This window comes from Diadema antillarum, unplaced genomic scaffold, assembly GCF_040938485.1.
Source record: "Diadema antillarum isolate AM-2024a unplaced genomic scaffold, OU_Dant_1.0 seq00001045_RagTag, whole genome shotgun sequence".
In the NCBI taxonomy this organism is placed as follows: Eukaryota; Metazoa; Echinodermata; class Echinoidea; order Diadematoida; family Diadematidae; genus Diadema; species Diadema antillarum.
The window spans coordinates 190,021-250,968 of NW_027271876.1; the positions used below are offsets into that span (position 1 = coordinate 190,021).

General features: G+C 37.4%; 3 protein-coding genes across 3 annotated transcripts; 1 reads left to right on the top strand and 2 right to left on the bottom strand.

Moving 5' to 3' along the window:
- Positions 1–10,543: 10,543 nt before the first annotated feature.
- On the bottom strand, positions 10,544–25,262 carry LOC139743069 (PRKCA-binding protein-like). The gene is made up of 9 exons (XM_071653577.1): positions 24,630–25,262; positions 18,520–18,760; positions 17,794–17,950; positions 16,823–16,939; positions 16,049–16,182; positions 15,098–15,190; positions 12,385–12,485; positions 11,479–11,573; positions 10,544–10,854 (listed from the first exon to the last, which is right to left on the bottom strand). The coding sequence occupies exons 1-9, from the start codon at positions 24,683–24,685 to the stop codon at positions 10,601–10,603; spliced, it is 1,248 nt and encodes a 415-aa protein (XP_071509678.1). The 5' UTR covers positions 24,686–25,262; the 3' UTR covers positions 10,544–10,600.
- Positions 25,263–38,350: 13,088 nt separating this feature from the next.
- LOC139743071 (large ribosomal subunit protein uL16-like) lies at positions 38,351–44,099 on the top strand. Its single transcript, XM_071653578.1, has 6 exons — positions 38,351–38,376; positions 38,533–38,564; positions 41,857–41,915; positions 42,555–42,801; positions 43,108–43,270; positions 43,701–44,099. Exons 2-6 carry the CDS (start codon positions 38,542–38,544, stop codon positions 43,857–43,859), a joined length of 651 nt encoding a protein of 216 aa, XP_071509679.1. The 5' UTR covers positions 38,351–38,376; positions 38,533–38,541; the 3' UTR covers positions 43,860–44,099.
- A 5,090-nt stretch (positions 44,100–49,189) lies between these two features.
- Positions 49,190–59,869, bottom strand: LOC139743077 (tRNA (guanine(26)-N(2))-dimethyltransferase-like). Its single transcript, XM_071653585.1, has 13 exons — positions 59,704–59,869; positions 59,384–59,439; positions 56,858–57,012; positions 56,163–56,350; positions 55,188–55,413; positions 54,812–54,960; positions 54,129–54,209; positions 53,641–53,719; positions 52,903–53,037; positions 51,962–52,156; positions 51,098–51,288; positions 50,308–50,404; positions 49,190–49,252 (listed from the first exon to the last, which is right to left on the bottom strand). Exons 1-13 carry the CDS (start codon positions 59,823–59,825, stop codon positions 49,190–49,192), a joined length of 1,737 nt encoding a protein of 578 aa, XP_071509686.1. The 5' UTR covers positions 59,826–59,869.
- Positions 59,870–60,948: the final 1,079 nt, after the last annotated feature.

Genomic DNA, 60,948 nt, shown 5'->3' on the forward strand with positions numbered 1-60,948 from the left:
CATCACATTTCAAAGATATGGAGCGGCTTGCCTAGGGCGCTAGGTCAGGTTACCTGGCTCGCTAGCTCGTTTTCACACTCGTTTTATTTTTTTCTCTCTCTTTCATATCTTCCCTACTTTCCCTTTCCATCTCCTCTCTCCCTTTCTCTTATCACTTTCATCTCTCTTATCCTCTTTCCTCTATCTCTCTCTTACAATCTTTCTATACTGTGTTTCTCCTTTTTTTGCCCCCCTTTAATGTTATATTCTCTTGTCTTGTTCCCTATAAAATGCAGATATTATTTCAAAGCGTTGACAAGGAGCGTGGTCATTAAAAAATCACGTGCGAATTAATATTTTAAGTGGAGCGGTATTTGTTGCTTTTGTTTTATAACAAAAATCAATGTATGGTCTGATTGCAAAACTTATTCAGTTTCAGTTTAATTTCAGTGTACTTTGTCATATTTGTCAAAAAAAACCAATACTTTGTTGTAACACAAAATACATAATATTCACCAATCGCATCTACAAAATAAATGAACATAAAACGTGGGCATCACCGTTATTTGCTGATTGTAACTAATTGCTTATCTTCTTATGCTCTGAGCATATGCCCTCATTCATGTTTTAAATGTCCAGATTAATTGCTAAAGGTTTCTTCTAAAAACAGCAGCAAAATCCTCAAGATTGTCAAATTCAATCTTGTCAAACTATTCCTCACTGGACGTCATTAGGATGAGATTAAATGTAGAATGTACTTCTTGAATACAAGAGACGCTTATAATTCCTATACCTCTTACAAAGAATTCAGATATGTCACTGCACGATGGAAAAAAACACCCAACAATTTGTCGTCTTGTTAGAAGAAGATTTCGCGGTTTTATCTCACTGAATTCGAGATTGGTTGATGTGTGATGTTCCGTTCCTTTTTCGTTTGTATGTCATGGTGACGATGGCGTAAAGCAACAGATCAATAATAATGAAGATGTTGATGATAATAATAATAACGAAAATAATAACGATAATAATAACAACAATAATAACAATTATGATAATAACAATACTAATAGCAATACTACTACTACAACTAGTGATAATGAAATACAATGCGCAACAAAAAGATAATGATATCTCATTTTCGTCGAAAACATTTTGGTTAAAAAAAAGTAGGCAATCCACAAACAACGACTGTTGTAGGTATTGTCAGACATCAATTTGTGTTTGTTCGCTCACGTCATGTCTTGTGAAATCTTCATTTCGATTGATTTTAGTCTCGGTTTTCCCATGGTCATGCGAAAGGTAAAGGGTGCACGTGGAAAAGCAATCTGCATTTACACCATTCCTCCAGATGTCGAGAGATATTAACAAAGAGGTAGATTCAGTACAGGAAACTCGTTTTCTCCCCTTTCTTGATACGTGTTTATGGGATCGTTCACACATTATAATATCTGCAAATGAGCTCTATATGCGTTTGACAGTTGTTACAATCACAGATATAATGCCTTTGTACCTCTGCATACTCGCCAGCCGATGCCTTCTATGATAAAACACTTTTTTTTTGGGGGGGGGGGGTGACAGACCTGAAGGAAAATTGTCAATTGATCTCAGTTCTGTGACGAAACCCTGAGTCTATACATGGGAGTGCAATCTTATCATTGCACTGAATAAAATATATATATCAATTGTTTTTTATTTAATTAATTCCCCACACGAAAGATTTACTTTCTTTTCATGCTGTTCTCATTTTCAATCAAAATTCGAAGATTCTTTCTCTACAGGGGAGGGGTATTTCTCACAGTGTCCTCTTTGTATCTGGAGTTAATAGGACTCTGCATACGGGACAGCGGGTAAATGGCGACCCAGCGTTCACCCTTCCAAATGGAAGGAATGATTGATAAGTGGCTGAGAAGACGTGACAGAATGTAATTGCTTTGGAGGTGGGGAGGGATTTCAGCTAAAAACGATGACGATTGAAAAGCATCGGAATCCAGCGAGGAAGATGTCCCGATTACCAATTGCCATCTACTCAAATTGGACAGTACAGTAGAGTCAAAGACACATGTTGAGTGGTCCCTCCCACACGGCTATTCATCAATTCATTCGAACTTGCCTGGACGAAAATGTTAACCTTTTGTGCTCAGCGTCGACGGGTTTTTCCAGTCGCTCAACCTTTTCTCAACTTGTAAACACGGGCGTAATTTATTAAGAAGCTATTCTCGTTTTATTTCAGGGTAATCGCTGTTCTAAGCGATACAAAGTTTGATGTCTTATCCTTAATCAATCATACAAGACTTTGGTAGTATGACACCGAATAAAGAAACAAAAAATGACCATATTATACGCAGATCGTCACATCCACCCATCTTCAATCAGAATACTTTTCGATCATAGACCAATGTAGAAAGAGTCCAAAACTGAACTGATAAAACAAAATCATATTATGATTACCAAATCTCGCATATCAGAGCGACCAGCTGACGGTGGAAAGGGCTTTCCAATTCATTCTTTAGATCCTTTGATCTGAACAAAGGCATATCCTACATGTGTAGAATAATATATGTGACAACTAAGAATTGTCGCAACTCGTGACAATTTGCGCGATAAGTTGATTGGTGAAGCTGGTAGAGATAATAGAATAATACCACCAGATGTCCCTCTGTCCCATCATACAGTTTTATTTCATTATTACCATCATCTGGATTTTTTTTTTTTTTTTTTGCTTGTCATGATCCAAGCTCCCCCTCCCCCCCCCCCCTTAGCAAAAAAAAAAAAAAAAAAAAAAAAAAATGAATCCGCCCCTGGTCATTATTCACCTTTTCATCATGTCCACCCAATTTCCACCTTCATTTTTATTTCTGTATGTTCTTGCGAACAACATGGAAAAGTTGTTTTCTCTAATGTCTGATGCATGTCATATTATATTGGCTGCTAACTGCCGTATTTGTCTAACAGTTACCTTTATTGTGACGAAGCTCTTATCAGGTAAACGGTTTGCGCTATATGTTGCGATATTATTGTATAGCTTTTTTTGGCTTGTGACTGGAATATGACGTGAATAAGATCCAAGTATCTCTATTCATTCACACACAAAAAGTGTGAATAAATGTTTCAGCTCAGGAACGTTTACAGCCTGATGTATATAGTATGTCGAATTGTGTGAGGAAGATGTTTGGATTTAGAAATTACAAGAGAACCAGAAAAGTATTTTTCATATCGCAGAAGAATTGTGTGAGGAAGATGTTTGGATCTAGAAATTACAAGAGAACCAGAAAAGCATTTTTCATATCGCAGAAGGGCAAAATACCATATGACCAAGTAAACAAAACCACGAAGGAAGTTCGCACGTTAACAAACATCACCTACACATCGTGCTGAAACAAGTTTATGCATTTGCATATAATCAATTATTTTGCGCTATTCATCATTATTGTCAGATACAAGAAACTAGGTATTACGAGAAAATGGAAAGGATCTAACACATTCATTGTTTCAGGAGAAAGCTGAGAGACTTTTAGATAGATTGGAAGACGACAGAGCCTTCTCTCGTAATCACCAACTCGAGATGGCGGCCAATAAATCAGAAGATTTGATAATCCCTTCATTGTCGCTTACGATACGACCTAGTCCTACTTCATGTCAAATCATCACTCAGTTCTATGATGTGTTACATTATGAGTGTTTTGGGAATATAAGAATCTCCCGAGAATCATTTCAACTCAATTTTACTGCATGAAAGAGAATGCGAGTGATGAAATCAAACCGATTTTGTTTGAGGCTCACTCGTTGAGTTTCTGTTTCTTCATAACAGCATTCACTCTCGATCTCTTATTCACACTCACCGCTGAAAGAGAAACACCTCGCGGGCTGCATGAATAATTCGTGGCTTCCCCCGAAAAGTTTGTCTGCGCCTGAAATTAACCGCCTTTCCCCTAAACCATTTATTTATTCAGCTCATGGTTCACAATTTATTCGACTTGGAAGTCTCCATACTACGGACTCGAGACTGGAGGTCAAATCACAGGGTAAAATCGGTCCCTTTCACACCTAACAGCTAAACAAAACATAGCATTGAGACTCTCAAAACATACCGTCGCTTTGCCTGCTATCAAGCGAGACGAATCGCAATGTTTGGAAGCGTACCCTTGTAAGGGTAAGCGTGGACAAGTTTTAGAGGAACATGAACAAGAAAAAAGAAAAATCATGACAAAGGCAAGATCCTTTAACGGGTCTCGGCTCATATAATGAATATTACATCGTGTCTCATGGCGTGTTTTAAATGGGTCATGTTGTTTCTGTATGGTTGTTTGCTTTCCCATACACAGCAGTGTGTGTAGTGTACAGTGCACTCATAGGTTTGATGCATTTGTATGGGCAATTTTCTTGAAATGAATAATTTGTACTGTATATACCCACATTCTAATACTTCCTTATTTCTAAGAGACAATCATGAAAAACAATGCCTCTATACCCCTTCCGTGTGTAATGACAGGCAGAAATTAATCATACTGATATTAATGATTTTATGCCAATACATAGCATATCTCCACGAGCCGATGGATCTTTGAAGAACACCTATCCCTATTGACAACAGCTACTATTAGAATCACAGGCGTGAGGACTTCAGGATCTGTCAATGTCTAAAATGTGATTTACAGTAGTCTTGTTTGATTTGATTTGATTTGATTTGATTTGATTTGATTTGATGTTCTTATTTTTGTGTTTTGCTTTACGTACAGAACCTCACATCTGTTTACAAGTCTGCATACACTTCACTGGTTAGGATCTTTCCTCTTGAGAATATCATGTTCTTATTTCCATCTGTCTGTCTGTCTGTCTGTCTATCTACTGGGTATGCAAATTTGAATTTGAATTTGAATTTGCATATATTATCCAATGCAATATCATAATCATTGTACAAGCTTACAAATATGCAGTCACTTGGAAAAAAGAAAGAAAGGATAACAGGGAACCAGAAAATAACATGAATGCTAGTCAAGTCTGGCTCCTTACAAATTGAAGTTCAGGCAGTTACAAAATATCTTTCTTATTTTTTTTTTTAAACTGTGCAGTAATGTGTAACCATGGTTACTATCAGACAGTTATCAAGATATTCTAGTGCTAATAAAAGAGAAATGATTAGATGAACAATTTATTACATGATGAATATAGTGATAATTGTCATATAAATGTCATACACGATGTCTACTTCATACAAAAACATTTATAGGTGGAACATAATGTAAACAGTAACTCATGAGCATATCACATGTAAATTTGTTTAAAATTCTACGACAGCTTTACGAAAACTTGACCTTGATGTTTTCTTCCTAATTTTGACAAGTAGGTCATTCCAAAATGTTGTACCTTGGTAAGACAAAAACATTTTCCCCCAAAACTCGTCTTAACCCTAAAAAGACTGGGGGGGGGGGGGGGGGGGGGCTAAAAGGCCCCCCCCCTTGACATTTTGTGCGATTACTCGGCAACGCGCATTGCTTTCACCGTGACGCTCACTGACTTTTTTCTTTTGAGTTTCCCGCACATTTTGACACCAAATTTGTGATGCCCGGGGGTATGGTTCTGATGTTATGTAACTTTTTGTACGTGCACATCAGACTGAAGATGGCTCCAAAATGTGATTTTGTGTACAAAGTGAATGCAAATTGATATTTTTCACATGGTTCATATAAATATGCTTATTTTTACTCTCAATGGCTGAAATCAATTTGTTTTAGCAGTATTGTATTCTTCAAAAACGTCTGACATAAAATTTTGCTGAAAAAAAAGGACGAAAACAAAAGGTAAAAAACAAGGAAATACATAAGAAATTCATAAAACAATGATACCAAATTTTTTTTCAAGTACATTTGCTAAGAATGCCACAAAGAGTATTTGGACCAAAAATTTGCACTTTTGGAACTTTATTTACTGATTTATAGCAAAAAGTCTGATTTTTGCATAAATTAGCATAATTAATTGATATAAAATAAAAGAAGACTACAATGTATTTTGAAAAATCTAATTAAGTGATCTTGTAGATTACATCGCACACTACCATTGTGCAAATTTTCGCGGTGATCGCGCGATCCACGGATGAGATCTAAAGGGGGCCCTTTAGCCCCCCCCCCCCCCCCCAGTCTTTCCAGCTACCAAAATACCACAGTCTTTTTAGGGTTAAATTTTGGTATACATGTGTATAAAAATTCTCATCTTCTTCCATTACTTAGGTACGCATTGACATTATACTATCACCACTGTGTCTGTCAGTTGCTGTACGTTTGGACAGTCATTGCCAAGTGAAAAGTGAAATGCTCACAAGTTCACACTGAATTTTATCATTACTTCAACAATGATATAATTATCATGCAGTGTAGCCCTAAATCCTGAACTTGATTATGAGGATTCCTTTCAAAAAGGACAATTTTATAAAACACCTTCAGACAGTCATACAGAAAAGACGTTCCCACACGTTTCACCTGTAATAAATTATTTTATTTCCAATAAATTGTACTAAGTCTGTACATTCAGTCCATTGACAAACCTAAAGGTCACAAATTCAAATAATGAGGACTGCTACATCAAAAACAAAACAACAAAACCCAGATAAACAAGTTCATAAATTGTTACTTTGGAATAAGGTCTTCTTGAACAACATGACAATTATAGCATTCTTTAGATGGTTCATCCATGCTACCACTTCAAAAAAATTACATTTACTTTGCTGTCATTTTGCCTTCAAAATCTTGTTAAAATCAAAGATATTTCAATAGTATTCAAAGGATAAAAATACATACCTTTGCTGACATGAAAACATCACAATTTTAATCACACTCAAAACAGTGATGTGAGCAATGACTTTCGCAGTCTAGACAGAAATAAATGAGTAACTGAAATTCAGTCATTCCCATTGTAAAGCTGAACACGAACCTAATGAGAAAGCTCGTACATGTAACATGCAAATTATTGGCATGCTTCTTGCAAAGCATTTAATGTTCTATAAGATTGTCATTCCATCTGTTTGAGGAAAAAAAAAAGTCCAAAAATGCAGGACAGAATATGTTGGTCATTGAATAGTGTCAAAGTTTACCTTGGAAGCAAATTTCAGTAGTGTATCCTGCCCCATACAAAGTACATCACTAAGTCAGTCATAATGTTTCCACTCCTGGAAAACGATCACAAATGTAAACGTTACTAAAAGAGCGAAAAGTACATCAAGTTTAAACTTCCTATAGGAGCACACAAGACATGTGGGCCTGTACTGTAGCCTAGAACCACTATCATAATGTAAAACACTAAACTGAATGAAAGAAGAAAACTACCTGCTAGAACACATAATGACCAGATTTCACATACAGGTAAGTTTGACTTACTGGTATTCATCACTCTTGAATAAGTCTTAGGGGGAAAAAAATGTTTCTTTGTTGTTGATAGGTGCAGAAGTGCACTCTTAGATTAACCAGTTAGACAACATCTAAAGAGGGAAATTAAAACAAGGAATGCAATCATGGAGAACATGTTCACAAAATAGGTACGTTGTATATGTACCTACAGCCACACTGTCCATGTGTATTAAACAAAGACTGATATCCATACTACTGTATCAAATAATAGACCAACCACCATCATCATGTTCATTATATCAGATTTACAGCTAAAGTATTGTCCCTTGACTAACAGAAGGGTGTTCACTCCTGCCACCTAGTACTGCTTTTTCTTCATGCTTGGTGACGCTAATGTCTTCTTGCCTCAACTCATGGTATCAATAAGAAGCCAGGGATCCTGTAGAATGACCTAGAAGGATGTCTACAGGTGTCGAGACAGCCGCTTATTGATAAGGTGGTCAGTCTGAACTATGTATCTTGCAAAAACAACATACAGCTTTGAATAGCTCAGCAGCAAAAGTAACTAAAAATGATGTGTTCAATTGCAATTTTTTGAACACAATTTCCAGAGAACATTTGACACTAATATTCAGCTGGTCTCATCTCGCAATGTGAAAACCAGCTCCTACATGTTGGCAAAGGCTTAACAACAACAACAAAGTTAGATAGAAATCCGCCTGTCTGTCTTTCCCAAAAAGAACCATAAACAGGGTCAAAAAGTGTTGTTGAAAAGACACATGCTTCTTTGAGTCAAAGCAAAGAATTGTTTCTCACACATTACAACAATGTACATATCTTCCCACAGTCTTTCAAAAAAAATAAATAAATAAAGACAACACATAATACTTTAGACTAGTTTGACTAGAAATAATATGTGACCCGCTACAACAAAATGATCCTAAAGTCGGGCGAGGTCGATTATTTGAAAATTGCATGACACAATTCCCTAATCTATCTGCTTTAAATTGATATATAACACATCTTATAAAAATAATCGGCTGCGGAGATATCGATGTTTAAAAGAGAGCATGTCAAGACGTCTGGGAAATCACAGTTTCGAGAAAAGCGCCCTAAAAGTTCTCCTTGCGACGCAATCACGATCACGGGACACGCAGTCAGTATTCACCTCCGGACAATAGAAGGTAAGCCCTAGCAACCCCCGAAATGCTCATTCAAACCCAGCGTCGGCGTTCTCCTCACCGACCAATCAGTGACCAGGATGCCAGGAGAAGCGGCTGGGCCGGCTGGGCATAGCGCACCCCGCCAGCACGCACCAGTCGACTGGGCAGTGTGCGAGCTTCACGCTTCGGTTAGCGGCAAGCGGCAAACTGACCAATGAGATCACGCTGGTCGTTGTTAGGGGCGGAGCCTTTGTGTGGCGCTCAATCCAAATGTTCGAATCAGTTTCTGCTTCGTTGAAACGAAAAAAAACATGGCACAGAAAAACGCTATTTTTTGGTCTTTCCTTTCATCATTTTGCTTCAAAATTTCGACAGATGATAGAAGACATGTTAGACTCTAATGATATGTCAAATTCAGAAAATCGTAAGTTTTGACCAATTTTGATGCTCTGACTTCAAACTTGATTTTCACGGCTTCGACCGTGCGCGACTTTAGGACCATTTTGTTGTAGCGGGTCACATATAAATACTGTTGATATACACCGTCGTCCAGAAAACTAGTACTAGATATGTTGTAATATACAATGGAATGCTGATCTGACACAAAATATTCCTACACTTCCCAGACTCAATGATATTTAGTTCTGCTGCTTCATCAGCTTATTTTACAATGGCACTAAACCTGTCCATACTCTATTTTAGTGTACCCTCCACTTCCCACAAAAATATCACCTGCTTTACATCATTCAAGAGAAAATACTGTGGTCTGTAAGTCACATGATTTTGTAGGTGACTGTCTCTTGTGGTCACAGACAGTGGGATTTGTGCTTCTGACTGACCACTAGTTTGATTTTCAACAACTGGAGATGTGAAAGGTGTGTCAGCTTCACACACCAGGCTTATAATTTGAAAAGAATGGTTTGTCTTCTCAGGATATTACAGCAGAGGTAAGGCTGGTTGTGAAAGAGATTTTCATAATCCCATTCTCCCATGAGAAATGTGAAATAATGCACTTTACTCGCTAGAAATTTGGTGTTATTTGATGCTTTCACACAAGAAGATAAATCAATCCTAACCGGAGCCAAAGACTTCTGTGCTTTGTACCAATGATACACAAATGATGTGTGCACACATTAAAGTGACAGACTCTGTATCACATACAAGGTAATAAACACTGAAATCTTATTGTACTCTGTCTGGGCAAGTTATCAATTACGACAAGAATAGATAACAGGAAAGCTTACACTATCTACCCATCAAATTCATTATCACTTACTACACAAAGTATATGCCTTGTATATTTTGAGAAAACAAAACAGCTAGCAGGAACACAACTGCTCTACACATTGACTGAGCATTCACCAAACAAGTTGTGTTCAAATCACCTCTAAGGTCATAATTCACTTTTCTGAAACATATCACAAGTGCTCCTTTGCCAAACGTGGCATTGACAACACTGATGTAGAGTCAAAATATTGCACACTTTTAATACTAACTTAGATAGATACATGAATTACATAAGTCTTGAATCTCTTTCAAAAAAAAAAGAAAGACTTTCTCTGACTAATCTCTGTGTACCAGGAATGCTTCATCTCAGCAAAGAGACACTTAAGTGAACCAAACTTGTGGATTTTGATGTAACATACAGCAGCCTGCATTTGTCATTCTATGAGCATTGCTGTTGAAATATGTAACTGCGGATTTGAGATACTTTACATGCTCCATCTTGAAAATGGTAATTGTAATTTACTGGTATGTCGTTAAACACTGCCATGGACTCTTCTGGGATTTCTTGTGGCTGTCATGGCAATAGACTACACATGAGATTTTTCTTTTTTTTTTTTTTTAGACTTTGTCTACAGCAATTCTTATGTCACTTGTCTCTGACACATGCTTCTGACTCAGATGCATGATATTTACATCTTGACAGAGCAAACTAGAAAAAAACTTGTGTAATTGATGACTGGGTCCACTGGTGAAATATGCACAAAAGTAAGAATTCCAGCTTTGCTGTCCTCTGTAATCCACATTGGTCATAGAGAACAGAAGACCTAATTTCTCATAATTCCACAATGCGATACCTGGCCTATATCAACTCCTGTGTTTCCATCATCTTCTGCCTTACGAGGTGTCAATCAACGTGCCTTCTACCCCTCCTCCTCCTCCACTAGATTCGCCCTCCTCTTCCTCTTCTTCCTCCTCCTCATCATCATAGCCATCGTTGAACTGATCTGAACGGTCATAGTTGATGGTGGTTCGGAGGAGGTCGACCTCGATGGGAAAGAGGTCGGTGTTCTTCATCTGTTGGTGACAGTCTTGGAGGTATTGTGTCATGGCAGACACCAGGCGGTGAAGCTGGAACACTATGTCTTGCACTGAAATTCAAAAAAGAAAAAAGAAAGAGGTAGTTAACGCACTTAAGCTACTTAAAAACTATCACCTTCAGAAAGATTCTTGAAGGGGCACTGGGTTATTGCTGCACTATTTAACATTGTATTCAGCAGGTCTAGGGCAATTACCCCCTGGGCAATTACCCCAGACCCTTCCCCTGACCCTAACCCTAATCCTAATCCTGAACCTAATCCTAACCTTAACACAAACTCTAACCCCAAACCTAACCCTAACCCATAATTACCCTGATGCAGTATTCAACTGATGTTGCCATTATTTTTTTTTTTAGAGAAGTTAGCATGCCATTTAAATACAAGGGTTAACTTATACAGCAACATTTCTGCATGGTGCTAGAGTGGGCAAGAACCTTGTTGGATGTTTCCTTGGAAATTCAAGAGAAGAAAAGTTTGAAGTTTCTTTTGTCTCCTTTTCATCATCATCATCATCCAGGTTTGATACGGGTTTGTCCCGAATAATAGTGTTGGCTGGATGTTCTTCGCTCTAACAGCAACCGTGAGAACTTTTTCCTTTTACACTTAACAGTGATTTCTCTCTACCTGCCAATCTTTTCCTCTTTTCAAATAAGATAAGGAGATGTTATTTCTTACCATGTTTCTGGTCCAGGAGTTCTAGTTTCACCATGACATCTGACCTCAGCTTAGCAAACCTTGCCCTTGCCTCCTGTCTACATCTGAGAATCAACCTGAAACCAAAACATACCATCACATGATTAGTGTCAAATACAGGTGAGTTGAGGAGCCAGAATGCTTTTCTTGGAGTAAGGGGATAACTGTCATAACTGTAATGAAGCATTATCCACTATAACTTTGAAGAATCTTGTAACCTCTACTAGAGCCAGAAGGCTACTAGTTTACTTATTACACAATGTTTCGCAGTGAGACTGAAAAAAGAATTGATTATGACAAAATTTTCTTGAATGTTAGGAGCATACTGCTGTGACCTGAGGACATTTCATTCACTGTTATAAGCTACTGAAATCCTTGCATCCCCCCGGAATATATCTTAGTGCCCTGAATTTGTGCAGAGCTGAAACTGATTGAAAGTCTATCAAATGGAACATTGGTCAGTGAATTCAACTAAGCAATTATCTTGATATCATCTAAAACTCTATTACAGTACAGGCTCTAGAACATAGTATGTTGCTGTTTGGCAGCTTTCCACTCATTTATTTTGACTATTTGACATGAACTGGAAGCTAAATGTGAATTTTCACATTTCTCATAATGATATTATTTCGTTATCCTTTTTTTTTCAACATACAGAGAAACAGGATTTAGATATAAAATACTTGTTTACTCAATCCCTCATTTATTGGTCACTGATATTAAGCCATGACTAGTGGAGGAGTTAAATGAATTCAATGAGTCTATTCTCCAGGTTGTTTCACCCCATAGAGCTAAACATGATGAGGCCACACCCAAGAAAGAGGAACTCACCTGTACTCATAGTTCAGCTAAACATGATGAGACCACACCCAAGAAAGAGGAACTCACCTGTACTCATAGTTCCCAGTCTCCACTCGGTAGAGAGGTTCTCCCAGAGTGGCGTAAGCATACTCCTCATCATCCATCTCCTTGACTTTCAGACAGTAGGACTGGACAAAGAGTGGACATTTAGAGTGGATAGTCAGCAGTCTGACAAAATACTAAACACAGTACTAGGTGAATAACTGTTCATGAATCGGTACAAAAACATCAGCAGATGTCCTAACAAACGTGGTTACACATTTATCCACCCACTTTATTACATTTCAAACTCATTTTAGGGCAATGAGTTATCTCAGTCAGGAGAGCGTCTGCCTCACGATCCAAAGGACCCCGGTATGATTCTTGGGTCCAACTGAACAATGTTGTGTGTAATCATAATATCCAGTTTAGCAAGAGGAAAAACACTCTGTCCCTCGCATAGGTCATAAAATGAAGGTCCCGTGTGTGAGAGAGTAACAACTCATGCACGTAAAAGATCCTGCTTCATTCATTCATGGCAAAGAGCAGGGTGTTTAACCTGGTGAAGTGGTCCCACCCCACATCCAACTGGACCCCATGGAAGACCAGCTAAAGCAGCTGAATATGGGCTATCCAGCCATCTTCTCTGATGGAAATGAAACAAACCCATTTCGTTTGAACTCTCAAGATAAGTGCTGATGTTTGTATATACAGACAATAATCTGCCCAACTATACCGTATGTCCCCCCAAAAAATTACAACGGGGCCCTCCGCAATGATATCTTTAAAAATAGTGAATCAATCTAAATACAAATTCAGGGTATGAAACTATAACTCATTGCCCACATCTTACAGGAAACCCCATTCGATTTGCTTCAGTGGTCAAAGAGAAATGAGGAATTTTGTAGAGGATGTCGGGAATCTCTTCCGTCCAAATTCTGTCTATTATTCACACACAGGAACATTGAATTGCTAAAATTGGAAGAATCAGACTCATGACATGCTTTACAACAATCTACATTTCTTTGTGACTGCTTAACCAAATTGAATAGGGTTTTCTGCAAAAAAAAAAGCTAAGATGAACTAGACCCTGAAGTAGCACTTAGACAGGTCAATCATATTGGGTGTTATCAATTCGAAAATCTAATTGTAATTTTTGGGGCGACTTACTGCAGTATGTCCCCAAAAAATTACAATCAGATTTTCGCATTGATAACACCCAATATGATTAATTCTTTTAAATGCTACTTCAGGGTCCTAAAATGTAACATTTTAGCTCTATTTTGCAGAAAACCCCATTCAATTTGGTTAAGCGGTCACTGAGAAATGTGGATTGTTGTAAAGCATGTCATGAGTCTGATTCTTCCAAGTTTAGCAATTCAATGCTCCTGTGTGTGAATAACAGACAGAATCTTGACAGAAGAGATTCCCGACATCCTCTACAAAATTCCTCAATCCTCTTTGACCACTGAAGCAAATTGAATGGGGTTTTCTGTAAGATGTGTGCAATGAGTTATAGTTTCATACCCTGAATTTGTATTTAGATTGATTCACTATTTTTAAAGATATCATTGCGGAGGGCCCCGTTGTAATTTTTTTGGGGGACATACTGTATATATCCATCTCAGTCCTATGAAACTTTGGCTGCAGAGTACCATGTTCAATTTCTTTGAACTATTCCCGATTTTGCATTTCTAAGGCAACAGGAGTTCTGTTAAATAGATCTTTTTCACAGTTTTGCTTTCCTCTCCAACATTTGTAATTCTTATGAATGCCCTGTAAATGAATATATATGCCCTGAATATGTTTAAATCAATTAAATATTTGGGTACTACTTTACGTACTATAATCATATCTTATGTTGTTCATACAGTAAAGCCGCAGCAGCACCATAAAACAGTATTTGTACTAACTTACAGAACATTGCATGGAACAGGAAAATTAGGTCAACCATAATCACAGGTTGACTTATATTATAGAACGTAACATTGTCTTTGCCCTGAAATGGGGAAAAAAAACTACAGTTCACGATAATATGGCACTGACCTGTAGTGTGTTTACATGTTGAGTACTGTAAAACATGATATATTCGCGGCACGAAATTTTCGCGAATTGGAGCCGACAGTCTTTTTCGTGGCAAGAAATGTTCGCGAATTGCCTCTTGCGTTCAATGCATATAGTGTAGATACGAAATTTCGCGTGCATTCTAATTTCGCGAATCTTGACGCTCGTGAAATTCGCAAAATTAAAATGCACGTGAACATTTCTCGTTTTACAGTACTTATTACAAGGGATCTTCTTAAGGGGATGATATAGTTTTGGTTGAGATGGGGCTTAAGGTTTCCATTTTGTGTGTGTGTGAGATAATAAGAAACCTCTTTTGAAATATGAAAGACCTTATACACAATAGGAATTCAAAGTTTATTTGGTGAAAATTGGTTACGAAATGACACAAGATATCCAAGAACAAAGAGTTCCTAATAAAAGGTGGGACCCACGTTTTATAAGAACCCCTTTGTTTTACTTTGTTTTTGGATATCTAAGCCATTTCCAAAACAATTTTCATCAAATAAAATTTGAATTCCTCTAAGAAGTGTATGCTCTTTTATATGTCATAAGTGGTTTCTAATTATCTAACAAACAGTTCAAATCTGAATCCCCCATCTCAGGCAAAACTATACCATCCCTTTCACGTTTTCTGTTCTGACTGTCAATCGCTGAATAGATCACTACCAGCTAACCAATGTCACACTCTCCTTACCAGGTATTCAAACTTGGCATCTGCATACTTCTTGATTGTTAGTTTGGTATCCGGAATGGCTTTAGTGAGGAAAGTGCCAAGGTCTGCCAGCATCTAGAGAGAAAGAAAACTAGACATGGTGAATCTAACAGACAAGAAAACTCAACATTTTCATCAAAGAATCTCATAAAGAGTATTGGTGTACCTGCAGTACAATACACCATCAATACCTCTCACCCAACTCTTTCTTTCTATCTATCTATCTATCTATCTATCTATCTATACATCCATCTATCTACTTACATAGCTTTCTTTTATCTGCCTATGTATATATTTCTACAACTTTCTCTCTCTCTCTCTCTCTCTCTCTCTCTATATATATATATATATATATATATATATATATATATATATAAATCTATCACTACCTTTATCTTTTATCTATATATCTTTCTATCAATACTTATTTGTCTAACTTTCTACCTCATGGTTTCTATATCTACAATTGGTTGTAGATATTTATCTTTCTACATACCCTATCTCATATCCACTGAGTTAGAGAGAGTCTTCATTTCTTGATGACCTCAATACCAATCACTGTCATCCAGAGTACATTAGTTTGACATTCTTGTTTATTTGACAAGTGTGGTATTCAGAGGGTTAATCACATCTCACTCAGATCCTACTCAAAACTGATTGGGTTAATGTAAAGCTAGATATATTCCAGGCATGAGATTTTTACGAATTGCCACTGGCATTCAATGCATAAGTGTTGACAAAAACTTTTGCATGCATTTTAATTTCACAAATCTTGGCTCTTGCAACATTCGCAAAATAAAAATGCGCGCAAATCATTGCTTTAGTTTCAGTTCGCTTCTTGTGATTGGGAAAATATGGTATCACGCTCATGGCTCTGGACACTAATGGTGACAACGAGAGACCTTTTCACCAAGACTGACAGCTTTCACTCACTGGCTTGACGGTCCTCAGGAGTCTGATGCCAAACTTCTCCATGTTACGATGAGCATCTCCAAACTTTGTGAAAGCCTCGCTTGCCTTGGGTTGTGTCTCTCGTGCACCGATCACACAGAATATATCTCCAAAGGCTACAGGAAGAGATGCAACATTCAGGTCATGACAATCATGTGGGACTTACAATGAAATATATCATGCTGATGTCCTGATGCAATCATGTAGACCATAATCTTGGTAAAGACAAATGTATGGCTGTCTTTCAGTCAACATTGATATTAAGTGTATGCTTCTACAGATATCCCTGCATCTGACTCTGGTCAACCAGTATATTATTATCAGCAATTCCTCAGTCAATAAATGACTCACAATACATTTTGAGCCAGCTTTGTAAGGTTGTAAGGGTCATCAATTGTGTTAAACAGGATACATCCTATAACATATAGTATACATTCCTACATGCTTTAAAAAAAAATGAATATTTTCTCTTGTTTATAAACATACATAGATAACAAAATTCAAAACAACTTTGGTTACATTTCAAGAGCCAGACAGTTTTGTACAGTGTCTGTATTAACATTGATCTTCACCAAGGTCTGCGCAGTAATGAGGATAACAAAGACTCTAATAAATGAATTTTTGTTTCACAATTTCACACAAAATGAACAGTGTAAGCTTTATGCTTCTTTCTCTGGCTGTTGATATTAGACTGTAAGTCTTCAAGATTGGAATGTGCCATTGGAGCACGTTATCATTAAATTCCATGTTACTTACATCGATGAGTGACACACATCTCATAGAAAACCTTGAGGAGTTTCTTGGTATGGTCCATGAGACCTCGGTATAATCTGGCTGTCTTGTTCAGGTCATCCAGTCTCTTAATCAAGACATCTATATAAAACAACAACAACAACTTCAGTAGCTACATCAAACAAAACAGCAAGTTCAGTAGCTACAATGTACATCAAACAAAACAGCAAGTTTAGTAGCTACAATGTACATCAAACAAAACAACAATGGGTTCAGTAGCTACATCCACATCCAGATTGATACGTAATTTACTGATATTTCAGAAGCAGTCTTACGTCTAAAACTACCAAATTAAAGTGAAACTGTGTTCAAGAGCACATTGGGTCAAAATTAGACTTTAAATTTAATTTTGCTATGAGTATTGAATAATGACTTGTGACTTCATTTCTTTTTTGACAGGATGTCTTCTACAAATCTTTGACAGTACTTCCAGGAATTGCTATTGCTATCTGCACATAAACATGGCTACAATCTCATGAGTATACTGTAGTGTATATGCCATACATTTAGCAAGTTTAATTTTTTACAAATCGGGACTTCCTGACAAATTCACAAGCGGTTAAACTCGCAATCTTGGAGAACAGTAAATGAAGGATGAAGGAGGAAGACGTATCTGCACATGTGCATATTTCATTCTTGTCAAGGTCAGACTTAATAATTTTGCATGTTTTCAAATTTGTAACATCTGGCTTGCGAAATTCGCAAAAATAAAAACCTTGCAAAATACATGTGTATACACTGTGACAAGAGCATTACCTGCTCAGTTAACAAAGTACAAAGGATTATTGTTGATGACACACACGCATAAACTTACACACAGACACAGATACAGACAAAAAGACAAACGAACAGACACACAACTGTACTTGCCTCGGTATATCTTTCTCTCTCAACAAACATTCATTCACAACACACACCAGCAACTAGGAGCTCACCATTGCACAAGATGGCCCTACTCAGCCCTAGGGCGTCAGCCGTAGAGGAACTCATGTTCTCCACCATACGATGCTTGACCTTCTTGAGGACAATGTCCAGTGACTTGCCCTCCTTGGTGTCTGCCCGTAGGTTGTTGTAGCTAACGATGACCTCTCCCTGTAAGGTAACATCCACAAAGGTCAATAACCTTGCTCAATCAAGAAGTCTACATGTTGTATGTTGATGATTCTTGAGTACCAAAATAAGTTTGTTTGATTTGGATACTAGGAATTGTCAGTCATTGAAATAGGTTGATGTCATGTGATCACAATGGCAAAAATTGTATGAATCAAAGAAATAATAAGTTTATTTATGACCCCATCTGAAGTTAGGCTCTGTATGTATACTTTACAGAGATCTTAGCATTCATTGCTATGTTAAAAATGATGCTGTTGCATTAGAATTTTTGTATGAAATGACTGGATGAGAATTCATGCATGCAAATGACTATTTCCACACAACACATACAGTATCTTTCATGGCACATTTTTACCACAGCAAGAAGAATGAAGAGAAAAATATATCAAACATGATTTATCTTGACCAGAATAGGTTAAAACTCTGGAAAATATTCAAATAGCTTCAGTGTATCATCAAAGTTATGTATATTTTAACACTAACATGTATTAAAGGAGGAATTAGGTAAAAAAAAACAAGAAAAAAAAATGTGTTGGTGAGAAATTTACCTTGAGTGCCTGGATCATCCTTGCTACCTCTACCTTGGTCCTTCCTTTCACAGATTTCTTGTTAACCCCTACAATCTCATCCCCAGCTGCTAACATCTTGCTCTTGGCAGCAGGGGTGTTATCAAACACCTGTACTATGTAGAGACAGGGACAGAGGGGTGCCCCGCCCCCAATGCTGATACCCACTAGGTTCTGACTGTCCTTCTTCAGGGTGACTGTCCCTGGGATAGCCTCCATTCCCCTGTGGTGTGATGGGTGGAAAGATAAAGGGAGACACAAATCACTGACAGTTTGAACATAAATCTCACAATGAATCAAGACATCTCAGTTTCAACTGAACAGCAAAATGGTAAATTACATGTAGGCCTACTGTACGAGCTGTAATTTTCGCGTACAGATATTTTCGCGAATTGCTACTTGGAGGACATTTTCGCGTGCTGTTAATTTCGCGGTTGCGAGGGTCTAACTGAACGTAATTATTTGCGTGTTGTTATGCTCACGTGTTGTTATTTTCGCGGTTCAAGGGCGATTCGCGAAATTCATGAAAATAAAACCAACGCGAAAATTTTGGCTTGTACAGTAATGTGAACTTGTTTCAACACTTGGTGTCTTGGCAAAATACCCTGATGTAAACACACAGAACAAGTGCATATTGACATAATATATTGCTTAACTCCTAAGGAATCCATGTGCTCAGCCTTAGTTAGTAAAAACTATGTTATCAGCAGTTGGTAAATTTATCCCCCCCCCCCCCCCGAAAAACCCCAAGAACAAGAAAAACAAAAACAAAAACAGAAACAGAAACAGAAACAGAAACAGAAACAGAAACAGAAACAGAAACAGAAACAAAAACAAAAACAAAAACAAAAACAAAAACAAAAACAAAACAAAACAAGACAAAACAAAACAAAACAAAACAAAACTGTGAAAAAAAAAATAATGGCAGACAGCTTTGAGTAGCAGTGATATAGTTCAGACCACTAAGTTTGGTACAACCCAGCCACATCAGCATGACATCACAGGCATTAGGGTTACATTGTACATTAGCCCTGATTATTGACTTAGTTGTAGGACATTTTGAGCTGATCAAGAAATGAAGTATGCAAGTGCATGTTAAATATTAGCAAAGCATGGTAAGGATTAAAGAGAGCTACTTAAAATGGAAACACCCTGTCTGCAGTAGATGAAAACAGCTTCTAACACCAATACTAGTGTCTCATGACAGGCCATCGGGTAAACATCCCTTGGTAACATGTCTTAAGACCATTTGGAAGACAATGGACATCAATCACTTCAAATCTAAACCTTCTAACTACACATATGAAACTTGTATAATAGATTTATTCATTTACTGCAAACTTACCCTCATAAATTTTATTAAACATATATATAGTCACACTACTATAGCCCTTTGACAGTTGCCACTGCTGGGTTCCCACCGTGATGCTACAATGTACACTCTGCTGTGCACACCATGATTGGCGATTAGTAGAGCTGATTGTGGAATTTTTGTTTATAGGGATGGTACAGTATTGGTAGAGATGAGAATTGGGCTTCTAGCTTTTTGCAAGATACCAAGAAAACACTTGTATGAAATAGTACAGAGCATACCATTTTATGAGGAATTCAAAGTTTATTTGATGAAAATAGGGTTTGGAATGACTGAAACAACCAAAAACAAAGTAAAACAAAGCGATCGTAATAAAGTGTGGGTCCCACACTTATTAGCATTGCTCTGTTTAGGATATCTCGGCCATTTCAAAACCAATTTTCATCAAATAAACGTTGAATTCCTCATGGAATTACACGCTCTTTCATATTTCATAAGAGGTTTCTCATTACATTGTATCTCATCAAAAAATGTTAGAGTTTAGAAACCTGAAATTAGGTCTCAACCAAAACAATACAATCCTTTTAAATATCTCCACACTTTGCACCATGATTGAAACTGTTGTCTGATTGTGGAGTAATCGTTGTGATCTTATCAGATCTTGAGGTCTAACATGGTAATCAAGGATGTTGATTGTACAAAATTTTTGAACTGTCCAAAACTTTTCTATCATCAACACGATTGCCACGACTGACCTCATCAAGATCTGATAAGATCTGATAAGATCACCATGATTACCCCACAATCAAGACAACTTCAATCATGGTGCAAGTGTGATATAATACATTTACAAACAAAAATTCCAAGATCAGCTACCAATGTTCATACATCATTTTGTTGTTTCATTTTACAGTTTGATAAATTCTACAACAAATTGTTAAAGGGGCTAATTATACAACAATATAAAAATGGTAGTTTATAATGGATGGATACACGAACAACCCATCATCTGCCATTGTGGTTTACAAAGTAAATTCAAGTGCAATGAAAACACTGCACATTCTGCTCTTCAACAAAGAGTGAGAGAGCTGAATATTACTATTAACTACTGACGTACAGTGTATAATGCTTGCTTAACCTTTATTGCACAGATTCCTCTGTTCAGTCTCACATCCACTCTTACAATGTGCAAAGTTCAATTCATTTTAATGGTACCATGAGTGATGCTTTTCTGATACAACTATACAGTCAATATGTCAACTGTGAGATACAAAGTGTAATTCAACTCGTATACCACATAGTAAATACCATCTGGCACCATTACACAGAGTTTCTTGTTTGACTTGTTGGTTGACTTTTATATCAAGATGCTCACATCATCCACAGTAAACTTGACCTTTTCTAAGCGAATATGATTATTAAGATTTCTGGCTACATACTGTACCTGTACTTGGTAGGAAACAATGCTTCAAACATCAAAGGTAGCCTGAATGACATACCTTTTCTTCCTTTTCATGTGTAGCCAGACTCTGAAGGTTAGACTAAACGTAAAATAGGAGGACACCCCCTCCCCCCCCCAAAAAAAATAAATAAAATAAAATAAAATAAAGAATAAACAAAATAAACTATTAACAACTAAAAAGAAAAAAAGAAAAAAACAAACACCCTCACAATACTTCAGCAAAATAATGCAGAAGAAGAGTACCATACAAATGTAAGCCGGGATATCCAGTTAAACCTGCAGGGGGTACAATTTAAGGAACATACAAATGTACAACCATTGTAAGTGGGCATATACGTGCGTATACACACACACACACACACACACACACACACACACACACGTACACACCCGGCCACATCCATGACTGTACAATATTAGTCAGTAGAATACAAGTAAGCCTATCGTCGGTCTTATGCCACTTCCACTGTTATGCCAAAAGGCCCTTTAATAACGTATAGACTTTGTACACTATTAGTGCCCTTTTGGCATAACAGGGGAAGTTCTTTAAGGCCCTTTTGGCATACGGCCGATGTAGTATACTGTAAAATGAGGAATTTTCGCGTGCATTTTAATTTCGCGAATTTCGCGAGCGCCAAGATTCGCGAAATTAAAATGCACGCAAAATTTCTTATCTACTCAGCACTATATGCATTGAACGCAAGAGACAATTCGCGAAAATTTCTTGCCGCGAAAAAGGCCGTCGGCTCCAATTCGAGAAAATTTCGTGCTGCGAATATATCATGTTTTACAGTACACACACACACACACACACACGTACACACCCGGCCACATCCATGACTGTACAATATTAATCAGTAGAATATAAGTAAGCCTACTAGTATAGTCCTTTGATAGCAGAGAAGCACTCCATGACTTCTACTTCCAAATAATATAAACACTCTAGCAGAGCCAATGAAACCCACATGTACTTGGACTGGCAGTCTACACTACATTTATAGTGGAATTCAAAGAAGACATAAAATAAAGACTTCACACTAAACCCCACAAATCCCTCCCCACCCTCCATTCCCATTCCAAAGAAAAGAAAAAGAAGTGAGGAATATTTCTACAGCATTGTGTGATGTGATAGGAATACTGTACAACCTTTCTTGTTTACCTGAGCATGTCTGCAGACAATATCAAATCTTCACTTCCAGCAAAGCGGCAACTCAGTAAGGTTGTTCAAACTCACTTAACCGTGAAAGAGTGCACTGATGTGTTGATTTTATTTGATCCAACTCTTTGTAGCAGCAAACTTGATTCAAAGTGAGTGAAAAGTGAATAAATCCCAGCATCACACGATCAATGACCTGTGCACTATACTGTATACAACAGTGTGAATCAAATGGTGACTGACTACCCATATATCTCACTGTAAAGGCCTACCTCTTCCTTTTAGACACTTGTGTATCAGCTTATAACATGCTGGGTATTGACAAAGCCAAGTCGTTAAATCTGGCTCTGCTAAACTCACAAAGCATTTCCAAACCACATCCATCCGTTCCTTGTCCGAGTTGTATTTTACATCAGTCACACAGCGGCTAATGCTATTCTACAAAGGAATTCTGTGATTTTTCTGTTTGCCGAGCCATAGCCCAGGTAATGGCATTACGATAATCTGCCACCAAAGTACATCTGTTCTGGACTACATCCAAGAAATCTCTCACCAGGGTTGACACTAATATGTACCTTGCTCCATACAGTTACAGAGAAAGGAGTAGAAAGAAGAAAAAAAAAAAGTGTTAGAAGTAGCGTCATAGATAAGCAGTACAAGCAAGTTACTATCCAAAAGAAGTATTAGCAGAGTATTTACTGTTAATAGTTGGGTGCCATGTAAACCCTCAACCCACTTAACACATGATGACAATGGTACGAAAGCAAAAAAGTGAGTGGAAAAAACAGTAAAAGGGCACAGGGGAAAACCGATAGTGGAAAAGAGAAATTGTGAAAAGAGACAGACAGACAGACTGGCCAGGGAGGTGCACAGACCAACCAGGGTAAAAAATGAAAAAGGAAGAGCTGGAACCAAGATTTGTGAAATCAAAATGCACATGAAAGTTCTTGTCTACACTTAATGCGTTGAATGACAGTTAGCAATTTGCAAAAAAAAAAAAAAAAATTGATGCTGCAAGAAAAGCTGTTGGCTTCAATTTGCAAGAATTTCATGCTGTGAAAATATCTTGCTTTACAGTATAATACAATGAGAAGGGAAGAGCTAACGTAAACCAATGCCTCCCACTCCCAAAAATCAAGTGGACTTGGCTATCCCCTTTCTAGAACTCATTTCTGAAGTTTTATCAAAACTAGGTGGCATCTAGCCTTGAACAATTCTGATAAGCTAGGGAACATTGAGGTATGACCAAAGAAAAAGACTCTTATATCTACAGGCCTTTATATCAAATTCATTTATTCATTTATGCATTACAGTGACTTGTAAGTCAGTTCTGTTGGTGGAGCAAGTTTGTAGGCACATTGAAAAAAAAAAACACCTTATGAAGAGTTCATCAAATTTTTTAACGTAATTTTTATTCTTGAAAGTAGTTTTAAAATTACAATAGTGGCTCAGCAAATGACTTGCAAACAGAGTCAATATGCCCTGTTTATAGAGGAAAAGGGTCTAAAAAATCTAAAATTAAAAGAGACCATAGAGATTTTGCAATATTTGACTCAACAATGTCAGACAGAATGACATCAGAGATCATTCTTCAAACGTTTGTATTTATATGTTTGATACATACATGATTTCATTAAATTTGCCATCAAAAGTCATTTGTTGTGTGACCATCCATCAACATTCTCAATTTCATCAAATCATAAAAATATAGTGTACTCTCAAGTCTGAAGTACTGCATGAATAGAAATGTATATAATGACAATTTGAACTTTCTTGTCTTACAGTTTGCCCAAATCTCATTAGTTACTCGTTCAGTCATCCTATAACAATGCCAAGATGAAATGTACATATGTATCATACACAATGCATCACTTTAGCAACACACAAGTAGAATAGATACAAAGCTGGACTGACATATCATCCACACTATGCTATATGAACCCTTGCTGGCCATCAGGTATAGAAAGAAACTCTAAAGTTTGCTTGGAGGTGATTAAAAGAAGTCCTTCAGAGCAAACTTGATGTCAGTTAGTATCATGATTTTGAAGACAGATAAGGATGGTAAAGTAAACCCACTATGACATTTGGCTGCATGATAGAATCCCAGCACAGCAAACCAAGGCCAGCCTCCATAATGCTTTAGAAGTTTAATCCAAACTTACAGACGATCTTCACACGCTGCAAATCCTGAAGCTGACTGTACCACCTCCACTGGCATGGCTTTCAGTCTGGCTCTACCTGACAAACGTCCTGGATGCAAAGTGGACTATGTTCCTGATCTATCCCAGGCTATTTAGACACGCTTACACAGCGATTCACAGGTCCATTTCAGCCAGAGGACCAACAGTGCACACAATTCCTGGATGGCTAAGAAGGAAATATGTTACAACTCATATGTATTTAAATGTTTAGAGTCAAAGTTTCTTGTGATCTCAAAATGGTGTCTTCTGAGTGAAGATTAACAGATACTCTTCCTGTATACGACCAACAGCCAACCAAACTCTGCCCACTTCAATCCATGGCTGAGAAGACAGCTACAAATAAACCAACCCACTCTATACCAGTGAATCCATGTGACACTTCTTTACAAAGTTGGACACCGTTCTCTTCTATCTGCGTAGAGAGAGACAGCCAGCCAGTCTATCCCAGTATGGAGCCTGTGCCATGCAAAGCCAGTCCAATTCATCATGCAATTGTGCTGGTATTCATTCAGCCCCCATACATGTTACCGAAGACTATTGAAGCATGCCCTGTTTTGTCAAACAGCGTTTGAGACCTTGTTGTAAATCCCACTTGGTCGATAAAGCTGAAAAAATCAAAAGAATTCAGCTATAGTAAACAAAGCTCAACCTCTGGAACACTGCCGCATGAGTCAACACTGCAGTGTAAGAAGTCAAACTTCACCCATAACCTCCTACTTGTACAACATTGCACAAACTGTCAAAGTCCTGGTGACAAAACAAACCATTTATCCAGTTCACATTTCTGATGCAAGCGGTGGGAGAATATTGTACACTATTGTCATGCTAATGATAATCCTATTGTCAGAGGAAAAGAAATATTGATTTACAGGGAAGTGTAAGCTGTATAGAACTCCCTGTATCAACAGGTGTTGACAATCTAGATACAGAGAGCCCTCTGCAAATGAGTACTGTACAAGGATAATGACTAATAGTAATATATCACATACTGCAGAATTCCACTAGATCATCTCATCTAGACTACAATATGATAAAACTCTTCCTGTTGATGATAAATTACATGGAAAAGCTATTGGCAACATTTTGTAGCTTTCAAAAAAAAATAGTCAAAATCCTGAAAGATTGGCATTATATACAGTTTTGTAAATATTACAGTTCCCTACTTCAAAATGCAATGTATTGCATATCACAGCATCTAAAATGTTTCATACAACAAAATTTCTACACTAGTCTTGCTTGATTACATCAATGTGGTAACACGATGACTTACATGTAACTGCCTCAAAATGTAAACTACATGTAATTAAAATGTGAGTGTGTGTTTCATCATGGAAATATAAATCTGAAGATTCATCATTCTACCATGAGCTAATATTAAAAGCATCATGAGCTTCACTTCAAAACAAAATGAACAATAAAAAAACACATACATGTAATTATGCCAGTATAAATTAGGAATGGTACAAGTGAGTCTGTAAGGGGTGATACAATGTACAATACCCATGAGGGCTACAGCAAGTGCATGTATTGTGAACTTTAGAATAAATCCCTGCAAGTTTTAACAGAATTGATTCATATGCTATTTTTGCTATCTTTTATTTCTTCATTGCCTCATCTCAGCAAAGCATCTAGATTGGAATAAAGTAAAAGTAATAAAGCTAAAACAGACCATCTTTTTTTTATAAAGAAAACAAAATTACACTAAGTATCCAATGTGCTATATCATGCATATTAGTTTTGTGTAGACATGTAAAATCACTGTGTTACAGAAATGAGTGAAAAAGCTGGGATGGTATAGTATTGGTGGAGATGAAGATTGGACTTTGGACTTTTAACTTTTTGCATGATACCGAAAAAAAAAAAACACTCATGAAATAATACATAGTGTAATTCAAACTTTATTAGATAGAATCAGTTCTGGAATGGCTGAGATATCCAAAAACAAAGAAAAACAAAGCAGTCCTAATAAAAGGTGGGTCTTACCATTATCGGAATTGCTCTATTTTGGATATTTCAGCCATTTCAAAACCAATTTTTATTCAATAAAAGTTGAATCCCTCTTGGAATTACAATGTGTACATGCTCATTCATATTTCATAAGAGGTTCCTCATTATCTCACCAAAATATTTTAGAAACCTGAAGTTAAGGTCTCAACCAAAACTACAAAACTCCATCAATAACTCCATTTTTACCTTTCACTGCTTATAACAGACCAGTAAAGCTCCTAAAACTTGGGCATAGTACATTATATGAATCAAAATGTCACGGATAAGCATTAAATTTCTACTGGAAGGCATCAAAAGATCTTGGTGAGTAGCAAATGTAACCTCACAACACAGTTATTTATTTCCCTTCTTTTAGATAAGCTGAACAGGCTGACCTAGATGTGTTTCAGGACTATAATAAAGTTTGCTGTCAGAAATCTGATTAATTCTAAAGAAGATTTATATGTTAAGATCAAATTCTTTAGGTAACATTCAATGTGGATATTCTAACAGTGCCAGGTAATCACATTTGAGCTGCAGCTTAGGATAGCGTGAGTAGCCACTAAAGTCAGTCATTTAAACACGGGATAAGGAGCTTATAGTGGGTGTTGGTTTCAGAAGGCATGCGACTGCCATACACACAACGGATGTGAAATACTTGGTGTCATGTGAAACAACTGGTACTGTATTTCTCCGTACATGAATAAAGTGTACGGTACATTTACACTAAGTATAGCTGCTCTTGACAGGTGGAATATCAAAATAGCTAATTGGAAAATTACAATCAACACCAAAAGGTCACTCAAAATCTGTTGTGCATAAAGTGAAGTTTGCTATTAAAGATTTGAGACATTGCCAAACTGCCTGTGGTAGTGTACAATGTAAGTGTGGCATCTAGACCATACAATAGAAAGGTAGGTCAAACTATTTTAATTGTGTCAACCGGTGTGATAAGCCATCTGCTTCGAAATTCTTTGACATGCAATGTATTCCCGATTGACCACCCTTGGTGAATTCATGTAAAGGGCCAAATACAGAGTGCATTCCTCTTCAATATCAAGTCTATTTAGAAGACTGGGGTCCATTGGCATTTGAGGGCATTTCAGACACTAGAGGGCAGTATATCACATACTCACCACTCCACATTGCACCTTTGCACTACTTACAGCATACCATCACCAACACACACACTATTAAACCACAAATAGCCGTTCAGCTGACTTTGTTGCGCACACAAACCCAACAGCAGTGTTTGAAGTTTTGAACCTCAGACTACTGCTAGGACAAACAACCAATGCAACGTGTAACAAACGTTCCATTTTTCAGACTTTGAACTCGCTGAAAGATAAACTAACAACTCTGATGAAAATTCTGGTGACTTACCATTAATGCATCACTATTAAATCATATACTAGTACTGTACAGATTGCAAGAATGAACTTGTTAGCACTACAGAATCAGCAGTATTCAAATTTGCTGAGTCATGACTGCCATCAATTCACTCAGAATCCCTGATTTAAATGCACATTGGTACAAATAGTTCAATGACTTGCAAAATACCCTGATTGCACCATACTCATGTAGTATATAAACACTGAAGCCACAAAGATCACAACAACACACATACACTGTACAGTGAACAACAAGCTGAAGGATTGTGATTTCTCTCCTGCTATATAACATCACTGGTAAGCTGTGTATTATGTGCAGGGTGTTGTCTCTGTTGTACAATACCGGTATTATTTATTGCATCTATTGTTATGAGTGGAGACAGTGCACATAGATCTATACTAAAAGTTTGTAACCTAAGTGTGCTGTACATGTTATGTTAGCTCATGTTTGAAATTAAAGGAGAAGTCGAGACGATTTTCATAATTTCATATCATGTAGTACATAAATTAACAGGTTCACAGATAAATTTGCGGAATTTATTGTGGTCCTTGAGCAGAGAAACCAATATTCTGAAAATCCCAAAACAAATTACACTGAACAAGGATGATGACACAGAAGGCCCATGTACACATTATTTCAGAAATGTAGCAATTATACTAGTTCCATTACAATTTACCATTTGCTTAAAAAGTTCACCTGTGTAGAATCAAAATGCAAACTGAATAGTTTAATACACTTTCTTCTTTTGTTCTGCTGTTAATCATTCCAAAAACAAAGTTTGGAATTAACAAAGTATTTGATGATGTATTTCCATCCATCTGTTGCATTAATATGACCCTATTTTTAGACTGCACAAAGTTTATTAGAATTTTTTTGGACAAATTATGTAAGTATGGATGTCATTATTAATCTTGCTATCATATCAATAGATTGAGCAAAGTCATGAAGCAACTGTCAAAATGTGGAATTATGCCACCACATACCAACAAATAAAAACAACCATTCAAGACAGAAAACCATCATTATAAATCAAAGCACAATGAATATTTTTACGTACCCACTGAAAGCAATTTGCTGACTTTCCAGCTCATAAAAATTATCACAGATTTCACAAGATGTGTCACATTTTATAAACATATTATTTTCTGCATATCATCCATGTGGCATAAAATATTCTTGTGATGTGCTTTCTGCATACACTGTCCATTTAAATCATATTCAGTGTACACAATATAAGTAATTTCAAAGGTTCTATCAAATATTCTTGCCTACATTCATGACTAAGATTCCTTGCGATTTGTATGACACTTACAAAGGTGTAACTACATCTAATTAGTATTGCCTTTTGAATATTGAGGCCCATGGGTTGAATATTGCTAATGACTCCTTACAGATTTTGCAGAATATACATGATTTGATGAATAGTTCATAATAATATCACATGCTGAGCTATTAAAAAAACAACATTCAAATTTTCTGACAAGAAAACGAGTTACCACTAACGTAAGATCTAGTGTAGAAACCATTTGGAGAAACTCAAAACTTTGGGCTAAACCAAAGTGAATGGGTGTATGTACACGATATGCTGGAGACCACTGCAGCACACACATAATAGATGAATGGACACACCAGAAATACTGGGTATACCACACTCTACACAGTATTGTAGGACCTCGATTATCCGGCCACGTCGGGACCAACAGGCATCCGGATAAACTACACTGTATTTGGCCGGATAAGAGAGATATGTTCACAGCACTTTCTAGCATATCATGCTAGGGGTGTACTTAATATCGATTCACTTTATGATTATCTGCATGGCATTGCCATGTTTAATACTTCAGAAATTGACACAGAGATAAAATGAAATAGAAGAAAAATATCCTTTCAAGTTTTTTTTTTTCATGACATTGACCGACAATGAGATCAACTTTGCGACTCTTCGAATACTGCCACTGCTTTGTACTGTAACCACTGCTGCACATACTCACTGCCAGTGACAAGTGCTGCAACAGTTTTGACATCGTCTCACAAACTAAAGTTGCAGTACGCTATATGTCCTGTCGTGTATTCGCATGATAACAGTTGAATGTGTGTTTGTTTTGAGTGAGATTTGGCACTAAAAATACATAAAAACATAAAAGAAATGTCAGCCAGTTGACATCTGGATAACAGAGAATCCGGATAATCGATGTCTGGATAATTGAGATCCTACTGTACATAAATATTGTAATTGTTCAAGTACAATGTAGCAATTTTTAAGAAAAAGCTAAACCAGTACATGTCAATGAAATGTGATTATTCAACTCTGCAAGTCTTCACTCTCACACATGAATAAGAGTAGCTGGACTTGTAACTGAATACCTTTGTATGTATAGTCTTGAGAGCAACCTTGCAGCTACACACCTCCTCAGAGCTCAAAGGAAGAATGAAGCACCAGGAGAAACTTTCATACTTACATGACAAAAGACCTCATTTCAAACATCATGCCAACTTGCACAACCTTCACCTCCAGTGTATTACTATACACAGCCCTGTCGCTGTACACAATTGTCGCGACAGGCCGTGCTGGCGCATGGGGATGCCGCACGGCGTCTGGTCGGCCTACACTGTTGTACCTCTGCAGTGTACCGGTAACTATTTTACTCCCTGGCAATGCCTTGCTACTTGACACTACAAACTCAGTATGCATGTTTGCAATGTCAAGGCCAATACGGCAAAGAACATACAGTATGTCAGAAGCATCTTGTATGTACAAGTATGTGACTACTGATCATCACAAATTGCTTGTGACCTGTAGTATACTGTGAGCTGTTTGATGGAATGGTCTGTTAGCATGCAACCTTTTCATACATATGCATGTTGATTTGTAATGATTTTGATACCCTCAACATCACTTTTGCAGTGAACTGAATATCTAGAAACATTCTATTTTCATCTAATTTTTCTTCCATTTTACTTCAGATTACTTTGATACGCCCACAAAAAAATCCTTCCAACCAATATTACTGTTGTGACCTCATCTGTTGCTAAAAGTACCGATATGATTAACAAAAGATATTGGAATGCACCTGCCCCTAGACTCAACATACAAGTAAGAAATTGCATGTTCCCATGTCATTTGTTAGTCACATTAATATCACAGAAACATGCAAGTTTAATATGCTGAGTCAAGGGGAAGAAGGTGCATTCCAATGACATGTCCTTTGTTAGATTTTGTTTCAAATACATAATGACAAAAATTGAGTTCCAATCAAAACAAATAGATAGAATTTTTTCTTCTTCTCATCATGGAGAGTGGATGTGTGTGTACCACCTACAAAGTGTGAACTTGTAACCATTTATGGATGATATTTAGATGTGAGATGGATGAGAAGTGAAGAGGAGGCCTCATGAGCACTGTGGCCCAGTGGGTGTGGGTACCCCAGTGAGCCTCTTGAGTACCCCAGACTCGCCAGAGGTGCTTGTGAGGGGGATAGAGAGTGCCTTGTGTTGTGACAGGGAGCCCCCTCATACGCGGATTTCCCAGACATAGTATTCCACGTCGTTCGCATTTTGCGACGAAAGCTGCAAATTTTCGGTATTGATTATCGTTATGGCTGAACTTGTACAATGTAGTTCCACTGGAACCTTCAGCATTTTTCCTTATGGAGTGGAATTTCATAGAATTTCAGTGACATGCAATGTAACCTAATACCTACCTACACTATTTGTAATGTTAGACGTCTAGAAATAGATCTAGTGTGAATTAAATATGCATAAACTTCTAAGTTATTCAACTCTGTGACGACGTGCGCATCACTCAAGCATACACGAAGACTGTCCATCGCAATCAGACCATAAATTACTTAGAGTATTATGCAAGTTGACACACGTACACTTTGTAATTGTGTATTTTAAAAGGTCTCGAAGGAGATGAGTAGAGCGGCGACTACAGAGCTCTAAATGTTACCAGCTGGTTACCACTTACCAGTTTGAGACTGAGTAGTCTAAAGTTTAAAATTTACTGACCAAAAGCACTCCACAGAAATGAAATATAAAATTTAAATAAAACAATACAGAAATAGTAATTGCCCACATGGGCATAAACTTCTAGGTCTATTAAAGGTAATTCACATTCTCATACGTAAGAAAGATTATTGAAATTTTACATCTTGTCTTCCTCCAGTTCAAAATCCATGACGATGTCGATGATGATGAATGCGTGAAGAAGTGACGATTTTCACTTGATAAGCAAGGATCCCAAGACGGGACCATGAACTACTTTTGTCTTCCTCGAGTCACTAGTAGCTGGGGCGCGGTAAAACACAGTTCTCATTTCAAGGAAAGCCAGGCAATTTAGTCCAATTAAAAGCTACTAGCTAGCTCCAGCTGCTGTGCACACTAAATGCAGGTGCCCATTCATCCAACTACACATCGTACATTTACACAAGGGAGGTGCACAGAGCCAGTGGTGGTGGTGGGACACAGCACTAGCATGGTGTTATATCTGCGCATTGGTATCAGACCATGGACATTGCTGGACTACGAGGAGAGTGCTTTGCTGAGCAGCGCAGAGCACTTTTTGCGATACAGTAATCTATGGTAGCTCTTATAATCAAAGAGCGTGCGCTTCTATTACTAGTACTCTTTGCTTCTTAGAAGTGGGCGTTTGAACCATTGTAGTAGATTATGTAGATCTATTCAGTGTAATTCATTTCAATTCAGTTTATTTCACAAAACATTTACATATAACACATACCCCTCGTGAGGACATGTACATTGTGTAATTTTGTATATGCTAAAAAAGTATTTACAAAATTGAAGCATGTTTATGTTAACCTATCCTACATAGAATGTTTTAAACAGCAGAACGTGTTATAATCCTATCTAGGCCGGGGGGGGGGGGAGCCTCGGAGCCCCCCCCCCCCACCCTCACGACATTCCGCGCGATATATCACCATCGCAAAAAGCTATCGCTGCGATGTTTCACGACTCTTTTTTTTTTCCTTTCATGTCTCCCGCATCTTTTGACACCAAATTTGCGACGCCCGGGCACGCGCGGTTCCGAAGTTATGCATAAATATGCACGTCTGACCAAAAAAAAAAAAGAAAAAAAAAGAAAAAAAAAAGAAATTGCTCAAACGGGTGAATTCTTGTACATTGTTCAATGCAAACTGTGCTAACAGTCAAATTTCATTAAAAATTTATCAGTTTCCGGGCTTTATTGATTAAACTCAACTAATAACAAATTCACATTCGACGCAATGTCACGGACAAATCTCATGGAAAAACTGAAAAACAAAAAGTCGAAAAAACAATGAAATACATAACAAATTAAAAAACAACGAAGTAGGCCTTCCCAGGAAATTTTTCTAATGGCACAATTTTTAAATCTACATTTGCTAAGGACACTAGAAAGAATATTTAAACAAAAATTGCTTGTTTTTAGCTTTATTTAGTGATTTGTAGCAAATATTATCTGATATTCATGCATCATTACGCACAAAATAGCATAAATGATGATTTAAAAAAAAATCAATTTTACAGTGTTTTAGATTACGTCACAGGCAATGTGTGGACCCCTCTGAAAACCAGCCTTTGGCTGACGAGGATGTTCCACCCCATTAGTGGAAAATAAAAATTTAATTGAATTGCTAATTTTCGTCTTGATCGCGCGGTCGACGGCTGGAGATCTGGAGAGGGGGGGGGGGGGGCTGCCTCCCCGTCTTTATCATCTACCGCATCTTCGGACTGGGAGACTCAATAAGCACGAAAAAAAAAAAACTGTTGCCAAAATCTCTAAATGTGACGAAAAATATTATGAAATGTTATGATGCTTTATACAAAGCAATAATTATGATGAAAGAAAATAAAGAATAACCAAAGCATAAACATGTCTGCTAAATTGACACCAAAATATGTTAGATTGGATGCCCAAAATGAATTCGAATGAACGAGCACAGCATACGTGATCACGTGACTATATCATTCTAACTTGACTGAATGAATAGCGAACGGGTGCTTGTCTAACGAATTCCAGTTGAAAAAAAAAGTGTTGATTAAATGAGGTAAAAGGTAATTCGAATGCTCCAAACTGAATATAAATGAAGAGATCATAAAATTGAAATACCGAATCTAGGCTAAATTTTGCTAAATGGAATGCAGCATTAAAGGAAACCCGAACCCAAAGAGCAATGTGGATTGAATGAAAGGAGCAGCATTAGTAAAACACATTAGTGGAAGTTTGAGGAAAATCGCATGCACAATCGATGCAAAAGTTATGAATTTTTAAAGTTTGGGTGTTGGAACCGCTGGATGTGGAGACTACTAGAGGTTATGACGTATGAGTGGACAACAATGTACAGAAAATATAAAGGGAATTCCACAAAAATTCTTCTTTTAAAAAAAAATGAAAATTACACATTCCATCAACTTGAAACTGACAAATTATGTTAAGGGTATATATTAGCAATTATTCCCCCTGCTTTCTGAAAGCGGTTAGTCAAGTACTGTTTCATTATGCTGGAAAAGTGATTTTATTTTTCTAAGGCCCAAAACAGTGAAAGGCTCTTCATGTAAAATGAATGCAAACTATACAAATCGGCAGTGCCTCAATAGTCAATAGTCAATCAGACTATACAGATGATGAAATTTGGAATTGCGGAGAAACAATCCAAAATTTCAAATTTCTGATTAACAATTTTGCTGTCAGCATGCATATAGCATGGCTGGTGCCACGTTTTCAAAAGTGGGGGCCCACTTCCGGGTTTCATGAGCTAACAATATACTGCAAATTATAGCAGTGAGTGTTATGTCAAAATACAAGGATACACACCCATGTACGTTCAATGCAATGCATGCCTGCAAGAATTAAAACATACATGTATTGTCACTGAACTCTACATAGCCATTTCATGTTTTGAATAATAGAAATACACAGTGGTATGTATAAGGCAAAATACGGTCTTCATTCGCCATAAAAGTCCGATCAATTATAATATGAGACATAATGTGCATACTTTTGATTTCATTGTACCTTGTGTTTGTTTGTACACACAAACATTAGTGTATTTTAATATTACATTATAGTCAGGCTCTCTTCCTTCTATTAGCAGTCAATGCTGTAAAAGGCATGCAGTTCATTCAATGTTACATGCTAAACCAAGTTCAGGATTATTGTCATTATTATTATTATTATTATTATTATTATTATTATTATTATTATCATTATTATTATCATTGTCATTATCATCGTTATTATCATTATTGTTATCATTATTATTATTATTATCATCATTACAATCAATTAATTTTCTATCTCTTTCGATATCTCTTTCTATCTCTCCTATTATCCCCCTTATCCACGAGCGTCATGTTGGACCCCCCTTCTCTTATTGCATTAACGTATACTTCATCGGTTGCCAAAGGGTCAAGCTTATAGCTAATTTTTGGCGACCGTTCTGTATGGTAATTCATAACACATGTACTGCAATCATAAATGTCACAGATGTATGTGTAATCAAAATTGTTGAAATTGTAGAAACTAGCTGTAATGAGTAACATATTTGTATATATTATGTTTAATTATGTTGATAAGAAATTTTGAATGATGCCATATACGGAGAATGAATAAATCAAATCAAATTAATTAATTAATTTATCTATTAGAGCAGGTAAAGAACATAGGATATAAAGTATAGTCATAAACATAAATATGTAAACATGAAAAACCATTAATGAACCATAATGGATACACTATACGGTACATGTTTCACAAAATGAAAAAGAAAAAGAAGAAGAAGACGAAATAAATGGAGACAACACGTGTGTCAGGGCACACAAAAAGTAAAGACATTTATTATTGCCCGTATCTAATAGGCTTGTGAATCCACACATGTTGCCTCTAAGAAGTTAACAATCATTCAACTAAAGCGTTATCACTCGACCCCATATCGCTAGTATGACCATATATCTTCAAACAACCCACTATAAAAACATACAATTTTCAAAACACTCCCCCAGACAATCCTCTTCAAGTCATGAAACACAACAATGAAATTCCAATATAATCATCCATCCATTGACCCCATGGTCCAGATTAATTACCCCTTCTAAAATGACATGCAATACACACAAGGAAGATGAAGGATTCATAAATACCCCTTGACCACTTGTAATAGTTACTCTTTTCACAAGTGTGCCAAACAGTCTTAACATGATTTTCATTCCGTTCAATTAGGAACCCTTTTCTGGCCCATTGATACTGTATAAAAATTCCGTCGGCCTTACACTCCGTCCCGTTGCACCCGTTAAAATATATTCCGAAGGGACGGAATTTATGTTAAACATGATAGCCTATAATTTTCTTATGAATAGAAAATTATTTTATTTAGCGTCAAAATGATAAAATAGAGCCACGCTAAGTCATTGATACATTATGGAGCGTGTGTGACCAAACTCGAGTCTATCATTACAGGAAAAAAAAAAATAATTTCGTGTTAAAGTACTGAAAAACATGGTTTGTTAAAAAAATATTTTGAACGAAAATTTAAAAGTATTATTGAGCAAAGTTAATGCCAGATATTAACTGTTATTAGGAAGGGTATACAATCTATGATAAAACTTGACATTTTCCCTACTTATGTATAAGTTTTTGAGCAAATGATTTGAAAATAAGTTCCGTCCCGTCGCGCAAAAAGGTCGATTTTCCTGTTTTACTGGCATTTTGTGGAAAAGTCTGATGTCAAATATATTAGACATGTATAAGGACCTACTTTCAGATTCTCAGTTTTTATATGATAGGCCTATATATAGTAGCATTGAAGTGTCAATAAGAAAATTTGACCATGCAGTGAACACTATTTTTAGATCAGACCTATAGTAATTATGTGGGTAGGTCACTTTAGCCTATGATATATGCCTATATGTTGAACATTATGAAGGTCAAATAATTATCATCAATCAACGTAGACTGCAAGGAGGTGTTTTTTTAAAAAGTTTTTGCTTGAATACAGATAAACTGTGGACAGATTTGACATCAATTGGCAAATCATTCAATTACGCATCAACCTCATTTAATGTGTGACATGCAATGTATTAAAAGGCAAAGTCCACCGCCATAAACATGGGGATTGAGAGACTGCGGAAATGTTGGTAGAACACATTGGTGAAAGTTTGAGTAAAATCGGGCAATCAATTTTAAAAGTTATGAATTCTCGAAATTTTAGTTCCAGGATCGCTGGATGTGAAGACAGCTTGTGATGTCGTATGGGTAGAACGATATAAAGAAAATATAAAGAAAGTCAACATATTTTCACTTTTCTCGCATGATAAAAGATATGACTTGCCTCTCTCAGAAGGTAATAGGGGGAGTAATATTACCATGAACATTAATATTTTTGTTATAAGCTGAGGGAATGTGTACTTTTTCCATTAAATGAAATTTTGTGTACTTCTCTTTATATTTTCCTTATTTGATCGTTCTACGTATGTGACATCATCAACTGTCAGTAGTAGTCTTCTCATCCAGCAGTGACTACTCAGAAACTTTAAAAAAGTCATAAATTTTGAAAGGATTGTCTGATTTTCCTCAAACTTTCACTAATGTGTTCTACTAATATTGCTGCATAATCTCAATCCACAGGCATATGAAAGTGAACTTGTCCTCGAAGAATTAAAATCGCATGCAAAACAAACGAGATATGTATTTCCATTTAACCAATCACTGTCAGAAAAAACAACAACAATAGATACTATGTACCCGGTGTGCATTCCATTTGCAAGAAAAGTATAAACTTTTTCAAAGATTAAAATCTCAGTAGAACACTTTCAAATGTAATTGCCAATCATAATTATGTTCAGTTTGATCTGCATGCTGCAGACCTAAATAAGACTGAAACTTGAACCTGCCAATTAAATGTATTGTATGTTTGTTAAAGTGCCTGTTAAAGACGACTTGTTGCCTTGACAGAAGATAATGTATAAAGTTTTGCGACGCATATTTAAACGCTGAATAATTATTCTTGGCCCCACCGTGCAGAACGTGCCTACCTAGGTAAATCCTTTTCTATTTTACTCTACCATAGAACAGTAAAACACCTACTAGTAGCTACTTTTTCCGGTAAAGCTGCCAATCATATATTTCCACTACTAATTAATAATTTTTATTTGATGATTGCTTTCAGTAAGACTTTACTAAATTATATTATAAATATTTTTTCTTTTAAAAAATATATATTTTGTCTAAAAGTATACAACTAAATTGATCAGAAGCATATTCGAATTACCAATCTCTACTATATGAATAACCTCCCTAAATCAGCCTTTTTCGTGAGCCGTCTCATTCGAGGTACTTCTTTGCTACGAACAGCCCCAAGAAATCCATTTGCATCACTTGTAAATGTTGTTCTTCAAAGATGTTTTTCCCCGATTATGAATGATTTTAAAGTAATGTATTGAATTTATGTGATTTTTATTTAAAAATTATGGTTTTTCTCTGTTTCAGAAACCGAAAATGGGGCGACGGCCGGCAAGATGGTACGTGTAGTCTGTAGACTCTACTCCGCACATAGCAGATATGCGGACGCCGTAATGTACTGTACACCGTAGTAAAACTCGACGTTACTCGTGTTGAGCGACATTTTGGGTCGCAAGGCCACGCTTGTTGTTTTGAAAGGGCAACAGAGTATCTATATTCTCACATGTTTCATATTCTCTACTATGTCATTTCCATGCATGTTTGGCCGTATGCGTAAATGATGTGGCAATGAACACTAAGTGCATGCAGATACAAAATTAGTGACAATTTGTTATGGATGTCGGTTCGAAATTCACTCGCTACTCATCGTATGCGTATTGGTAAATTAAAGGGACTGTACAGTACTGGTTGAGACCTAATTTCAGGTTTCTAACATTTTTAGGTGAGATAATAAGAAATCTCATACGAAATATGAAAGAGCATGCAATTCTATGAGAAATTCAACGTTTATTTGATAAAAATTGGTTTTGAAATGGCTGAGATATCCAAAAAGAGCGATTCTAATAAAGTGTGGGACCCACACTTTGGAACGATCGCTTTGTTTTATTTTGTTTTTGGATGTTTCAGTTATTCCAAACCCGATTTTCATCAAATAAACTTTGAAATGCTCTTAAAATGGTATGCTCTGTGCCATAATCTAAGTGTTTTCTGGTATCTTGAAAAACTTTAAAAGCCCAAATTCTCATCTCAACCAAAACTGTAGACACCTACTATCCCTTTAAAGTTTACGTGTCGTGCGTATTGACCGATTCTGTGACGCGCTGTGTGTATTTTTGGCATGGGCGCAGCCATAGTAGGTGTATCAGCCGACCCCCCCTTTCCACTCGCCACCCCTCTCCCTACATTAGCACGCGCGCAGAATGAAAAACTGCTTTAGCCAATAGGCGTCTCGTACTGAGTGCGCGAATGCTTGCTAGTGCGCGAACCTTTGTTACAAGTGCGTGATAAGCATGTTGCCCCGGGGTGGGGGAGAGCAGGGGGGTCGGCTGATACACCCACTATGGCTGCGCCCGCCCTGTGCCGTAAAATGTCTGCTGCCCTCAACGAACCCGAATCGGTCAATAGACGTGTAAGCGTGTCTGCCTTGCCAGCAGGTAGGCTACTAACTGCGACAGCCGCCACACTACGTGTGGCGGCTGCGCCGTGCTCCCATTCAGATCTTCATGTTGAACAAACGGGTGCCTTTGCGGCGCTATATTTCCTTAATTTTTCAACAGAAACTACTAGAAATACTTACATGGGTCGATGAAACCTAAATGACTATCATCGGCGACTGTTTGAGGCATTTCATTGCTTGTGATGCACAAAATGATGTCTTATAAGCAGCTCACCAATGTTCACAGAATTCACAATCACTTGCACAAGCACACAGAATAGGGGAGCTATTTGTTATTCTCACATAAGCGAAACTGCGGGGAAGCCGCCAGGACCGCGCCTCGCGGCGCGGTCTCCGGGGCTAGTAGGCCACAAACTGCAAGTGTGATGAATTGTAATCATGTTGGCCATCAGGGCATCATGTTACCATATATGGCATTTGGATATGCTTGGACAGTTGGGAGCACTGTCAGAGAATGTTTAGAGTGCAGTCTTGCACTGAACTACTGTGTGCCTGAATTCCAGTTTTATGGCATAAAATTTGGTGCCTAAAATTCAATCTTCAACTCTAAGAAATGGCATGAAAACATGTCCCTCTCCACTGGGCTTGTCCTCACTTAAACATCTTCAAAATGATGAATTTTCACATCAAAATCAACGCCGACAATGGTACACTGCACAATACATGTGATACACCATACATACAGTCCAGACTCCAGGATTGATCCGACTGTAACCATCTCAAAATATGGATCACATTCACTTGCGAGCTACATTCACAGCAAGTTTGTCAGTGGTATCCGTTCGTTTTGTTTTTCTATCTGCTTGTAAGTTGTAGTAAACTTGTACAAGTCTTGCTGTAGACATTGTGGTAGATGTTGTAATATGTACATGTAATTATTTAGCATACACACAGGCTTCCAGAGTGGTTGGGCCCTGTAGCTGAGGTTTGTTGTTTAATTTGATGTTTCTTTGTGTGTGTGTTTGTGTGCCTGCATTCTCGTATCTTTATCTTTCCTTTTATTTTGCAAGTATACACTACATGGATATCTTTCTCTTTCCTTCCTATTTTTAGACCTTTTTTCTTTCCTCCCAACTAACTACTTTATTTTCTTTGCAATGTTATTTTCTTCTTATCTATTCTTTGTTTCCTTGCTTCCATCTTTACTTTTATCTACATTTACTTTCTTTCCCCTCCAATATATTTTTCCTTCTATCACTGACAGTGGCAATGCCAGTAAGTATCTTCTTTCCACACCGTACAATGCACTTCTTTTTTCCTTCACCATTCAATATCTATTCTTTCATTAGATTATAATCTATTAAACTCTTTCTATCTTCCATTCCTTTACATTTTATCTGTTTTTTTCTTTCCTTCTTTCTTTTCGAACCCATCTGTCTCTCCTTTCTTTCCTTCCTATGTTCTTTTCCTTTTCATTTTAAAGCTACTTTCTATCCTAAAAATGGGTTATTTTTCATTTTTGTCTTTTCAGTGCAGTATCTTTGGTATTCATGTATTTTCCCCCTTTCCCTGTTCTTTCTCTTTATCTGTTTCCCATCTGTTCTCTCATCTTTGTCTCTCTTCTCTCCCCTGTATCTCCCTCTCTTTCTCTGTAATTTCTAGTCTACCAAAGGCCGTAATTCACTATTTTCTGAGATCGATGTAAGATTGTTTTCCTTCTTATTTCGTTCAAACACACACACATGCAACACAGAACAACAACAAACCTCAATCAACCGCTTTGTAAACAACCAATACTGCAAGATTTGGTACGAGCAGATGGAAAGGGAAAACCAAGTATGTCGTTTTAAAGATACCATAGATCAGTACTCACTGTGATTGCTATGATGGGATCACTACAGTCAGATCCAATGATCGCACTGCCGTGAGAAATGTGTTATAACATGTGTCGTTGATTTTTACATGAAAGTTCACCGTTATTAGGAATTTAAGTGACAACAAGCCCAGAGAAAGAAAAAAGATTTTTGTGTACTGCCCTTAGAAGCTACCGATTGAATTTTATGCCATGAAACTAAAATTCAGGCACCCTGTGCGGAACTGCTGTAGCGCCCCCATTTCTACATCAGCTCAATAAGATTCTTAAAACATGTCACATAAAGGCAGTTTCAATTTATGAATTTTCAAAGGAATATTCTTTCCCGATGTCCGAGAATGTTTTTGTTTGACATTTTCAGCTACCGCTACTGCAAGAACAAACCATATCCCAAGTCCAGGTTCTGCCGTGGTGTCCCTGGTAAGTCTACAGATCATGCTGGGGTACATTACCATTCCATCACCTTCTCTATGTGGAGTTCTGGAGTACTTTGTTATTGGTAGTAATTAGGAGTACCAACATCTTTCCTTGTACAGTTCAGGCTTGTACATTATGACATGAACATTGCCATATTTTACACTTTGATAGCAGAGACAGAGAATTTTCATCCATTTTTTTTTTTTTTACATGTTCAATGGAAAATTGGGAGGTGATGACATCACCAGCTTACTCATTTGCATATTCATATGAACTGTACGAAAACTGTTCTGCTAAACGTAGCAAACCTTCATAATTTCATAACTTCCTAATTTGTATGAAATTTTAATCAAGTTTCCACCATAAGGCGTTGTACTTATAAGATTTTACTTTTTCTGGCAAGACTAACTTATAGATGGACTGGAATTTCTATTTGATATGAAAGTGTAGAGGTGTGTACAAAATAAGGAAAAATGATACCAAAGTACCATACTTCATGAGAAGGAGTATGTGCTAAGGTAACATCCTGACAAGCAGATATTTCTACTGATTTTGTTTTGATGTGAAAGGTTCGGAGAAGAACTCTAAGGAGAGGCTTCATTTCATGACTCACCTAATCCCCACTTTTTTAAATCACCACAGACCCCAAGATCCGAATCTACGATCTTGGTCGCAAGAAGGCTCATGTGGACGAGTTCCCCCTGTGTATCCACCTGGTGTCCGATGAGTTTGAGCAGCTGTCGTCTGAGGCTCTGGAGGCAGGACGAATCTGCGCCAACAAGTACATGGTGAAGCATGTTGGCAAGGACTCCTTCCACATCAGGATACGACTCCACCCATTCCATGTCATCCGAATCAACAAAATGTTGTCGTGTGCTGGAGCTGATAGGTGAGATTCTACTTTCTCTCTTTAACTCCCCGTCTCGGCCTGTTTAGAAGAAGGTTACCCCTCTATGTAACTCCCTGTCTTATTTTGCCAAGATTTCTTTACAAGGTTTGAGCTTGTCTGTTCTTTTGTTTAATAGGTTTTCTTAGTTTGAAAGAGCATTATCAATCACTTCAATATTTTCTAAATATATTATAAATTATATTTATTAAAGACCGATAAAGCAATCATTTCAGGAAAGAGGTAAATTTCCTCTCAAAGTGAATTTGCTATTGCTAACTGTGGATACATTTCTTCCGATTGTTACAGGCTCCAGACTGGGATGCGTGGAGCGTTCGGCAAACCACAAGGGACTGTTGCCAGGGTGAACATCGGCCAGACCATCATGTCCCTGAGGACCAAGGATGGCAACAAGGCAGCAGCGATAGAGGCTCTCAGGAGGGCCAAGTTCAAGTTCCCTGGACGTCAGAAGGTGAGACATTGCATGCACCTTACTTCTGCAATTTTGCAATGCAATTTTTCTTCATTTTGGTCATTATTTTCAACTTTTGCCAAGTCAACTTATATGAGGTTGACTGTGCAGTGCATCTTACTGTGGAAAACTTCCTGAAAAAAAAAAAAAAAAATATTGTAGAGATAGAACTCATTACAGCAAGATGGTTTTGACATGAAACTGCTTTGTAAAGGTGTCATGTAACATGTTATTTGAGTAGTGTGTCTATAATAAGAAAACAGTAGACTGGTAAGTGAATTGATAGCACAACTGAGATCTCTGTTAGTATCGGCCTGACTTGATATGGTACTTCCACTAGAGGTATTAGATTTCAATTTTATGTGTGTGCCAGGTACAATTTTGCAGTGAATACTGACTGATGTTCCTCTATGTTGTCTCCCTTACTCAGATCTTCATCTCCAACAAGCACGGCTTCACCAAGTGGAAGAGAGAGCGGTACGAAGAGCTGCGCAGTGAGGGCAAACTGACCAACGATGGAGTGAGTGTCCAGTACCACCCTGACCACGGCCCCCTGCAGAAGTGGAAGGACCGCATGCTGCACCCATAGACCACACCCAGTGCAGCCAGACACCAATTTCCACAACCAGACTGAACTCTCTACTTTATAATCACCACACATTGATCTATACATAATTGACTGGATTTTATCACTCTTAGTAGTGGTCACCAACACTGTTGTGAATCTGACCTCGCCACATCACAAGCAGCCATCCCAGATATGCCATGTCTGATACCCCATTGCAGATTTTTCATGAGGAGCATATGAATGTGGAAATACAGTACACAAATGCAAACACATTGTTTCAAATGTATTTCTTCATGTCCTCTTTAAAATGAGGTTGTAAGTGACATTCTGATGATTGATTTGGGTATGTGAGATAGCTGTGAACTATTTCTACGGTCACTACACCATAATGTGTGTTTCTTTTGTGTTGTGTTCTGTATATTGAACATAGAAATGCATGTTGGAAAGTTTTTAATTTTTTTTTTCTGTGTCAAGTGTACATACTGCAGTAGAATCCAAATATATATATATATACATATATTTCACAAATACATATTGTACCGCCATACGCTGACCTCCCGACCATAAAAATTCTGAATTTGGAGGAAAGAATCTCAATTCTTATCATTCCCAGCTTAATATTTCAAGAGGAGTTTCCTAGTTTTCTTGATAATTTTACTAATATTGGAACTGCTGTTCCTTTCCTACTTATGAGCCAAATAATCCCTGTTTTTCAGTCAGAAAGGTTTGGAGGTCTGCACGAAGAGATTGTCCCAATTGTACAATTTCAGCAGAATACTACAGCGCATTGATGGAGGCAAAGGAGTGCATGTACATAATTGTATACAGGGGAAACTCGGTATAACGAACACTGCTATAACGAGATATCGGTTATAACGAGGAAATTTTCTCGGTCCCAAATTTCCTTCCACACAAGTCTATGTAAAATGCTACTCTTATAGCGAGATCGGCTATAACGAAATAACTGCTATAACGAGATAAATTTTGTGACTTCCAAACAAAGAAAAACATAGTAAATCAAACCTGCTATAGCGAGGTAAAGCAAAATGCCTTCGGTAAAGCTTTACTTCGCCTGTGCTATCATCTTCCGAGATTGTAAAGCTTGATGCGCCAAAAACTGTCTTGTACACTCATAATCATTTTCTTCAATGCACTCCAGCTAGCACTGCATGTTGTACGTGTGAAGTGTGTGTGTGCACGCACACTGATACATGCAGAAAATGTGGTGGGACGGCCATATGTATACATGACATCATCATGATGTTTGGCAGGTGTGAGGCAATCTGATGCTGTGATTGGCCTTCTACTTAGGGAATTCCCCGTCTTCACACACACGCAGTCATAATGTACATACAGAATGTGTCACATACACACACAGCATTGTGCAGATCATATTCAAGCTTTCCACACAACACACACCCATACGATAACCATGCACATACCAATCCACAGACGATCTTGATACAATCGCAAGCTATATAAATTTACAAATTCAAACATCTACAATTAATAAGAAACACTATTTCTTGATATTGGATTTCCTTGGCAAAAACATCTTCTTACCCATAAAGGTGAGTAATTCCCTCACACACAATATCAAGTTTTCAGTATTGATTGAAATATGATGGGTAGTCCCACATGTGCAAATTAATGTCATTATTTTATGCCTTCTTTTATGCCTACTGATATAACGAGATATCGGCTATAACGAGGAAAATGACTCGGTCCCGACCATCTCGTTATATCGAGTTTCCACTGTATCGTCAGCCTTGTGCCAAAAGGCCCTTAACACCATAGACTTTGTACACTGTAGTGCCCTTTTGGCATAAGGCCGACGATCATATTGTACAAGATGACTTTCTTTGTTTTGCATTTCTGTGGAGTGATTGGGGTCTTGGTCCACGGACTTGAACGTTGATTACCTGTGAGTGCTGTGAATGAGAGTGGCTGTTAGCCAATCAGAATTTAACATTCAGCGATTGATGATGTTTAATTTGCTTTCCTTTGCAATATTTTAAGCTGGTGAGTGGTGTGAAAAAAGCTATTGATGAGAAAGTTGTGATCGTCTACTGTAGGGAAGACTGAATAAGGGAATGAATGACTGCGTATGTTTTCCCTGAAAATTTCGATGGAGGGTTTTCAGTGGTCTTATTCATTAATGTGTTGTGTTAAATGGTTGACTATGGTATCATGTACATTGTATGAGGCTAAGTTTGAATGGGAGACTGCAAGGCTTTTTGGAAACTTTGGCTCTGGTGATATAATGTGTCAAGCAGTTTAATCTGACATTTCTTTGCTAGTATTTCCGCTTTTGCTGTCTCTTTATTTCTCTCCTTCTCTCACTCCCTCTGTCACTCTCAAATACATCACACCTGTCCAGTGTAGCCATACATCACTGACATAACAAGACCTCGCATCTCAAATTTTGTTGGAAATTGCTTGTTTTGATTAATTGTCAAATAATGAGTTAAATGATCTGTCCAAATCCTAGCTGTCTTTCCCTAAAAATGAAGCCATCACATTAAGACAGCATATCTAAAGGAAGGCAATCCCATTTGTTATACGTGTACATACAACATAGTGCGTTGACCTGCATTTTTTTTTTTTTTTTTTGGGGGGGGGGTGTTTTTCACTCTCCTGATTACTTGATATTTTTGAGATAATTTCTACAAGGATTTGTTGCCCCGATAATGCATATAACTTCTCACTTTGTAAGATGAAGCTACATATTGACATATTGACATACTGCTTTCGAGTTGGGTTTGACCTACTCTGGTATGTACAAAGGATATCTTTCTTTTCAGCTATTTATTTTACGTAAGTCTCTCTCCATGGATCTACTGCACTCGAAAGTGGTCAGCAACTAATGTACACTGTTCTATGATATTTGATACTTTCATCCCACCCCCCCCCCCCCCCACACATTTTTATACAATGTATAGTATACACAATGGCTATGCTGAAGATCATATTTGGTCAATCAATTTCTCCACACAAGTACATGTACCAGTAATGTAATTTGACATTTACAATAACAAACCATTCTCAACACAGAGTTCCTCCCTTTTTGTTTTATAAAGTCCTTCAGACTAATTGACTGCATCAAAATTTGGTACATCAAGCAATGACTTCAGTAAACTCACACACAAAAACACAAACAAACAAGTGTATGGTCAAACTTTGAAGCAATAAAATGTCATACCAAGAGTTTGTATCACATTTTTTTTTTGTGTGTGTGGAAAACTGGGGTCTGATCTAAATCAGACTATCAAGGCTGAGTGATTGACTGACCAATTTAAGATGGCATATTTGTTAGATAATGGTACAATGCAGCCTCCTAGCCATAAGGAACACTGTTAAAACAGTATGCAAAAATCATATCCACAATCAACTATGCAAATGAAACTTGAGTAGAGTAAATCCAGTGGAAGTGTTCACATACTCGCATCCCTGTGTACTGTATACATAGTACTGTATACGCTATATATTTCGCGGGGGTTTTATTTTCGCGAGTCGGGAGCTATTCGCGAAATTAACAACACGCGAAAATATTACCTTCCAAAATGAATCCCTTGCCTTGATGATACGAACATTTCAGTACTAGTATACCATGTCATGGCTTACCGAACAGACCAACATACTGGCTAAGCTTGTTTACGTACATATAACACGTCCACGTCTACTTACGAATACTGTAGAGAGCCAATCCATTATCGCAAGGGGACCACTCGTCAGAAATCTAGCGCGATGGACTTAACCACTTCAAAAATGTTGAATTCTAACTTACTAGTTCGCAGAGTTTGGTAAGTTTTTTTTCATGCAGTGTATAACTAGTATCATTCTTATTTGCTAGTAAGTTGAAAATTCACACTTTCTTTGCCAATTCATATTTTCTCTGGTCCCCCCATCGCGAATTTAACCACTCGCGAAAATGTGTGACAGCGGCAATTCGCGAAAATTTATGTACGCGAAAATTATAGCGTATACAGTACATGGTATTGTTAAAGTGGATATTTTCGCGTGAGAAATTTTTCAAGCTCGGTTTGCTTAAATAAAGTTTGTGTGTTTTTATTCCACAGAATCCGGACACTGGAAAATAAAGGCATGCAAAAATATTTGAGTGCGTTTATTTTTGCACTAGCTTCTGGTTGCGTGAAATTCATGAAAACTTTGTGAAAATTTACACTTTTACAGTAACTACCTTTCCTGTGTAATGTATCTCACATACACATGGGGGGATAAATCAAGGGTTAATTATTCTAGATGTTTTGTGGTACTACATTGTAGTACTAATACTTTAAACCATACACTGCTGGGGTAAGTTCACTGAGCCGCAAGGACTCTTCAAGGTTAGTCTCTTTCGAGACTGGACAGGGCAAAGGAGGAAGAAAATCATATTGCTCTTCTAAGCAATGTTCATTTCTTTAATCTAAATCAATACAATGTACTTCACTGTATTTCCATTATTGAGTTACTCATTCCTCTACAGCTGATTTTATTTTCCGGTCAGAAAGTAAGACAATGAAACATTGAAAACAAGAAATACAGAAATACAGAAACCAAGGACAGAAATACATAAAAAATTTAAAGAAATAAAAAATAAAATACAAAATAAAATGCAAGAATGGATTTCTACATGGATGTCATTTGCTCCGTGATAACCAATCCTAAGCCACTTCACACTTTCAAATTACAAAAATAGACAAATTTTGAGATACGTATTGCAAAGTGTTTACAGAATTACATATTGTATTTTGTTAAAAAATACAGAAATAAACAAAACAATGTTACTAAATTTGCATTATAACCATATTCTTTATTCATCAATCCATACACTTGCCACTTTTCATGAGTTTAAGTCAACTGCCGGTCTGGGAGCTTCCAGGCAATGAGAACTCCCAAGACATCCTATTAGTCAATATCTGACTTCCATACAACTTGAATTTCCACCTGTAAATCTTTTCATAAGACTTTGAGGATAAGCACCTGTTTGATCAGTCTTGATGTGGCTCTGGCTCTACCATTGTTTAGGATCTTGATTCACTGACATGCTAGTATCTTCACATCATGCAGAATGCATCCACATTTCTCTGGTATGTCTGTCTCCCATGACGACACTAGTTTTGCCACTGACATCGTCCGTCTACAAACCACTCCAGCCTATCCAAGCACACGTTTCAAGTTGATGTTGGACTGCTCTTTGTGTCACCGTGTGACGGGACGAGTGTTCATGAGTTTTTTAGTTTCTTGAGCACTATGACACATGACAACCATGCCGACCTTTGACCTCCCAGCATGAATTTTTGTCTCCGTGAGTGATCTGTGGATGTAGACAAACCCACAGTGCTGTGTCACCTTGGAGATTGGTCCTTGCTAGCCTCATCTTCAGCTGTGTCCTCATGATCATTTCTGGCCTGTTGACATACAGAATGAGAAAACTGTACTTGGTTTGATTCTGAGTTGACATTGCAGGGGTTAAAATCGTAAGAGCTAAACAGCCTGCTCTTTATGATTGAGACAGCAGTCTTCATGTAAATTTCTTTCACATTAGTTACCATGGTAATGGTATACACCATATATTGCACAAACTGGGACTTGTAAGACAATTTCACAAATGATTAACCTTGCAATTGAGAACCGCAGTGATGGAATGACTGAGAAATGAAAATTATCTCTTTTCAGGAAAAATCAAAAAAAAAATAAGACCACAAAGTATACCATGTATACAGTCTAATAATAATAAAAAGAAACTTTAAATTTACTGTATACGCTATAATTTTCGCGTACATAAATTTTCGCGAATTGCCGCTGTCACACATTTTCACGAGTGGTTAAATTCGCGATTGGGGGACCAGAGAAAATATGAAGTGGCAAAGAAAGTGTGAATTTTCAACTTACTAGCAAATAAGAGTGATACTAGTTATACACTGCATGAAAAAGACTTGCCAAACTCTGTGAACTAGGAAGTTAGAATTCAACATTTTTGAAGTGGTTAAGTCCATCGCGCTTGATTTCTGACGAGTGGTCCCCTAGATTTCTGACGAGTGGTCCCCTTGCGATAATGGATTGGCTCTCTACAGTATTCGTAGGTAGACGAGGACGTGCGTAAACAAGCTTAGCCAGTATGGTCTGTTCGGTAAGCCGTGACATGGTATACTAGTACTGAAATGTTCGTATCATCAAGGCAAGGGATTCATTTTGGAAGGTAATATTTTCGCGTGTTGTTAATTTCGCGAATAGCTCCCGACTCGCGAAATTCGCGAAAATAAAACCCCCGCGAAATATATAGCATATACAGTACTTGTTTAAATCATCTGGCATCAAGTTGTATAAAAAGAGAGAGAGAGACAGAGAAAAAAAAAGAATGAGGCCTGAAGTCATTAAGGAGAAAGGCATGCAAACACATACATTTTAATGTACAACTAAACAGATTATCAAATGGGGATGAAGATGTGTACATTGTACTTACAAATTTTTGTCCACTTTCATCAGAGTTCTGGAGTTTCCTTTTAGAGTTTTTGCCTTGTAGCCGTTTCCTCTTCTCCTCCAAAGTTTCATTACCTGCCCTGGTGGTATTTGTGTCAAGGGAAGAGGAAGAGATAATCACTGTGTATTTAGATGGGGAAATAAATAAACCACACACAATGTGCTATAACAAAGGCATGTTATTTCCAGTTGATATTCTGTTCCTGTACAAAATAATAAGAGTGAAAAATTAGATCAAACTAGAACATTATGTCGTACTTTCACTATGATCATGTGGCCATTTCTATTCTAAACACATAAAAATGCCAAGAGACTGTAAATAGGAATTGGAATTGCAGTATGCCATATCTACTCTGTCAATATCACTCAAATATTTCTGGGTATGCAACAAGTATGACTGGTGTATGTTTGGGAGATATAACAACAAAAAGAGAATTAGGGGTTCCCGCATGGTTTGTCTCATCTTGAACAGATTCCTCTGTTTGCCAAGTTCATTCCGTGCGAATCACTGAAAGTAGAGTTGCAGTGATGATTTTTAATGAAAGAGGATGACAGTTAAGATGGTGACTTACAATCAACGGCCCCAAGGAACTCTCTGACCCCACACCATCCACACTTCACTATGATCCTAGTCCTGCATTCCGACATAGTCAGGGATCCACAATACCCTCTTAATTAAGTCTTTTGGTCAGTGTAAGACTAAATTTTGCCCTCAGGTCTCTTGACCCTGATCCTCAATCTCATCTTAGTCTCAGATACCGGCTATCACTCACATCATTTTGGCCCTGGCCCTTGGTCCCCAGTTAGCCTCGGGGTTCTCAGGGAAGCGGATCATGTTTCTTGACTTTGGGATGGCCTCAGGATGGGACTGGAAGTTGACGTCAATGCTGGGTTCCTTGCTGAGGATGGAGGTAGCTGGACTACCAGGTGTCAGGCGCTTCTGACTCACTGGGTGATCTTTGACCTGGTTGACAGATCAGACAGGAATATCACGTTTCATTACCCAAACGTGGTGTATGCATTTCAAAGTGCCTGAATATTGCTGCAAGATAAATTGCTGCCAGATAAGTTGCTGCCATGCAAGTCAGGTTATTGATTACTTCAACTTTAATGAAATGAGAGTGATCACATGACACTCATGACTATGTGCAAGGTGTATGCTACAAGAAAGTGATCAACAATGTAGACAACAGGTAGTGAAAGGATACATTTAAAGGGACTGTACAGTACTGGTTGAGGTGGGGATTCATGTTTTGAACATTCCTAAGTGAGATAATGAAAAGCCTCTTATGAAATATGAAAGAGCATGTAATTTTAAGAAGGATTCAATGTTTATTTGATGAGAATTGGTTTTCAAATGGCTGAGATATCCAAAAAAGTGCTAATAATAAAAGGCGACATATGCCACAACTTTATTAGGATCTCTTTGTTTCACCTTGTTTTTGGATATCTCAGCCATTTCAAAACCAATTTTCATCAAATAAACTTTTGATACCCCTTAGAACTGCATGCTCTTCGACATCTCATAGAGTGGTTTCTGAATATCTCGCAAAGCGTTAAAAGCTAAATCCTCACCTCGACCAGAACTGTACACATCCTTTAAACCCTCTGGTTAGTCAGTGATAAATGTATCTCACCCAAGCTCTCAATATATCCCATATGACACCTGCTGGAGCGTCAGTCTTGATGGCTTCTGCTGAGGCATGTGAGATGGAGACACGATAACCAGCATTCAAGATGGCCGACCGCACCTTTTCCTGGGAGGGACACTCACAGTGCAGGACGTGACAGAGACTGCTGGTGATGTAGTATAGAGGGCAGTCTGACAATTCCTGGCAATGGCAAAGATTACAAGTATACTGTAAAAGTGGAAATTTTCGTGGTGTTGAAATTTTCGCGCATTTCGCGCAATCAGAAAATAGCACAAAAATAAAAGCACGCGAATATTTTTGCTTGCCATACGTTCCTGTGAGCGATGTCTCGATTCCGCGGAATTAAAAACACACGAAACTCTTCTGACACGACCAAGCGCGAAAAATTAGTCACGTGAAAATATCCACTTTTACAGTATCACGTCACATGACCATCCAATCCTTTTTTTTTTTTTTTCCCAGCTGTGATATCAAAGCTCTGGTTAAAGTAACAAGATGAAGCAAGATGGAAACACCAAGTACCTTCACCCTTTCAAATGGATAAATTATAAACCATGACTTTTATGATGGCTATGTATACCGCAATGTTAAACAACCTCAAGATGTTTTTCACATGGTAACAATGCACAACTTCAATTGCCAGCATAACTGAGTGGATGGTGTGTAAGAAGGGTTCTCTTGACAGTTTAAAAAATCTATTCTGTGATAAAAGAAAGGTCACACACTATGATGGCAGCGAACACTAGATCTCCAACACTCTTGATGATAATACTTTGACAATCCACTCACAGAAATACTACACCACTCATTGTACATCCAAAACTGTCTAATATAAGCATCGTATTATGTTTCTATTCTTCAATAAGACTAGTCTGGTACACCAGACCTTCAGCTTATGAAATACTTGGCTTACTTCGTCATCTCACCTCACTAACCACTGTCATCAAGCCTTTCATCCGATCTTTGTACTTGAATCGCTCTGGATGGGTGTCAATGTGTTTTATCAATCTTTTCACAAAGTCTGTGTCATGAATAGGATCAGCCCAGATGGGACCTCCAACCTGCACGAATAGAAAACAAATGTGTAACCACAATGACAAAGGTGCTATGTAACAACTGAAACTTTCCATACACAAAATTAATCACAAGTATGTTCTATACCATGATTGATATGTAAAATGCAGCAAAATTCTATTCAAGTTATTTCATATTAATCTGACGCACATACTGATCTCCTTCTCATGAGGCTCTGTGTAGGTGTAGATACAGTTTATTCACTGCTGCAAAAACAAAAGGATGTGAAGACATAGGCACAAATTCATGAAGGTGGTTCAAATTTAGACTATGGTTTATGCAAAGTTTTTCAGTATAAATATGTGTGACAGATTGTGTATGCCAACAGACGTGCAGTAACAAACATGCATTGACTTGCACAAGTCAAAGGTAGATCTATTTCAGGCTCTTTTGTGTGTGTGTGTGTCTGTGGACTGACTTTAAACCATGGTCTAGATTCAAACTACCTTAGTAAATTTGGGTCATCACGTTAGGATTCCTCATGTCCTAAATGAATGCCCCAAAATCTTCACTTTGTGTACAGGAGAACAACATAATAATGTGGACTAATGGAGAACAAGAAATCAAATGACATGCCTAGCATGACTCACATGGAATGATGACCCACAATGTTCACAAGACTTGCCAACAGGAGGTCCAGTGGCTGGCTGGAACACAGGATTTGGGTTGCTGAAATCAAGACAATGTAACAAATTTAGCCTCAGCTTAATTGTACAGCACTGATTCTTGATCTTCACTGTTGCCAATTATTAAAAACAATGAGCAAACAAACAAAGACAAAATTAGCAGACATAAAAAAAGAATGTAGACAACTACAACTTAGGTGTGGCTTGCTTTACTGATATATCCAGAAAAAAAAAGAAAAGTTCGTAACTTGATACGAGTCGTTACTTTATCAATAAAATGTTGTAGTATTAGCCTTCACCGAGGATGTGTCCCATGATATATATGTTGTCCATGAATTGAAGATATTAATAAAATTAGATCCTATGATGCAAATATTTTGGATTTGAAGGAGGAAAAGGGTAAAACACACAAGACAGAAGAGAGAAGATAAGATAAAAACAGAGACTCTCACTTGTCTTTGAAGGTGACCTTGCCAAGCCTCTGAAGACTGATGCTACCACACCCACTACACTGGTAGATTAGGGCTTTCTTGCTGAAGAGGAAAGAAGAAAACCACAACATTACACAGCTTTGATCCACTTCAAATGATTGATTTTAAGGATCTATTACAAAGTCATCAGGTTTAATTGACATAATGATTACCGTTATTACTAAAATAATTGCAAACTAACCATCCTTTAGCATCAGTCTGATAACCTTTGTGCACAAAGCATTGTGCATGCAGGCAAAAAAAAAAATATATATATATATATGTCCCATGACTGTGTTAATGACATACATCAGTAATAGTGGGGGAATACACATTTCCACATATTGCAAGACAAAGAATGATAAAGAGTAATTTCTTTACAACAATTTCGACATCAAAACTGTGATGATTATAATTTTCATCATCATCTAAGAGTATGGAATTTACAAGTATGTAACACTTGCAGGTCTTGAGCGTCAAATGCTACACGTACTTCATAAGGTTTGTATCTATTCATAACGGCAGTCTATTTCATGATTTTTCAACATCATAGTTGAGAAAAAATCAAGTCAGTTTCTTGATATCCCCATATGATAAAATCTCCCCAAAGTTTCTGGTAAAGATTTATTGAAGATTGTACACAAAGGGAATAACAGTCTTCATACCTTGGTGCGTATTTGACCTTTGACTGGCTGATGTGAACTCTGACAAACACTCTCACGTAGAAATCCACTGCGACAGACAGAACGGGAACAATGTATCGGTTGTAGCGATTGGCCTGAGTCTCAATACAGTTCAGAACAATTCTTAGGGCCTGGAACAAGCAAAATATCACAAAAATCAGAGAACATCAGAAAAAAAAACTACATGTACATGTTAAAAAGTGCAACGTCTAACTTCAACTCTGAACCAGTCATGTAATTTTGACTTCAGAAAACACAGTCTGGAAATTTTGAATTGCAAGTGAAAGACTATCATGTTCATCTTTATTTGAAATGCTCATGAAATATTGATTTACTTGTAAAAGTTTTCCATTCATACCATTTCCAGGCAGCTCTTTGTACGGAGAGCCATGGCACCATATTTGGCAAAGCAGGCATGTCCATGGTTCCCACAGAGTACGGCCATGTCAGTGCACGTCACACACAGTAGTCCTCCATTTCTTACTGCCTGGACTCCAGAGTCTAGGAACTGAGCAGCACTCCCATAGGGGTCCAGGTCTACTACGTTGAAGGAGTCTTTGAAGCGATGCTGGTACATCAACAATCTATTATTGTAGAGGGACAAATTCTTGTAATGTCAACATGCTAGTACATGTATACCTAGTAATATTACGCATCTGTTAGATAAGGAAAATCTACCATGGAACATCAAACGAGGGAGATCTTTAATGGTATTCTGAACTTACCTGTGATAAGTTTAGAAACTACACATTTTGAATGGAACATAAATCCCCTACTCTCTTGCAACTCAAAGCAATGCTCTTGGTCTAACAACAGTAATAACTGAATAGTAAACGAATGTTATCTTTATGAACAAGCAATTGAAAAAAAAAAAAAAGATTTGTATTGATTCATAGGAAATGAATGTGTTGTAGTATGTTACTGGTGATATATCCTGCAATATTTTAATTTAAGCAAATCAATGAGTCAATTGAGGGATTGTACTTACCTCTCATTTTGGCACTGTGGTTGTTCATAACAAATTCAGTCACTGGCAAAATTATCCTACAAGTCACAATGATGTATACAAAATGCTGTCAAATGATTACTTTTTGAATCACACTGTTGCATAAAAATTCATGGTATTTTTACTATTTTTGTTCCTAATGTGTGATGACATGAGGATAAAAACAAGGTTTACTGATAGGTGTATCCAGCAGAAGTTTAATTGCCTATTCAAAGGATTACATTTGTAAATTTTCTCTTGTCATATTCTGCATATAATCGCATCCAGATAACCTGCTATATCCATCAAGGTTTAGGTGATGAGGAGAAGAGCTTGAAATACACTCACGATGCATCACAGTGACTGGGTTCTACCAAGTCTTCTACATTGTTGAACTTGATATTCCTCTCTATGTCCCTGACTGCTTCCTCAGAGAAATCATTGGCCACCACTCTCTTGATTCCAGGAACCTCTTTGGCAATCCTGACAGATCGAAGGCCAGAAGCTGATAATGCCTCCAAGAATGTCAGTCCTTCCTGTCAATGAGAAGTCAACAAAAAGAAAGACGAACATATGGTCAAACAAAAATACGAAATGATTAGTAATCACAAGTCCTTCATGTCAAAGAAAAAATCTGAACTCCAGCACACACAGAGTAATGTCATGACTCATGGAAATTTCAACCTAACAAAGGCCAGTCACAATATTAAACTGTCTGTGAGCACTCCCCATAACATCATACACCTGCAGTCATTGAACATTATATCCATTGTGTGATATTTCTTCATAGACCAAGACAAACAACAAAATCAACAAAATCCTGGAGTGAAACTTGACAGCAGCATGTTAACTGAAATTGATCTAAACATGTACATTCTGGTCACTTCCTCCTCATGTTATATTTGACTGAGCATTGGAGATATGTTCTTTGCAAACACACCATGCACTCACATGTCAACACAAAGAACTACAAAATAAAATGTCTGTGTTTATATTTCATACTTCTAAGTGTGACTAAACAGAAACTAGATGAGTTGTCATACCTCACATTTCTGCCCTGGGTGGCAGACTTTGATTTCTTCTGTCCTCTGAGACTGGACTCCTTCTTCTGCATTGTGTGCTGTTCTACTGTCCTCTGATTGGCTGCCTTCAGCTTTGCTCCCTTCTGATTGGCCATTTTCTATGAAGTTGTATGAAACTTTACCAGAAAACAAACAAGAATAGATCAAGAACATGAGAAATGCCAAATGAAACAGACTGGGTCTCATCAGTAACTGCTCTCTTGCATACAATTTAGTTTTTGTGCATCATATATTTCATTTCAGTTTCATCCAACAACTACAAATAAAGTTCTTTGCTAAACACCTATAGACATCAATACAGTTTGGTGTGAAAGCAAAACAACATCAGGAGTAGCTAAAAATAATTTGTCTTGACCAGTTGATAAAATCAGTAACCCTATATTTTTTGCTTATATCAACAACAACAACAAGAACAACAACAACAACAGCAGCAACAAAATCTTCCACAAAGATTATGCAATTAAGCATTGATAGAGATCTGCTATATAAAGAACCACCACCATAGATGGCAATATTTAACTGGTACTCTTATCTTAAAACAAACAAGGAAAAGTAGAAATTACGCGGTGCGTAATATATGTCCCCGCCGGAAGTAGCATTTAGTAGCAAAATGTACAATATACAGTGTAGGTAAAAAATCAAGGTCAAAGGTCAAAGAAGTCAAAGGTCAAAATTCTGTGTAGCAGTTCTGAAGCCCTCACCTAGTGCCATCACATAAAGCAAACAGAATCGAAATCGGGTTAGAAATGGCGAAGGAGTAGCATTTTGTAGCCAATGTACAATACAGGTCAAAAATCAAGGTCAGAGGTCAAAGAAGTCAAAGGTCAAAATTCTGTGCAGAAGTTTTAAGCCCTCACCTAGTGCCATCATATAAAGCAAACAGAAGTGAAATTGGGTTAGAAATGGCAAAGGACTAGCATTTTGTAGCAAAATGTACAATACAGGTAAAAAATCAAGGTCAAAGGTCAAAGAAGTCAAAGGTCAAAATTCTGTGTAGAAGTTTTGAAGCCCTCACCTAGTGCCATCACATACAGCAAACGGAATCGAAATCGGGTAAGAAATGGCAAAGGAGTAGCATTTTGTAGCCAATGTACAATATAGGTAAAAAATCAAGGTCAAAGGTCAAAATTCTGTGTAGAAGTTTTGAAGCCCTCACCTAGTGCCATCACACAAAGCAAACGGAATCGAAATCGGGTTAGAAATGGTGAAGGAGTAGCATTTTGAAGCAAAATGTACAATATAGGTCAAAGGTCAAGGTTAAAGGTCACAACTGAAATTCTGTGTAGAAGTTTCAAAGCTCCCATGTAGTGCTATCACATAAAGCAAACAGAATCGAAATCGGGTTAGAAATGGCGAAGGAGTAGCATTTTGTAGCCAATGTACAATATAGGTCAAAAATCAAGGTCAGAGGTCAAAGAAGTCAAAGGTCAAAATTCTGTGTAGAAGTTTTAAAGCCCTCACCTAGTGCCATCACATAAAGCAAACAGAAGTGAAATTGGGTTAGAAATAGCAAAGGAGTAGCATTTTGTAGCAAAATGTACAATACAGGTCAAAAATCAAGGTCAAAGATCAAAGAAGTCAAAGGTCAAAATTCTGTGTAGCAGTTTTGAAGCCCTCACCTAGTGTCATCACATAAAGCAAACGGAATCGAAATCGGGTCAGAAATGGCGGAGTAGCATTTTGTAGCCAATGTACAATATAGGTAAAAAATCAAGGTCAAAGGTCAAAGAAGTCAAAGGTCAAAATTCTGTGTAGCAGTTTTGAAGCCCTCACCTAGTGCCATCACACAAAGCAAACGGAATCGAAATCAGGTTAGAAATGGCGAAGGAGTAGCATTTTGAAGCAAAATGTACAATATAGGTCAAAGGTCAAGGTTAAAGGTCACAACTGAAATTCTGTGTAGAAGTTTCAAAGCTCCCATGTAGTGCTATCATATAAAGCAAACAGAATCAAAATTGGCTCATAAATGACAGAGAAGTAGCAAATTGAACATTTTGATCACACACGGACGCACAGACGGACGGACGGACGGACGGACACATGGACACACACACGTACGGAGCCCGTTTCATAGTCCCCTGCTCGAACTCGTTCGGCGGGGACAATAAACAGAAAATGAACGAACAAGTGAGATTTCATGGTCACATTTTGGGTCTAGAGAGGACTCTGAGGTCACATTTTCTTGAAACTTGGTTTGACATACAATATAATTGCTTTGTTCATAACTTACTATCACAAGCATAATGATAATGGACAGAGTGTAGGTCTAGTACCAGTGCTCAAAGGATCTTACCAGTCACTCCTTTGGGCTTCAGAAAAACAATTGAGATTTCATGGTCACATTTTGGGTCTAGAGAGGACTCTGAGGTCACATTTTCTTGAAACTTGGTTTGACATACAATATAATTGCTTTGTTCATAACTTACTATCACAAGCATAATGATAATGGACAAAGTGTACCTAGTACCAGTGCTCAAAGGATCTTACCAGTCACTCCTTTGGGCTTCAGAAAATCCTCTGCAAATAGTCCAGTGACAGCAAGGCTACAGCAAAGCAACAAATCCCAACACAACATTTGTCATGTCATTGAATCAAATACAGTACCACATGACACTGCCTGTTCTGACATGAGTTTGTGAACCACACTTAAATTCATAGCACATCGACACTTTTCTAAGGTTCAAAAACATATGATGGACAGAGTGGTTTTCTTTTTTTTTTTCAGAAATGTAATGAAGAAACTATATAACTATATCAACAGTTTCCTAACCATTTTCAAACAGTGAAGAAAGAAGTAATAATCTAACCTGAGATCTCTATTAATGACTTGAGCTGGGTTGTAAAAGACTTCATTTGGGTTGGGAAAAATAATTCTGGCTTTCCCCTCTTCAACAATGGCAGGTTCCTCAGTCCCTCCATCTTCACTCATGCTGGTTTGACTGAAATACCTCTTTGGGGAATGGAACAGGCTTCTTCTTGGATCGACTTCTGAGAGACAAATAAACTTTAATGGGAAAAGATGCAATGGCATGAATGAATGGAAATACTGTGCATCCACCAAAAATCAAGAAATACATTCCACATGGACGGTCAAATGAAATTACAAAAATGGAAACTACGTCAAAAGGGATTGTATATTTTTGATTGAGACCTACTTTAAGGTTTTTAACATTTTTAGGTGACATAAATAAGAAACCTCTTATGAAATGTGAAAGAGCATGTACAATTGTAATTCCAAAAGGGATTCAACGTTTATTGATGAAAATGGATTTCGAAATGGTTGAGATATCCAAAACAGAGTGATCCTAATAAAAGGCGGGACCCGCCTTTTATCATGGTCACTTTGTTTTATTTTGTTTTGGGATGTCTCTGCCATTCCAAACCAATTTTCATCAAATAAACTTTGAGTGTACTATTTAACAAGTGGTTTCTTGGTATCTTGCAAAAAGTTAAAAGCCCAAACCTCATCGCCACCAATACTATACCAACCCTTTAAATTCATGATCTGATAACATCATCTTAATTGCATTGTCACCTTCCCTTAAAAGCTGCTTTGCTCATGAGAGTTATCTATACATAATTATACAACATGTTATATAATACATACAGAATTGACCCTCTCTCTTTACTGATACCTGCTTATGTAAACAGATTGTTGTGATTCAGCACAGTTTACACACACATACAATTTGCAAAGCAAAATTTCAAACCTTTTGAAATTGAGTCAAGGATTGGCTGCAAGAAGCTGCTTTGACCACTATATCACCACAAGTCCTCCAAAGATGCAAGGTGCTAAACATAGCAGTTTGCAGCGAGTGGCACACAAGGCTGGCTTGTTCTGTTACAACTTCTGTAGAGGGTAAGAAACACAAATAATGCGACATGAATCTTCCAATACAAGTTTTTCATTACAAAAAGTTTAGAATACTATAATAATAGCAACACATTAATCAAATTGAAAGAAATGACACATAGTGGTTCACTTTATTGCATTTGACCAAAAGAAAAAAAGCACCAGGTAAGTGATGAAACAGAAATGGTCCTTGGATTGG

Excerpts from the sequence above, each read along its gene's own strand:
- LOC139743069 (XM_071653577.1), bottom strand. The coding sequence starts at position 24,685 with ATGCCAGTGGAGGTGGTACAGTCAGCTTCAGGATTTGCAGCGTGTGAA. Across the intron at positions 16,183-16,822 it reads GATGTGTGTCACTCATCGAT|CCTTTGGAGATATATTCTGT; the intron begins GTAAGTAACATG and ends CTCTTCCTGTAG. Across the intron at positions 15,191-16,048 it reads TCCTGAGGACCGTCAAGCCA|ATGCTGGCAGACCTTGGCAC; the intron begins GTGAGTGAAAGC and ends CTTTCTCTCTAG.
- LOC139743071 (XM_071653578.1), top strand. The coding sequence starts at position 38,542 with ATGGGGCGACGGCCGGCAAGATG. Across the intron at positions 38,565-41,856 it reads GGGCGACGGCCGGCAAGATG|CTACCGCTACTGCAAGAACA; the intron begins GTACGTGTAGTC and ends TGACATTTTCAG. Across the intron at positions 42,802-43,107 it reads TCGTGTGCTGGAGCTGATAG|GCTCCAGACTGGGATGCGTG; the intron begins GTGAGATTCTAC and ends CGATTGTTACAG.
- LOC139743077 (XM_071653585.1), bottom strand. The coding sequence starts at position 59,825 with ATGAGTGAAGATGGAGGGACTGAGGAACCTGCCATTGTTGAAGAGGGG. Across the intron at positions 54,961-55,187 it reads CAAAGAGCTGCCTGGAAATG|GCCCTAAGAATTGTTCTGAA; the intron begins GTATGAATGGAA and ends TGCTTGTTCCAG. Across the intron at positions 54,210-54,811 it reads AAGGTCAAATACGCACCAAG|CAAGAAAGCCCTAATCTACC; the intron begins GTATGAAGACTG and ends TTTCCTCTTCAG.